This window comes from Salvia miltiorrhiza, unplaced genomic scaffold (assembly GCF_028751815.1).
Source record: "Salvia miltiorrhiza cultivar Shanhuang (shh) unplaced genomic scaffold, IMPLAD_Smil_shh original_scaffold_180_2, whole genome shotgun sequence".
NCBI classification, from domain to species: Eukaryota; Viridiplantae; Streptophyta; class Magnoliopsida; order Lamiales; family Lamiaceae; genus Salvia; species Salvia miltiorrhiza.
The window spans coordinates 358451-429507 of record NW_026651494.1 but is presented as its reverse complement, the minus strand read 5'-3'; the positions used below and the strand labels follow the sequence as shown (position 1 = coordinate 429507).

The window sequence follows — 71057 nt, the reverse complement described above, 5'->3', positions numbered from 1 at the left end:
CAAAATATAGGTAATACTTTGTTAAAATGGTAATAAAGATTCTGTCTGAGAATCGACATCGATTGTCATTACCTCTCCTGTATGTACAGTCACAACATGCGGCGTAAAATCCCCTCCTGCAGTGTTTGCAAACAATTCACCTGCAATATTTAACACAATATTTTTGAAAAGGCTGTAGAATTTAAAGAACCCTAGTTCTAAAATTGCAAATTCCCCAGTTTTGTGGGAGAGAAAAACCAGTCTAGAATAATAAGGAAGATAAGAAAATCCTCAAGAATTGACTACTGGGTTCAGATTTAGAGAAATTTAATCTGAAACCAAAGCATATGCTAATGATATCGCTAGATTATTAATAGAAAAGATTAGCAATTAGTTTTCCCCTCTTCAAATCACAACAAAAATGAGAGAGAGAAAGAGGGGTGAAATAGTAATGGAAAAACAAGAAAGAAAGGAAATCAAAGTCAAGATTGACTCAAAAATCCAGCTGAAAAGTTCAAATCATTGAGAAAATCGTCAAAATATACAAGTGAAAAATCAAGAAATAAGAAATGAATTGCAACAGTGCATGAAGCTGTAGATTCTTAAACAAAAACTCACCCAAAGACGCAAGAATTTGCCAATTTCCGGTGGCCGAATGTTTACCGCGGCCTCTTTTGGAGCCGGAGGAGTTCTCATACGACCGCGGCGTTGACAGAGTGAAGCCGGCGGCGGCCTGCATCGCCGTCGGCGATCTAATATACGCGGGATTTAAGTTGCCGTCGGCGTCATACTTCCTCGGCCTCCCTCTCTTCTTCTTCGCCATCGTCAAATCACCATTACCACCACCACGCACTCCTAGTCCTCCTCCGCCACCCAACACGGCGGCGCCACCACCATCAATCACCAGTCCGCCACCTCCAACGCCTCCGCCACCCACCCCCACCGCCGCCGCGCTCTTCTCCAAACCCATACCTATACCCATGCTCGCCACCTCCGGCACCATTCCACCGCCACCGCCGGCTCCGCCACCAACGCCGCCGTGAGAAACATAATCGCCACCACTGAGCGGCGGCGAATCGGAGTCCGGATTGCCGCTCAGCGAGCCGGAATCCGTGCTCTCCCTGTCTTCAACCTCCATAAATCTCCTTTTAATGAGCTATGTTCTAGAAATTTAGCAAACAAACAAAAGAGACGAAAAAGATTTGATTTTTTTGAAAGATTGGTAGGTGAAAACAAATGGCGCCAGAAAGTTTTCAACCTAAAATTTATTTGTTGTTGCTTTCAATTTTTACAGCTTTATTTTGCATTGAGAGAAATTTTGTAAAGTTGAGTTCCCTCCATTAATGGGGTTGAAAGCTCTGAAGAAAGAGAAAAATAAAAATAAAACCATATTTGTCTTTTGTCTTCAAGTTTGGTCTGTAAAAGTGAAAGCTATTATTCTTTTTTCTTTTTTACATAATTATATCTATTTATGAATTCTTAAATAATTGCTGTGATTTGTTTGCTAATGTGGAGATTACGATACACTAAAATATATTTAGAAATAATTCGGAATTTATATTCTTTTTAATTTTGTTTTACCTAACTCACGGTTGGTATTATATCGTTTTAGAATAAGGATAAGGAATTAAATTAATTCGGAGATCCATTTTTTTGGAACATATTCTTGCGATTATTTCAAGCATTTTGGAGTTTATTTTTAATTAATTTTGATATCTAAATCCCTTGAGATATGCTGGCACATTATTTTAGTAATAATTGTTTAATTGTAATAGATTCATTGTTTATTGAAAAGGTATTTTATATGCAAATTCATTAATGTTTTATGTGTATATATAGTTTTGGATCTTCTTATTTTATTTCATTCGATGTATGATTGACGTAGTAATATGCCTAATTAATATGATAAGCGCTAAGGTGGAATTGTGTAAATGCTAGTACTATTTTTTTTTTTTGGGGGGGGGGGGGGGTAAATATATCTTTTTATATATTTTTGTTTGAATCTTTCTAAAAAAATATTTTTGATTAAAATTAATAATGCCAAGCATTCTGGAGTTTGTCGCCAGTCCTTTTGTGGAGTAATATTTTTGTTTAAATGTTCCCTCAAAAAAAAGAAAAAAAAATGTTTAAATGTTGTGGATTCATACTTTTTTACTGAAAAATTCTTCTGCAATTTCACTATATTTAACATGTGTATGCCAACGAAATAAAATACTCTTTCCGTCTCATTACAAATGTCACATTATTTTTAGACATGAAAACTAAAAAATGTATAATTAATAGATAAAATAGATTAGTGAAAATTATTTAAATATTAAATATAGAGAGAGAATATTTTATCAAAAAAAGAATGAGATACTTATAATGAGATATCTCATTATAAAAAGTGGGATATTTGTAATTAAACGGAGGGAATATAAAACCAATATACGATATTAACAAAGGTGAAATGATTTATATACGCTTCATTTCAAAGTCGAATAAATTACATGAGTATTTTTTTTTTTTTTGACTGGGGAGAGTTGGGGAGGGGGAGCAGTGGGGTTTGAACCCGGGACCTCACTGTTCACACACAGAAGGTCGCACCGCTTGGTGTTCCCTCGGGGACATTACGTGAGTATTTATATGTACTCATTTGAGTCATTTGACGAATTTTTACATGTTAACTCTAATGTTTAAATAAATATTACAACCACTTTTAGGACGAAAAAACGGCGAAATACATATATCTTCTCTATTTTTTCACTATTTTTACATGTTTTCTTAATTAGAAAAATTTTTCCTGTTAGGAAGGAAAATTTCCCCATACAATTCTTTTTCACACCTTTTCATTCCAATTCATGATGATATTATCACAAGTTATAAATGTGATAATGTTTCTCGTATTGTCACTTGTGAGTAGAGTAAGGTTCTCACATTATCGTGAGTGAAAAATTTATGAAATATAAATTGAATATATCTTATTAGAACGGACGAAAATGGTAAATTGGATATATTTTATAAGGATTGAGATTTCTTCATTTTCTCTCTCTCTACAAAATATTTTCATTCTATATTTTTCCATTAAAACGAATATGAAAAAAAGAAGTAAAAATCATTCAAATATGATAAAATTCTGTTATCTTCTTTTTTTTAAGGGCAAATGTACACATTAGCCCCTGGACTTGACACTCCTATAGCTTTTACCCTCCCAGGATCGGTCAAGGCTCGTTTACCTCCCTGAACTCCCGAAACAACGGTGCAGATTGCCCCCCCGCGTTAAACGATTGTTTAATGCCGTTTAACTTTTTATTATTATTATTTTTTTTGCGGTGGGCCCCACCCCAACTCCCCCCTCTCAATTTTCACTAGAAAACTCTACACGCCGTGGAAACAACCTAATCAAACCTACAACGAGGCGACGGCGATTCTCTTCACCACCTACCCCAAGCTATTCGCGGCCAAAAACCTCCCAAAACCACCCTTCAAGCTCACGAAATCGCACGATAACAGAGGCCTCTTTTTGTCTGAGCCGCCGGATTTGCTCATCCCGTTCTACCACCGCGACAAGGGATGCCTATCGCTGCCTACGGCGGAGAAGCCGTGTCGGAGCCCCGGTGAGGGTCACGTCTTCTCGAGGGGATTTGCTCCAAATTTACGACGAATTTGAGGAAGATTTCGACGCGGAGTCGATTATCTCGACGAGGAGGTCGAGGAAGGAATCGATAGCATCATGGGGAATTCGAGGGCAGAGGGCGCCGCAGCCGAATTCCACGATTTCGGAGTCGTCGCGGTGGATTTTGCTACGGTTTTCCTATTAGGATGAGATTTGATTTTGGGTGCGGAATGATGATGGGGGGCGATGAGGTTGCAATTTGGTTGGGGTGTGGCGGCGGTGGGGGCGCCTTGCGGCGGCCGGTGTACCTGTGATGACCGCCGGAACGCTGCCGCCAGCGGCCGTTCTGGTGGGAAGATAGATAGAGAAAGAGTCGTTTTAAAAAATATATATATATTAAGTTAAATGGAGTTAAAGGACCGTTTAACGGAGTGGGTTTTAAATGCACCATTGTTTCGAGAGTTCAGAGAGGTCAACGGGCACCTTTACTGATCCTGTGGAGTAAAAGCTATAGGGGTGTCAAGTTGAGGGACTAATATGCATCTTTGCCATTTTTTTAATACTAATAATATCACAATCATAGAAAACACACTTTTCTAAAAATAAATAAACCCACCACGTTGGTCATTTATATTAATATATCAATCATTTTTTTAATTAACACTGACATTAAATCGAGCGTATCTAACTTTAAAAAAAAAAAAACTTAAATAAAAGCCCATTATTAAATGGATAAATTTAAATTTATTAATTCTTTATCTTTTAGGATTTTTTCTTTGTGCGCTTGTTAAAGGAGTAATAAACTTGCAGAAAAACATAGAAATGTTTCCCACATCTATTCCAAATGTATTTTTAACAGTCAACAGATGTGTTCTTCTTTTTTTTTTTTTGAAACGGTCAACAGATGTGTTAAAGAATTACTTCTGAACTTTCAGTGTTTATTATGAAATATTTTGAATTTTTTTTTTGAAAAACCTAGAACTTTAAGTATTCTCCATTAAATATCTTTTTTTTCTCTCGTAAATACTCTGAACTTTTGTCGTTTTTTCTCGTAAAATATCCCGTAAAATATCCCGTTGTACAAAATTTGATAATATAAAGATGACTCATTTCACAAGAGAAGTTTTAAATTATCAACTTAGTGGTATAAAATTTACAATTTGACTGCAGTTAATTTGAGAATAGCCATTTTTTCGGTCACCGAATTTTGTATTGCGGAAGATTTGATAGAAAACGCTGAAAGTTAGTAATTTTTTAGAAGAAAACAAAAGTTACACTAAAAGTTCGAGTCATTCTATGAAAAACGCTGAAAGTTTGATTTTTGTTAAGAAGAAATAAAAATTTGAAACATTTTATGAAAAACGTTGAAAATTCGGAATATAAAACACTATTAACCTTTTTAAAAATGTTTGAAGAAATAATTAATTGAGTCGTGGAATAGAAGTGATATACTCCCTCCGTCCCAAAGGAAATGTCCTCCTTCTTTTGGGAACGGTTATTAAGGATGCATAATCTACCTAATCTAGTAGAATATTAAGGAAATTTCAATTTCTACTAGATTAGGCAGCATATAAGATTCAATGACATATTATGCATCATTTCAGTTTCTACTAGATTAGGCAGATTATGCATCCTTAATAACCGTGCCCAAAAGAAGGAGGACATTTCCTTTGGGACGGAGGGAGTACTAAGTACTATATGAGTATTTGGGCTCAGCCATTGCTCAACTTAGGGCATCTCCAACAAGGGAATATATTATATTATAAAGAATAAATGTAAAATTTAAATTAAATGTGAATAAATATTAAGTGGGTTAAAAGAATAAATCTTAACAACAATGTTAAATTCCTTTTTCCTTCCTACGTTTGTTTTAGGTGAAAATTCGTAGTTGCTAATCTGATATATTAACTTTCCATTAAGTATATGTATATACAGGGAAACGCTCTAATGAGACCCTTTATTTTTAGTGAGATCTAAGGCATAATCTCGTGCGTTTATTTTATCAATTCTATGATTGATATTGTATCTAGAGGGCGAAATTTTCTCTTAGGGTTCAAATCATTGAGGGAGCGAAATATTTTAAATTTTTCTTATTCATCAGTATATACTGCATTGTTCATCAGTATATATATCTTATTCATTACCAATTTTTTAAAGGATTAAGTATCAAATAAGCCCCTAACATGGAAGCCCTTATTACATCCTGCACCTTATGGTAAGGGGTGTGTCAATTAAGCCCCTAAACTACGTAATTTCGAACAATTAAGCCCTCCGACTTAACGGAGAGTTAACACCGTTAACTTTGGGTTAAGTATCAAATAAGCCCCTAACGTGGAAGCTCTTATTACATCCAGCACCCTATGGCAAGGGGTGTGTAAACTAAACCCCTGAAGTACCTAATTTTCTCCAATTAAACCCTCTGCCCTAACGGATAGTTAACTCCGTCAGTTTTTTTTTTTTTTCAAATTCTCTCCCCTCTTTTGTTTTGTGTCTCCGCCGAGTCCTCTCTGTTCTCTCCTCTCACTCACCTCTCTCAGATCACCGGCACCTAAATAGTGGCCACCACCGCATCTCTCCAATTTCCGGCAACCATAGTGGGCACCATGGCTGCCGCTCGTGGTTCAAGCCTCGCCGCCGCCTATAAGCCCTAACCCCAAAACCAGGCGCCGCCATCTGTCTCTCTTCCTCTCTCCTTGGGTCCAACCGACAGCAGCGAGGATCACCGTCGACCGACCCATCTCTCCCCCTGGCTCTGACTGGCAGCAGCACTTAGCCCACCGACGGTCGCTCTTGCTCTACCCCAGTGAGCAACAACAGACGGCCACCACCGCCATCCGCCGACTCCAAAATATGCACTATCTCTATCTGGTTTGATAAAATCCGGGTTGTTCAACATAAGGAGGTGCACCAAACGTTCACCAATCATCTTTGGTCCATTTGGTTTGCTCGAAATATTCTCTTATTCCACGGGAAGGTGGGACGTGACTCTGGTCTGGGTGTTTTGTACTCGAAATGAGCCCCATGTTTGATAGTACTAGATAAAGCAAGATAAATAAATAATCATGTTTTATCTAAGCGTTTGATAGCAATATTGATTAACAAGAAGGTCCGCATTAAGCAAGAGGCCCGCTCTTATATCACTATTTCACTGAAAATTTTAATATCTCCTATCCCCTATCATTATTTATCTAAGTTTTGTTTATCACCTTTTATCTCAATTTATATATCAAACACAAAGAAATATTAATTTCAAATTCTGCACACACGGTATAAATGTAAGTAATGCCAAAAATATATTAACGAATAACGGCTTATTAATTAATAGGATCATAAACTAATCGAATCAAAGTGAATAGTACCGTATTTGATTTGTATTTATGAAATTATTCAAATATTCGATTTCATATTCAAATACTCCCTCCGTCCATGATTCAGTGCCCTGTTTGGCCTTTAAAAAGTGTCCACAATTGAATGCTCTGTTTTGCTTTTTGTACCCTTTTACCCTCCCTCTTTATTTAAAATTGCTACCCTTTGCCATTCATTACCCCACCCCTTATTGTGAAGTTAGTTAATTAAATCATCATTAACACCTAATTACTCTCTCCCTATTTGCACGATGCAATCTTATTTTTTGGCCTCTTCATTCATTCGAACCCTAGCACCGCTTCATCTCTCTCACTCTCCATTCTGAAAACCCTAGCGTCGCTTCCTCTCTCTCTCCCGATTTTGTGGCCTCTCCATTCATGAATCCACCTCCATCCAAATCTCCTCCATCTTCATCGATGGAGGGCATTTTTGTGGATTCTTTGGATGGATTTGTGTTGCGGGAGACGTTTGTGCCAGAAACTGAATTTCCTCTTCTCGATCTCTCTGAATCGGTTGAATTCGTGCCTGAAACCGAAGTGGCGCCGTGGTTGCTGCCGGAATCCGTAGCGGCGCGCCTCCCTCTCTCTGAATCGGTTGAATTCGTGCCTGAAACTGAAACTGGGTCGAAGTCGGAGTCGTCGTTGCTCCCTGTCACCGGATCGGAGTCGTCGCCACCGGAATCCGAAGCGGCGCCATGGATGCTGCCGGGAACCGAGGCAGCCTCCCTCCCTCGCTCTGAATCGGAGCAGATTTTGCCTCCTTACGAAGCGGCGCCATGGTTGCTACCGGAAATTGAAATAAGGAAACAAACTGAAAAATGAAATTTAATAAACTGAAAATTTTAAACTGAAAAAATTAAATTTAATAATCTGAAAAATGAAATTTAAGAAACTGAAAATTTTAAACTGAAAAAAATTAAATTTAATAATCTGAAAAATGAAATTTAATAAACTGAAAAATTTAAATTAAAAAAATAAATCCAAATGGTGCTAAAATAAATTCATAAATTAAAAACACTCTTTTAACACAAAATTAGTAAAAGTCATCTAATCTCTTAATCACTACCCTTATACTTTATCCACATCACCTTTTTCAGCTTTTCTTAAGCTCTGTGCCCACACCCAAATGGGGCACTGAATTGTGGACGGAGGGATTAGTAAATTTGATATGTATTCGATTCGAATTGATATTCTAATTACACATGTTCGATTCAAATATCCAATTTTTTATATTATATTCTAATTAATAATATTCAAGTGTTTGATTCGAAATTAATTTGCGATCGGACTGTTCGATTCGATTCAAAATTTAAGGATAATATCTGTAAAATAAATCACTATTCTAAATAATAAATAGGAGACTCTATCCAATACACTGTATTACCTAATAATACTATATATATATATATATATATATATATATATATATATATATATATATATATATAAATGGCCACGTGATTTAAAATACAGTATTTAGTGTATTAAGTGTGATAGATGAAAATGTGAATAAAGAAAAAAAAAATTACCATATAAGAAAACGTATCAAAATAGTTAGGACAATTCAAAAAAGAATTTGTCTCAAGTTAGGTGGGATGGAGTGAGTATATATTATTTAAATATATAATTGAATATTTACAAATAAAATTGAATCTATAATTTTATATTTGTATTTGAATACTAATCGAATCATATATATATATATATATATATATATATATATATATATATATATATATGTGTGTGTGTGTGGGGGGGGGGACGCTCCAGAGAGAGAGAGAGAGAGAGAGAGGTTCAAATGAGAATTGAGATTTAAAACGAGACGGAGAACCATCTTCAATTCTTGGATCGTGAATATCAAGGGTGGATGCATCATTTTGATGGATGTATGCATAATCTAGGTTCAAATCTTGGAGGGAGCGATTTTTTTTTTGTTTTTTCATATTTCCCTAATGCAATTAATTGTACAACAAATACAATAATTTTACACGACAATGCAGTATTCTCAGTTCTCATTTTAAATTGTAATTTTCACTGTAACCGACCCCTATATATTATTATCTTACAAATTTGACTAGTAACATCAACTTTTGAATACAAGTGAAGTACCGAATCAAGCAAATTTATTTGATTCATATTTATATTCAAATTTTTATATTCCTATTCGAATTTTAATGATTCAAATTCAAATACAAACATTATTTTTATTCGATTAGTATTGAAACATAAATGTTTAATTATGATATTCGACTAGAAACGAATCTCATACTCCCTCCGTCCCATTATAAATGTCTCATTATTTTTGGGCATGAAGATTATGAATTATGTAATTAGTAGATAAAGTGAATTTGTGAAAATTGTTTAAATATTAGGTATAGAGAGAAAATATATTGCAGAAAAAGGAAAGAGATATTTGTAATTAGATATCCCATTATAGAAAATGGACATTTGTAATGGAATGGAGGGAGTTCGACTTAGAATATTATATTTATATTTATATTATATGTTGTAATAAATATGTTATTTTTTTAAAAAAATGTTTGTCATCCTGATGAATTAATGTTCTTTAACTCATTTCCAACCCAACAACAAGACTTAAGACCGTGTTTGGACATCTACCACCTAAAGAGTAAATTTTCTCACCAAAATAAAATGGCCCCATCACATATGATGTTTTATAGTGATAAAAACCAAAATATGCATTGTACTTTTATATGTAATGTAATTTTATAAAATTGAAACAATGCTAGTGATTTATTGGTTTGGTGGAAGAACAATAATAAGATATAAGGACTATTTTATCAAAAAAGATCCAAGGACTATATTGCTTTGGTTTGAATTTAAGCGTGACTGCGTGAGTAATTTTCCTTTTCTTTTAAAATAAGTAATTTTCCTATTAATCCATGATATAATTATTTCTGGACATCCCTTTAAAAATGTTGATTTTTATCCAAAAAACTATTCCAAGATTGAGATTGAACGCACTAATCACCACTTCATTTCCGCTTATCAATTATAACCTCAGTAGTGTCAATCACCTCGCATACTACTAATTAACCCCATGCACTATGTTGTTAGTTTATTGTTTTGGACTCTAGAATTTATATCACAGACACAATGAATAAGTCAATAAAATTTATGAATCAATTTTGTGTAATGCATAAATAATTATTTAAATATAGATTCAAATTATAGAGGGGGCAAATTTTTCAACATGTTAATTGAATTACAGCTATTCGTACATTGCGTACAAACAACTTTTCATATATTTATATTAGCTTATTCGTTTTTTTTTTTTTTTCATTTATCACAAAAGATAGTATTCTCACTATATATATAAGGGTAATTGCCTGTAAATCCATAACGTTTACACGGAATTGGTTTTTGCTCTTATTTTAAAAAAAACTGCCTCTAAATACATAATCTTTCATTTTTCTCTATTTTTTTATCCGGTGACCGATTTTTTCTTAAGTCGGCGCTGAAAATTACACGATGGCAGCCAGAATTGATGCGGTGTCAGCCGGAAATTGAGACATAGGCATTTTATTGACATGTGGAAAAAATAATAAAAATAAAATAAAATAAATCCACATCACCATCTTCCCCAATCTCCCATATTCAGGCAATTACCCCATACACACACACACACATATATGGTTGGGATCAAGTGAGAATCACATCTTTTCGTGAGAACGGAGAACCATGAAAAAAAACATAAATACATGAATAATAGATAGTCAAGTCGTGAATAATTATAATATATAAAATACAAGAACAAGAGATGGTCGGATCTTGTCTGCATGTTAGATTTGACTGTTCACGATCTTACTTTCTCATGTTCATGTATTTTATATATTTGTTCATGGTTCTCCATTCTCACAAAAAAAACGCGGATCTCACCTGATTCTTTACCAAGAATTTGAAGGCAGTAATTTTTAAAACTTCATACTCTCGGCTTTGTATTGAGCTAAAAACTTTTTGTTATAATTAATTTATCTTAAAAATCTTTGACCTCAATCAGTTAATTCGTATACGTCCTTACCTTAAAATATATACTCGTATTTTTTTTTTATTCATTCTCAAAATACATATCAATTTATCTTCCGAGATAAGTATATTTCATACAACTCATTCACAGTAAAAATAAGGTATTTATTTCACTCAGGCATACTCAACCAATTTCCTAAAACTTTGTGTAATTCTCTAATAAGTATGCCTTTTAGGGACAATTCCTATTTATATGAAATGATTGCATATAATAATTATTTTTTCAACCAAACTTATTTGATTGGTCAAATAATAATTAATTTTGACCACGATTAACGATTTCAATTGACTAGACTCTATATAATATTCAATTATTTTATAACTTTTAATTATAAATTACAATTGTTAAAGTTTACTCTCTTCATATTTTATTAAGTATCTCCAACCGTCAAAATACATATACTAATAAAATAAAATATTTTATATTTGTAACTTTAGTAATTGTCATAATAAATGCATATATACAAATAATTATTACATTCATACAAGTATTAAATAAAAAAAAAGGAAAAATGTTATAAATATACTCTCAAATTTTGAAATGGGACACTTATTGAGAGACAAAAAAATAAGCTAAATGAGATACTTGTAAAAAACGAAGAGAGTATTAGTTATAAGCTAATTATATAATTATATTACACATGAATCTAAATGTCTAAATGGAGTTTTTTTTTTTTTTTTTTTTTCTCGGACCACTCACTCGTGTACTAACGCGAGTGCCTAAACTTAATTGTTGATTTTATATTTGGTTGTTCGATTGCAACACACTATATTATTTAAATATTTTTATTAGCGTATTTACATGGATTCATGTCTGAAGTATAATTGATAGATCTGACAACAGAAAGGAGGGATTGAATAAGTCCAAATGCATGTCTAACTTATAACGTCCAATTTGTACTTGGACGTTAATTATTTAGGTTAAGGCTGTGTTTACTTTGATAGATTAATTTATTTATAAAAAAAAGAATAATAAAAATTTACGCTTTAAAATATCTTTTTTCTTTTTCAACATTTGACACACAAAAGAAATGTTCATTATTTTTCTTTCCTCATTTTCATTTCAAGGATGAATAATATTACGCATTCATCTATTTTGTGTCAAATGTTGAAAAAGAAATGAAATATTTTAAGATATAAATTTTTGTTATCCATCATTTTCCATGAATAAATTTATCCATCGAAGTAAAAACAGCATAAGAGAAATAATAAATCTTAAGTGATGAATTCGGGTAACCAAATCATCCAAATTATATGATTCATTTCGTGCATTTTGAGTAAAACATCCAAACTTAAATAATAAAAAAATCAATAATGGGAACATCATAAAAAAAATAAAAGAAAAAGCAAAATTTGAATACCGAATAAAATCTAAATCGGCTTCATTTGTTCCTTTTCGACTATCTATGTAGCCGTATGATGAGAACAAGGGATGAAAAATATGAAATATATAAATCTTCAGGTGCTTACAATTTTTTTTAACCAATTTAGAAAAGTGAAAGGCAAAAACTACACCTAAACAATCGTTTTATCCCTATAGCTTCGTGATTTTTTTTAATTACCTATTTAAGTATGTTATAATGGATGATGAGAGCTGCATCGTTGGGAATGTAATTAATAGCAATAAATGGGTTGAGTTATTCATTCATTATATAATGACCTAATGCAACATCAATCAATCTTATAGTAATAATTTTGTCTTTTTTTCATTATTATTTAAGCTTTAGAATTTTAGAGAGAAAAATCTTTACAGATATGATTCATAAATACCTCTTAAAAGACCACGTTATAGACATCTGTTTATTGCAATATGCTATTAAGCTATTAATAATTCAAATGTCTCCCAATGACCGAAAACATATACTCCCTCCGTTTTTTTTAAGTGTCCCATTTAGCTCAATTTTTTGTTTCTCAATAAATATCTCATTTCAAAATTTGAGAGTATATTTATGATATTTTTTCTATTTTATCATTATTTAATACTTGTATCAATATAATAATTAGTTATATATATGCATTTATTATGATAATCATTAAGGTTACAAATGTAAAATATCTTATTTTATTGGTATGCGTATTTTGACGGATGGGGACATTTAATAAAAAACGGAGGAAGTAGCAATATCAGAGATTGGGATTTTATTTTCATAGTTAAATTTCAATTAGTCTTGGAATTTGATATTTTAAATTAAAGTTAATAATTATTTGTGACTTGTTCGTTTTCGTAAAAAAAATATCGTTTAACTTGTTTTCAAACATGCTGTTAACACTTTAAATTTTTTTTTTTTTGAAAACAAAGAAATTCTCAATTATCAATATCAACAATGTCCCTCAACCAACTAGGTAAATCACAAATCCAAACCACCGAATCATCACTACAACTAGCATGAGCCCGCCTTATTAGCCTCTACATGTCGAACGCTAATCAAAAAATTATTCCTCACCATCTCCAGAATATTTTTAAACTCACCCGACAAGCAACGATCTTCTTCCTCATCCACAATCGCTCTTGTCGCGAGAAATTACATATTACAATTCAAACTATGTTTATGATAATTTGATTGAATTATAAGCCCAACTACAAAGAAATCAAACATATTTATACAATCATAAATTTTTATTATTTTTTATTTTAAAGCAATTCATACAACAACATACTGTAAGTTCTGCACTGAAAGTGCCTCCCATTTTAATTGCTTGTTCTAAATGTCACACTAAAACAATATTCTTCCAATTATTTTATTGTTTGCTATAGTTTTGATTTTTGGATATTACATGATTCACCTTTCTTAACCATTAAGTAAACCAAATTCATTGAATCCACATGTATAAATTAACAACGAATTGCAATTAAATTGATAAGACGTTTCTCTTTCAATATTAATATTGAAAATCACACACATTAATATTTCGACACATTATTATAAATATATTATCAATTTAACTATTTTTATATCACGTATAAAAAATTAAATATCCGAATATGTCTATTTTTGCCTTGAAATTGAGACGTGGGAAAATTAATTAGACTAACGTTAATAAGAAAATCATTGATACTTTCGGTCCATGAGCATAGCACTTGCGGTAATATTTTTACGGGACCTTTTTATGACACAATAAACACTTTTGATTATTTATTTCCAATTAAGATATTTGAATTTATTACCTTTGATATAGAGATGAAAAAATGAGTTTTGAAAATGAAATACAACTAAATTTGAAATTTCCACATTGTTACGCAAAGGAAGAAAAGAGCGTGAGCGCACATTAAATACACATTAAAAAAGTATTGTTTTCGCCCCCTTTTTGAGTGAAGACGCTTTGGGTGCACGTGATATCATTATCTGCAAGAAAATGAAAATTTACCCAAAGGAATCAAGTCAAACTTATTCGCTTTATAGACAAGATTTTATATATTTTTATAGACAATAAATATGTGCACATAAATCCAACTTTTCTCTCTCTCTCTCTCTCTCTCTCTCTCTCTCTTATTTTTGTATTCTTTTTAAAGAAAAAATAAGAGAAGAATAGCAGTATTTTATATTCTAAATGTCTTTTAGTCAAGCTGGACGACCTTCTACTTTTCTAATTTGAACTTTTATATTTCTAACAATATATAGTATTTTTTTTTATCACTTTATATCTACAACAATAAAATCCATCACATACCGTAATAGGGAAAGCGAGTGAACAATGTACTACATAAAAATGATTTCAATCCTTTCATTTTTTAATTTTTTTTTATAAGCAAATAACTCTATTGTTCTTTTTGAAGCAATGTTTTTAAAGTGGGTATCAAACGGTTAATTAATTAGATTACTTGATTAGATAAGTAGAAATATTTTGAAAATGACGAGTAACTCGTAAATATAATGTAATATTTATATATGTATATATACATTATAATAAAATATCGAGTCAAATTAATGACATGTTAAAAGTATAATCAAATTTAAAAATGCATACATCATCGTATAAATATAAACTAAATACTAATTCATTTTAAAAAAAAGAAGTAAAAAATACTCCCTTCATCCCATGAAACATGACTCAGTTCTTTTCGGCACGGAAATTATGAAATTAATATTTTATGTGTTAAATGTGGTAGGTAAAAAAGTGAAAAGGTGAATAAATGGTAATTTTTTGTCATTTTAAGAAACAGGTCAAGCTTCATGGAACAATCCAAAAAGAAAACTGGGTCATGCTTCGTGGGACGGAGGGAGTATTTATTGAATTCCTAAAAAAATTATTGATATTTGTTTCGTACTATACATTACACAACCATTTAAACACAATATAAACTTTACTAGAACAAAAAGTCAATTACGAACTTTAATAAAATTCAATTAAATAAATATGTTGCGCTCTCTAATGAAATTTAGCTATATTCAAATCAATATGAGATTTAGCTATATAAATATACATTTAATTTAAATTTGAAGTGACAATAATGTGGATCGAACAATGATTGCATAACATAGAGATACACATCGCTTAATAAGAAAAACATAGGAGATCAAATGTGTGAGAAATCAAGAAAGCAAATATTGAGATAGAAGGCCTGAAAAATAATGAGATAGAATGTGTGCAAAAGTAGTTGGTCAAATGTCTGTTTGTGTTCAAAATCAGATGTTCTCATATTTTGTTAGACATTCTGCGACAAGACAACTAAGTGTTTGTATGTGAGTCAGGGTTCTGGTCATGTACAATCGTTGAAGCAGCAGGTGCGTCTCTGATCTGACACGTGACATTTAAAGCGCGTGTATATATATAGAGAGATGTAATGAAATTTATGCAACCTTACTTATACTCCGTTCCGCCTTTTGGTATCCAGTTGAGAACGATACGGGTTTTAATAAAGTGATTGATGAGTTTTGAGTGGAATAAGGGTCCCATATTTGATGTGAGAGTTAAAATAATTAAAGTGGAGTAAGAGTCCCACTTACTTTTACCAAAAATAGAAATGGATACTAAAATGTGGGACGGCCAAAAAAAAAAAAGTTGGATACTAAAAGCTGGGACGAAGGGAGTATGAGTTTTTTTTTTGGTAAGAAAAACATTTTATTCAAAGGAGGTACCAAACTTACAAGATTCGGGAGAGCAAATCATTGGAGCTCCATAAGGAGAACTCCATCTCATTGTTTAAAATACCAAAGCATCTATTCCAGCTCCACAATCTAGCTTTAAGCTCCAGCACCAGATTCTTCGGCTCCCAGTCCTTGTCTTCGAACCTTTTGCCATTCCGTCTTTGCCATAACAGCCAACAACATCCGACCCAAATTGCTTTCAACAGCTTCTCGATCTTCTTGCCCTTGCGAAGGTAACAGAAACTCCGCCAGTGGTCAATCGGCGAGGCAGGCTGAACTGTTTGGATTCCGGTCCACCGCTGAATTTCATTCCACACTTCTTGTGTTGTTGAGCATAATGTGAAGACGTGGCAGATCGATTCAGTGTGTGATCCGCACTGCTTACATCGATCTTCTCCTTCACCAAGGTTGACATTTCGCTTTCTCAGCTCGTCGCAGGTCGGAAGTCGTTTCCTCAAAATTCTCCAAGCGTTGACGATAGCTTTTTGAGGCGCAGGCGTCTGCCACACCGACGCAGCAGTCATCATTTCTGAACTTGGAGCAGCAGCCTGAAATCTCCTTTCTCTGATGACGTTCGTACGCCGAAGATGTAGAAAAAGAACCATCAGCAGATGCACTCCACATCCATCTGTCTTCCGCATCTGCAACCAACACAAACGAGGAAATAAAAGAGATTAAAATATTCACGGTCTCCATCTCCGTCTCCCTCAGCGTCCGGCGCCATTTGAGCTCCCAAATCCATCTCCCCTCCTCCCATCTCCCACACTCCTCAACCTTAACATCCCTCCTGAAGCACAATCTAAAAAGTCGCGGGAACTTGTGTTTTAGCGGTTCCAAACCCGCCCAAGGATGATCCCAAAACAAGGTTCCTCTCCCATTACCCAGTTTTCGGCGAATATTCTCCCTGAACCACCCATCACTTCCCCTCCCTCCCTCCTGAATAATTTTCGTCCACCACCCTGATTTCGTCCCCCTTCTACCCTCAAGTGAAAATCGTCCTCCCTCCCACTGAATCACCCCATACAAAGATCTGACAACCCTTGCCCAAAGGAGGTCATTTCTATCCCAATATCTCCAAATCCATTTAACCACCAAGGCCGAGTTAACCCACTCTAAGTTTCTAAAACCCAGCCCCCCCTCCTTTTTTCCCAAACATAGCTCGCTCCATTTCACCCAAGGTATGTGACCCCCATTCCGGGCCCCTCCCCACAGAAATTTACGGCACAAAGAATGAATGAAATTCAGTGTAGATTTAGGAATATGAGAGAACGACAGCTGAAAAACAGGGATTGCTTGAAGAACGGATTTTACCAGGGTGATTCTACCTGCCATTGACAGCTTCAAATGCTTCCAGCTGTCAATTCTCTTTTTGATTTTCTCCACCAAGTATTGCCAATCAACGATACTTCTTGCCTTTCCTCCAATCTTAACGCCAAGGAATTTAAAAGGCATGGAATCCACTCTGCATTGGAGCAAATGGGCCATACGTTCCAACCTTCCTTCCTCCACGCCAACACCCATCACACTGCTCTTCCCAAAGTTCACCTTAAGCCCAGACATCAGTTCAAAGAGTCGTAAAATTTTCTTCACAACCTCAACGTTTTCAACCTTATCTTCAAAGATGAAAATTATGTCGTCGGCATATTGGACGTGTGAGACCTTCACCTTATCCGTTCCGATTTCCGCCGGGATCAGACGTCCCACTTGCACCGCTCTCGACACCAGCGCATGTAGGCCTTCTGCAACAATCAGGAATAGGAACGGGGACAGAGGGTCTCCCTGCCGGAGGCCCCTTTCCAGGAAAAATTCCCCTGACGGGGATCCGTTAACAAGCACATTGGCGGAGGCCGAAGTCACACATCCACTGATCCATCTCCTCCACGTAGGGCAAAAGTTCATTCTCTCCATCAAAATATCAAGGAAATCTCATTCCACCGAGTCATATGCTTTTGCAAAGTCAATTTTAAAAAGCACTCTACCTTTGCCAGACTTCTTTGCTTCATGGATAGCTTCATTAAGGATAATAACTCCGTCGAGAATGAATCTCCCTTGAAGGAACGCACTTTGATTTTCCGAAATGACGGAGTTCATCACTCTTTTCATCCTCTCCGCCAACACCTTTGCGATAATCTTATAAATACTGCCAATAAGGGAAATCAGTCGAAAGTCTTCCAGTGACCCCGCCTCCTCTTTTTTTGGAATAAGAACAATGAAGGAGGAGTTACATCCTCTCGCAATCTTGCCGTTCCGCTGAAACTCCTCCAAAAGACGTATGACATCCCTTTTAACAGTCTCTCATTCTGATTTCCAAAAGAAGAAGTTAAACCCATCAGGTCCCGGGCTTTTAGATGCTTCACAACTCCAAACTGCATTCTTGATTTCTTCTTCGGAAAACGGTCGCGTGAGCCACTCCTTATCGCCTTGAGTCAGTCTTCGCGGCATAAAGTCATCTGTAAGAATAGGCATCAGCCTCCTATTCTTTTTAAAGAATCTCGTAAAATGGTCCGCCACCCTGCTCTTCAGCTCATCTGGTTTGTCAACCCATTGCCCTTCAAACCAAAGCCCTGCTATTTCATTTCTCTTTCTCTGACCAACGATGATTTTATGGTAGAAGCTTGAGTTGACATCGCCCTCCCTCAGCCACCTCGTTTTATATTTTTGAGCGAGGAAAGCGTTCTTGTTTCTGGTGTGGAGCGCAATCCTAGCCATCGCTTCGTTTCTTTTAAGAACACCTTGTTCATCAAGGCCTGCAGTTTCGTCGACCTCGTCCCACTGTTGGAGCTCGGCCTTCCCCTTCTTGATCTCATCATCAAAGTGATCGAAAGAGGTTCTATTCCACTCCTTCAAAGCGGTTCTCAACGCCTTCAATTTTTCTTTGAGCACGAAGCAACCCCAGCCCTCCACTGTCGTTTTCTCCCACACTCTTCTCACCAATCCCTTAAACTCCGGGTGAGTTGTCCATGCATTCACGAAGCGAAAAGGTTTTGGCCCCCATTCCACCTTCTTGGTAGAAAGGAGTATCGGACAATGATCCGACACCGATCTCTTCAGACATCTCCCCACTATTTCCGGCCAAGCTTCAAGCCAAGTATCATTCACAAAAAATCTATCAAGTTTGGTCTTGCAACCGCCGCTGGCCTGGTACCAGGTGAACCTCCTTCCCTGCGTTCGGACTTCGGTTAGGCCACAATCTCTGAGAAATGAGTCGAATCTCCTCATATCAGCTCTCCCAAACTGTTCACCTCGTCCCACCCTTTCACTTTCGTCCCTAATTGCGTTGAAATCACCCTAAAAGCACACACATCTCTCAGAATTATGTTCTGCCACAAGCTTCAGCTTGTCCCACAATTCCGACTTTCCAGAGGAATCGCAAGGAGCATAGACATTAACAAGACAAAAAGCCAACCCATCATCTTGCCGGAACCCATTAACGACCACCGCCCCTGGAATATCCCATTTACTCGAAGCCGTGAAAGAAGCTGTATTCCAAGCGCTCAAAATACCGCCCGCTCTGCCCTCGGCATTCCGAACCGCAACATCAAAATTGTGTCTTCCCCACCAACCGAAGCAAACGTGCTCCTCAAAAACCTCCAATTTAGTTTCTTGGAGAAAGCAGAAATCAACCCGCTGCAATCTAATATTATCCAGCACATCCCGTTTCTTCGCCGCACTCCCCAAGCCTCGAATATTGTAAGACAGAAAAATCATAAGGAACTCACCTCCACGCCCAGAACTTCCTTCGACTGTCGTTGAAGCTGAAATTGTACAGCCATGGTGGAGTCATTGCACTGACTTGTCAGCCCAAGTTCTTTGCCCAACTCCCAAATTTTGTTGCCCTCCTCTGTCACAAAAACACCTTCGGAAGTCAAACGAGCTCCGTCAACTTCACCATCCTCGCATCTCTCACGTCCCATTGGCGCAATAAATTCCTTCCATTCCTTCCTTTGGCAAGCCTTTGAGAATACTTTCTTCTTCTTCCCCTTTCGATTCTTTGAAGGAATCTGCCCGCCCTTCGATTTTCCTTTGCAGAGAGATTCCCGCAATTCGTCACCCTACCTCCCACCGTCCTCACAGGTACCTGCTATTTTTTGAGAGAGCAGATCCAAACCCGCTTCATCCTCGGTTTCCCGACAATCCTCCGGTATCGGTCCCTGACGTTCCTCCAGAAATCCCTCGGTCCTCCCAATTTCCTCCGCCAAAAGGGTTTCCTGGATTTCAGACTAAAAATGAATATGACATATTTTATGTGGACAGACGAAAAAGAAAACATAAATTTTGTGGACGGAAGGAATATACGGTTGGGTTCATGCAATGATATGCTCATATATACTAGTCTAGTACTATCTTACCTTCATCCGTAAAAAATATGTTACTTTGACTAGATACGAATTTTAATAAATAATAGGAGTAGGTGATTTATATGTGGTGAAAAGAATTTCATCATTGTATGAAATGAATGGTTGAAATTGAATAATGGGTGATTTTTTTTAAATAAATAAGGAGCATTTGTAATGATAAAAATCAAGAAAAAAATGTGAGATAATGTCCTAAAATGAAAAGTTTCATACTTTTCACGGACGCCAAAAATAACAAAAGTGACATATTTTTGACAGATGGAAGGAGCAGTATTAGTAGCACACATGGATCACATATTGTGTATATATATGGTTTTTATTTCCCTTCTGAATTATTTCAAATAAAAGCAAACTAGTAATTTAGAAATTCTCTTAATCAATTATTCTAAAATTTTTTACCCATTTGCGTTTCTAGTTTCTCTTTCCACTATTAATTCATTTTCTTTGTATGATTCTATTTCTCTTTCTCATGCCACTGGCTAGTATATGATGGGAGGTGAGTCTCTCTCCCTCTCTTTCATGTTGATGTTGGTGGTTGACGCAACAATGGAATTGTGAGAGTCGAACGGCGACATAACAAAATATGATGTGGCGCTGGAGCTGCAGGCAATAAGAGGCGAGTGATACGAGAAGGTGGTGTGAGGTGGAGCGATCGTGCAAGATGCGGCCATGAGAAATGATATGTGGGGATATTTGATATGTATTGACTTTTTATTATAGAAAGTGATCTGTTGAAATGAGACGTCCAAATAAGGAAATACTCCTACTAACTTATTGAATTGGGACGGATGAAATACATGCTATCTAAGACTACATAAATGATAAATATTAGTACATTATCTCATTTACTCTTTCCGTCTCATGAAGCATGACCAAGTTCTTTTTGGTACGGATTTTAATAAAATTGGTATTTTGTGTGTTAAGTATGATAGATGTAAAAGTGAAAAAGTGAATAAAAGATAATTTTTTTTTTGCCATATAAAAAAATTGGTCAAGTTTCGTGGGACAAAGTGACAAACTAAAAAGGAGATTGATCATGCTTCGTGGGATGGAGGGAGTATTTTATATAGACATTGATTTCTATTTATTTTATTTGGGAAAATATTAATTAAGATAACATTATCTGAAATGTAATAATGTACTCCCTTCGTCCATAAAAAATATGCCACTTTTATAATTTTTGGTGTCCATCGAAATTACGGCACTTTTCTTTTTTACACATGATATTTTCTTTATCTTTTATCCTTGCAAATACCCTTTATTTACAAAAAAATTACCAATAATTTCATTTCAACAACTCATTTAATACAATGGTTGAACCATTTTTGCACTATATAAAAATCACCACTTATTTTATTAATATAAGTGTCCACCAAAAATGTCATACTTTTGATAGATGGGAGAGAGTAATTCTTTACTATTATGGGTCTCAAGAAATAATTTTTTTTTTTGAGAAAATTGTTTACTTAGTGAAGTTTGCTATGGTTTTAGAATCGACAACTTATATTACTCCATCATTCCCATTATTGTTGCCCCGTATCTTTTGGGCACAAGAATTAAGGAGAAGATGTAAATTAGTTCGAAGTGGTAGGAACTACACCTTTTGAAGAGTTAATTACCTATTATAAAAATGAGACAGTAATAATAGGAATAAATTGCTCATTTAAAAAAAATAACTGGTCGAAATGTTATTTATTATGTCTATTAAAGCTGAATGAAACATGGATTGAGATTCAGTGTATGATATTTGATGTTTCACTTTGTATTTCATTTTCAATTTAAAAAAAAAAAAATCTCTAATTTTAACTGTTTAATTTGTGATTATTAATTAAGGTTTATTCCATCTAATTAGGACATATAATTATGTTTTATCATTTAATTTTATTTTTATTAGTTAATAATAGGTTGATAAATTAAAAGTTATAGTATATGATTTTTTAAAGTATTAATTTTTGGAAATAAAAATTAAGTATAATTAATAGTATTATAATAAATTATATTTTTTTAAAGTAAATATAAAAATAAAACATAATGACATATAAAATAACGGAACACTGAATCTCATTTAACTACTCTTTTAAATACTCTTTTTATTAGTAGTATTTAGTAGTAATAGACAAAAGACAAAATGAAAATCGAAAGTAAAAATTAACAAACAAAGCATCATCCCAGCTGAAATGTCTTGTTTCTTTTCGGCACGGTGATTAAGAAATGTGTATAAAGTAGATAGAGAGAGAGTGTATTGCCAAAGGAAACATGATATTTCAGCTGGGACGGAAGGAGTACTTTTTATTCATCCTATCCTGTCTATCTCATTATATCGGATTATTTGCTTTAAGGGGTATAACAACTTTATTTTTCTATTTTATTTTGTTTATGCAGTATGTGTATATATCTTTCGTATTTATTAGTTAATACCAACAGACAGAGAAATTAGAAAGAAAGATTGACACTTCAAGTAGTATAAAGCAACACTGTCGGCTTCTTGTTATGATTGTTGTTAGGGAAAAACGCCAAATAGACCCTCTATGTTGTTTTATTTTTATTTTATTTTCAACCTTTTAAAAGATTAATAATCACTTTTATTTCTTATGTGATAACTCAACCCCAACATCTTACCAATTGAGATATGCTTCATTGTCAAATAGATATCTATGTTAGGCCCAACGCTTAAAATCTCTTCAAACATTTTAAGGTACAAATGCATTCCTAATGTTAGGCATTAATGATATTTATGCCCCTCTAACTATAGACAAATAAACCATTATAATTCTCGTTAAATTAGACATGGTGGAACTAATGTTTAGTATTTTTGTATAAATTACCTATATGAACTACGAAACATTTTTTATAAATTATTGATAATTTAAGACTTTATTTGATACTTTCGATAGTTTTCTAGACATTTTTTTATATATAAATTTCGATAATTTATAATCTTTATTAATTTTTAATAGTTCAAGACATTTTAGATAAATTAAAAAAAATTAAGATTATATTCCAAACATTATGTATCATTGTTATAGGTGCGTGCGGATAATTTTTTCACATTTATGTGGTGTAGAGATCCCGCTTGTGTGCGGATTGCTTATTTGATTATATAATAGATAGTACTTATTATATTTCTAAAAAAATGTCTTTTTTCATATGAAAAATTACTTTTTAAAACCGTTTTATTGTGTTATTGGTTTTTCCCCTTTTCCAAATGAGATAGTGAGATCTGTTTTGAGCGATAAAATTGGCACTAATACATAAATATTCAGTTGAGATTTGGGACTTTGTTTGATGTCATAGAAAATTAGAAATCATTATGGCATAACTAATAGGATAAGAACATTATTTATAATTAATTACATATCATGATATACTACTCCTTAATACTCCTACTATACTTATAACATATTTTGAACTTTCTTAAGGACTACGAAAAAAATGGAGCAATAATTTCAAACGGAAACTTTGGGAATTGATTATCTACCTAACATCATCCACTAACAGCTTATTAATTGCAGTATTCGATTTATATTTATTTATGAGATTACTTTTACTCCATATTTATCGTACCCTTCTGTTCAAAATTAAGTTGAAATTCATCACTCCACTATGTATGCACATAAATTGCATACATTTTTATCAATAGACACCGACGGTATAGTAAATTCTTTCAAAAAAAAAAAAATCAAAATGTAAATTTTAAAAATCCAGCCAGAAGTAGCTCAAACCGATTAACTCATAATTAAATCTAAGCAATTTTCAGATTAAAATTCATTAGATTATTTCATTCAATATCATATATAGTGTAAGTCGTAATTTTTTTATTAGCGCAGTATTTATTAAATGTATAAGATATAGAAGATTTAAAATTTATTTACAGCGCATTAATTTTGAATATGATTGCAATTTATAATCATGTATGTATATACTTAAAAATAATCAATTCAAAAATGAATATATACAAAATATAAAACATAAAGACTCTTATTCATCATATATTTTTAAGATTATCTTTTTTATTTGACAGATTTTTTTTCTAGATTTTTTTTCGTATTGCCTCATATGATGAGGGCAATTTTGTCCTTTCGGTGTGAATTGCTTAGAATTTATTTTTTACCAATGAATTGCTTAGAATGGAAAACATACTTTTTTTCCTTTACATCTCCAAGATTTTTGTTTTTGTTTGTTATTGTTGTTGTTATTTTTTTTTTTTTTGAATTAGTCAAGGAATAAATAATATTTTTGGGATACTCTCCAAAGTGATTAGCATGTGGGTTTTATTAATATCTAGAAATATCTGTATTTTATTTCTGAAATATTATATACTTGTTTGACAGTTTCAACGCTAAATTCAGCTTAAATAGTTACAGCTAATTGAGACTTCCAACGCATGCGTTGATAAAGTTGAAGCATATAAATTAATAATCCATTCAACAGTTCCAACAAATAAATTAAAAAATAAACATTCAAATAAAAGAAACCCTCCCCTCAAAAAAATAAAACTAAATAAAAGAAACTCCAACCCCAATTTTATTTCACTGTAATTTTCAAGTACTTATTTTATAATGAGGAATGAACCCACAATTAAGATAAACGGATAATTGCGTTAAAACATACTTTTTTTTTATGAAATTTTAATTTTACATATGAACTAAAAAATATATTTTTAAATAAATAAATTTTAAATTATTTTATTTTTTCACACTATTGTCAAGTACTTCTAAATAATAAAATTAAAGTGGATGTCTAAAATATCTACAAGACTCGAACGATCGATGTACTAATCAATGTAGTTGAATGTGTACGTTACTTTAACTAATTAAAATGAAATTTATTTGCTATTTGAACTAGTCACAATGATATCAATTCGTTAGAAATTGACAACTGTGTGAAAAATTATAGTTCATGTGCAAATTTATAATTAGATGAAATTTTATGTATTTAGGTGCAATTATCAATAAATTGTAAGTCGTATACATAGCTAGGTTAAGTAAATTGTTATGGGCAAAATTATGAGAGAAATTCAACCTGAAAGATATTGATGGAAACAAAACTTATGATGATCTGGAGATAATCCACCAACTTGACTACCTCAAAAGCATAGTTTTCTAATTCTAATATGAAATAATGCCTACTGCCATAATGGTAATAATTCATTCTAACGATACATATGTATAATGGGGTAAAATATATAGCCCTCATTTCTCTTAGGGATGGCAATCTACCCGCGGGTAGTGGATATCCGCGAAAACCCGAACCTATTAGGGTGGGTTTGGATACTATTTGATATCCACGGATAGTTTCGTGGGTACAATTCACTATCCATTTAGTTCGTGAGTATGGGTTTGGATACTTACTATCCATACCCGCGAAACCCGTTTACCCGCGAAAAATACCCGCCAATTACCCGTCAATTACTCGTCAAATATCCACAAAAAATTCTATAAAATATGGGCTTTAAATACATATTTTGAGATTATGAACTAGTATTTTATATTTTAAAATAGGCCCAAACAATAAGGCCCAAAGTCTAATATTGAGCACCGCAGTCGTCTCAGACCAAAACTATTAGAAGCATTAATGTGTACTCAAAATTGGCTACGAAATCAACTTGAAGGTATGTAAATTTATAATTATAATTAATCTTTTATTTCATATATCTAATGTAAATAATTGCTTATTTCATAGGTCAAGGAAAGAATGGAAGCTTTTGGACTTGCCTTGAAGATGAAGAAGAAGAGTTCAATGAAGAGGGTTCTATTTCTACTGTCGAGCAATTATAGACATTGTTCTTTGTTGGATTTTATATTTTAGTTGATGAATTTAAACATTGTTCTTTGTAAATTTGAATTTAAACATTGTTCTTTGTGGATTTGAACTATGCTATTTGTGTTGATTTTTTTTTCTATTAAGTTTGTTGTAAATTTATATTTAAATTCTATTTCGTGGGTATCCAGCGGATAGTGGATATCCGGCGGATAGCGGGTATCCGTCGGATAGTGGGTGACAGATACCCGTCGGATAGCGGGTTTCGCGGATACCCGACGGGTAGCGGGTATCCGCGGATAGCGGGTTTGGATACCATTTGATATCCATGGATAGTTTCGTGGATAGCAACCACTATCCATTTAGTTCGTGGGTATGGATATTGATAATCACTATCCGTACCCGTCGACAAATCATCGTCAAAAAATAAATTAAATAATGGGATAAAATATGGAGCACTCATTTCTCTGGACGAATCATCATCAAAAAATGAAATTAATTCAAACAGATGTTTATTAGGATTTGATCCGAATTAAAACACAAACATAATATAACAGATCCGAACATAATAGAAAAGACCCGAAAAAAACCATAAGTAGAGTTCGAGGGTTTTTTTAGGATAGTAAGTTAGGTTGATTTGGAAATTAGGACAAAAATTTTATGACTCGTAAAGATAAGACACTAATTTTTTTAGAGTAAAATAGGACATTAATTAATAAGTGTTGCACCCCCAAGATATTTCTCGGCCAATTATCAGCCGAGAAATGTCCTATTTTTACGACGCTTATTAATTAGTGTCCTATTTTACTCTAAAAAAAATTAGTGTCCTATTTTTATAAGTCCGAAAGTTTTTGTCCTAATTTTCAAATCAACCTAAGTTACTGTCCTAAAAAGTCCTCTGACTCCCATAAGTATCTTACACTACTAATAAACTCAGTAATTAATCTCACTCAACTTTTTTAATCTCACTCAAAGGACCAAACATAATTAAAAGTGAGGCCAACGACACATGACACGAGAAAAACACATGAACACAATGACTGTAAAAACATATCTTCTTCTTCATTTTTCCGATGATACTATTTTTCTCTAAATTTGTTGTATGGGTCCATTACAACATGTATTATCGCTAAAGGATGGTATCACGTGATCAAACTATGTAATTTATCTTGATAATTTTATTACGAAATAAAATAGTATTTTATTTATAAAATATCTCAACTTACATAAGCAGCGACCGCCAAATAAGATGTACATGAATTTTCGTTTGCATCGATTTTTAAATTACAATTAGTTGAATGAGCTCCAATTAAAGCTGCATTGTGATAATTAAAGTGATATAATTAAGAATGATAAATCACTTTTCCCCTAACCGTATCCCATCCCATGTGATTTGATTCTTTAATTAACACGCGGAAGACTTCACTTTTTTTTTTTTTTTTTTACATATAGCTATTAAACTTATTAAAGGCCGCCGCGCTTACCTAAGAAATGGATCACAGCCCATTAAGCCCAATTTTCTGCAAATATTGAAGCCCAAATAAAGTGATTGACATGGACTGTATATCTCAAAAAATAAAGAAAACAACAACAACAATGTTGTATCATTTTTGGTTCACATATTAATAATGTTGATTGTTTTATAGATTTTTTTTGGATTAACACCTATATATATATACGTTTTAAAATATAAAATATGAATCAACGAAAATATCTGAAATCTATGTAGAACACGTATGAATTTGTTGTATAAAAATTTGAATTTCAAAAATTAAAATTTTCACTCCCTATGGGATTCAAACCAAGAACCTCGAATTCATCCAACAAAGTGATGAATCAATCATAAATATTGATAATCTAAAGACTGTAACAATTTTTAGTTTATATTTTTAAATGATTTTTTTATTTTAGTCTTTCTATATATTGACCATTGCGAGACTTTGGGCCTTAATGTCCGGAGACAGTCCATGCCCATGCAAGACTTTGGGCTTTAATGTCATAATCTAAAAGGGCCCAACTAAAATTATATTATGAAGCCAATTTTATGTGTTCTACTCCTCCCAAACTAACATACGCGACAATATCACTAAGACAAAACACGAATAAATAAATAAAATTGAATTTGGATGAGATACATTGAGAATCATATATTTGGTAGAATATAATGCACAAAGTTACAAACACATCAAATTCATGAACACGAGATGATCATAGTGAACAATTAAATACTACACATGCCCATTATTGAAAATCAACTAATTTATAATATCACATATTATATCTATTTGTTAATTTTTTATTCATAAATTTTACTATAAATTTATATAGTATCCACGCAGTTCTCACATAAAAAACACCATTTTCACCTAATGCCTTTTCAAATTAAATTAACCTTTTTCTTTTGTCAATTTACAAAGATTCATTTTTGGTCCTTATAAAAATTCAAAACCTACCATGATTGTATGGACTATGGAGTGAGGGACCACGACAACGACTCTTGTGGAGAAAACATAAAATCAGAAAACAACATGCAACTAACTACATCCTTATCCTTATCTTTTTTCATGCTATTTATACACTTTTTCAATAAAAATAAAAATGACACAGTCTATATTTCCTTTGTCTCAATTTTTGCTTTCATATTTCTTTTTATTAACATATACTACTATTATTCATAATATAAACATTAAAATATGAATCCACGATTACACGTCATTGCTCCAATGTAGTACCACATGAAAGATCACATGTGATGCTTGCAATAATACCTATCGATAAAACATAATTTAGAATTGTATTATTTGCTACACTGAAATAATTATAAAAATGTATATAACCGTTTATAATTAACGATTTATTTTCTTGGAGTTTAGTGAGTATAATGAAAAATTGAGACTTATTTTGAGTATTGAAATTGAACTATATAGTTATATACTATAATGTTAAGGATTAATCAAATACTAATTAAGGTTGATTGAGACATATAACTAATTTCAAAAGTACGATTGTGACGAAAGTATATAATCTGTTTCCTAAATGGAATAGTAAATATGTTGATAGTATTCAACGTTATTGACTCGTCATGCTTTGGTTAGAAATTAGAATGTTATTTAGATTTTGTATGGAAAAACCAATGCACGACAGCCACATTTGAACCAAGCACCTAGGAAGTTTAAATTGCTCCATAATTTATCTTTTTCTTTAGTTGTTCTCTTTTTCATGGTAGAGAAGAGAGAGAGAGAGAGAAAAAATATATAGAAAGAAAAAAAATTGTATTGAAAAAATTAATAATAGGGATAAATTTGATTTTTTGCACAAAAATTGACTAAGTTTTAAGGTTTTTATATTAGTGAATATTTTTTATTTTTATTATAGCAAAGTAGATATTTTCATACATTGACTTTAAAATTTATCGAAGGTTTGCCGTCAGTTTTATGTCTTCCGACATGTTCAAAATGTGCGGACTACATAATTTTGTTATTCTTAGTTAATTCTACACGTTTGATGCATCAATAGTTAAGTATTTGATTAGTTGGTTAAATGAACTCAAATTTTATAATGATGCTTTTTTTTAGAGAAGAAGATTTTATAATGATGCTATATTCTAGTATAAGACAAATAACAGTAGATGGTTTAACAATTAATATTCACATATTTGTGACTTGTAATACAATCTTGTCCTTTGTTGAGAACTGAGAAGTGGTAAAATCACCATCCAATTATTGAAAAACAAAAGTTGAATCCTTGATTCAAAAGCATTATAAATTATCGAACTTTCTCAAACTTTAATTTACTTGAAATGCCCGCAATTAAAAGTGGTATGTTTGCATAAATGATTGTATACAAATCATAAAACTAAATCAAAGCAAACCGTTTAAAAAAGAAAAATGAATAATAGATGGAAAGGAAGAAGATCTAGAAGAGGTGCAATATAAATAGTGGATGAGAGCATTTATTAGTAGAAAAGTGGAACGACAGCGAAGTTGACAAACTCGTACGACGTCGTAAAGAGGTGGGGTATTATTCGACAAGCAAAAAACCATTCTACCTGGTTTCGAACCAAGTTGTATATGCGCACTTTAATTTTGTCGTAGTGCTATACTGCTATTGTAAACAAGTCCTCCCTATCTGACGCGGGCGGTGCGCCAGTTAACAAAACTGTGCACCCCCTACCTTTCCCAAAAATAATTTCCTCTTCTTCTTCTCGACCTTATTTTTCATGTTGCTTGAACAATTAATTACCAAATTCTGCCATTCCTCCTCTCTCTGTGCGCGATCAGTTGGATCCTCGACGTCAAATGTTGCTTGGGAGGTCAAATGATGTCAGCTGTAGTTCAAATGAACGGTGCGTTTTGAGTTTTTGCTACGACATTTGCCATTTTTAGCTGCATTTTGTTTGTTGACAGTAATTGCTTGATTTTTTGAGATTATTTTCTTGTCTATTTTGGTTCCTGGTGATTTTTTGGTGCAAAACAATTGTGAAATCTAGCGCGCTAGTATAGTAATTGGAGAAGATTTTGTTCGTTTATCCTGATTTAATGTGATTTTCTAGAGTCAAGCCCAATGGTTTGTGCAGGTGGATGTGTGTAACTGTTTGTAAAATGACGATAGATACTGCACCAACTGAAATACACCATTCCATGTTATGAGCAAATATGGAGTAATATCTCCTTTTACTTCTTTCGGCTATTTTCACGTAGATTATCTGATATTTACTACGTGGTCTGGTTATTGATTCAAGGATTTTGCAGCTGATTGAGGTCGTTGCTTGAATTTGTTGGTATACATACATTTGAAGATGGTCAGAGAAACGGCTGCAGATACGTGGTTTGGTAATATATGGAAGAATTCGCGTAAAAGCATCTCATGGGAGCCTGAGAGACCAGTGGTTGGGATTTTGGCTTTTGAAATATCAAGGTTGATGTCGAAGGTGGTTAGTATATGGCAGAGTCTCGCTGATGGACGAGTAGCGAGGTTACGAGAAGAAATTGCAAACTCAGTTGGCATACAGAAGCTTGTTTCTGAAGATGTAGACTATCTTATGGATCTTGTTCTTGCCGAGATAGTTGAGAATTTGAGAAGTGTGGCCAAGTCGGTGATTATGTTTGGAAAGAAGTGCACAGACTCGGCATACCACAACCTGGAAAGAATTTTTGATGATGTAGTTGAGATTAATCCAAAATGGTATGGTTGGCAATTTAAGCTCAAGAAGATGGAGAAGAAAGTGAAGAAAATGGAAAGGTTTGTCGCGGCAACAGAGCAGCTATTTCAAGAGCTTGAAGTGTTAGTGGAGCTTGAGCAGAATCTGAGGCGTATGCGAGCTGGTGCAGATTCAGGTGGGGTAAAATTGCTCGAGTACCAGCAGAAGGTAGTGTGGCAACGCCAGGAAGTGAAGAATCTTAGGGAGATGTCTCCTTGGGTTAGAACATATGATTACATTGTACGGCTTCTTTTGAGATCTATTCTCACCATTGTTGAGAGGATCAAAACTGTTTACGGGACTAAACAGAGTGGAAATGTTGAAGGTTGCATTGATTACGAGCATATAAACAGTGATTGCCTTGTTCGTAGTAATTCCATTGCCATTGTGCGGCAAGTGCCAGTTTATGCTTCACAATCCAATTCCTCTAGATTTGCAGTTCCTTTAGGGAGGTCGTTTTCAAATTTGGGCCTTGGAGGCGACAAGAGTAAGTCAAAAAACATAAGAACCCATCGTCGGTCTGAATCGTCTCTTTTCTCTGGGAAACAACATCCAGTGAAAGCTCGAATATTTGCTCCTGCTGGATTAACAGGATGCATGACTCGGGGAAGTGAATCTCCTGTTGTAGATAGCTGCACACCTTCATGTGGTAGCTCAGGCAGGCCATATGATGTTTCTCTAAAACAAGCAATTGAAGTGAAAAATATCAGAGAAGTTCCAGTCACGTATGGTGGCATAACCTCTACAAAATTTTCTATCTTTAATTCGAAACGGCATCTGTTGGATGCTTCTGCATCTACTCTTGGTTATGCTGCATTAGCCCTGCACTATGCCAATGTCATCATATTGATTGAAAAGTTAGCTTCCGCGCTTCACTTAATTAGCCTTGATGCAAGAGATGATCTTTACTATATGTTGCCTGCATCTATCAAAAGCTGTCTCAGGGCAAAGCTGAAGACATTTTCAAGAACTTCAGCTTCATGTTTCTACGATGCTGCTTTTGCAGCTCAGTGGAGCTTAGCAATTACAACAATATTGGACTGGCTGTCTCCACTTGCTCATAACATGGTAAGATGGCAATCTGAGCGGAACTTTGAGAGGCAGAGATTGGTGTGTGGGTTGAATATTCATCTTGTCCAGACCCTTTACTTTGCAAATCAAGGGGAGACTGAGGCAGCAATTGTAGAACTCCTGATGGGCTTAAATTACCTCTCTAGATTTGGAAGAGTTAGTCTGAAACCATTCCAAGAGTCTTCGTGCAGTCAGGCATATGATGGTTATGTACTTCCCAGTGATAACATGTACTACAAGATTATTGACGATTCATCATGACAGATATGTGATGTTCCTACACAGAAGGCACAACAGGCGAAAAACCTTCAAGTGGCTTTGGTTTGACATTGTGTTCTTGCATGCATGGCCAAAGACAACGTTTTGTTCAAAAGTTCCTTCTAGAATCAAAAGGTATTCTTGTGCTGGTTTACATAATATCTGAAGCTGCTTGTTTGTGAAAGAGCAGAATTTAAATGCTGCTATATTTGTTCTCCCTCAAATAGGCGTGATCTTCCATGTTGTGATTAGCTTTCTTCTATTCAAGATAATGTGTAATTGTTACTGTTAAATTTAGATAATCAACCCGATCATGTTATTCTATTTTATTGCATATTTGCGTTACTTCTAAACACACCATAATGCTACATGCATACTATTCATTCTGAGTATAAACTTACACCAAGTTATTTCATAAGATACGAAATGCAATACGAAAGCATTTCAAATTGTCTTGGGTTGATGTACAACATAGATCCTATCGACCTGCTAGGATGCATAGGAAATATAAAATGGGATGGTGGAAGTTTAGTTCATATATAATTTCATAGTGGCATTAGGCTCCTCTTTCTCTTGGAACTGCTTTCAGAGGTGTGATCATGCGAAGAGAAAGCCCTGTCATCTCCCTCATATCGAGAGTTTCTGGGGAGATATTTGCAGGGAGCTCCCAATCAAAAGACTGTATCAGCCTGGCTAAAGTGAGGCTAACCATTCTCTCTCCCATCAACATGCCAACACAGGATCTTCTGCCGGAACCAAATGGAATCATCTCATAGTGTTGCCCTTTGTGATCGATGCTCGAGTTCAGGAACCTCTCTGGCTTAAAAGATAATGGATCATCCCATGAATCAGGGTCCCTATGGATAGCCCATGCATTCACAATCAACGTTGTGTCCTTGGGTATATTGTAGCCCATGAACTTGGTATCTTCTCTTGCTTTTCTTGGTAGCAGCATAGGAAGAGGAGGGTGTAACCGCATGGTTTCTTCAGCCACTGCTTGTAAGTATGTCAGTTCATTTAGGTCATCCTCTTCAACAGCTCTTGAGGGACCAACGACCCGATCAATCTCTGCTTTGAGCTTCCTCATGGAATCAGGACTACGTAATAGCTCTGCCATTGCCCAGACAGTGGTATTGCTTGTAGTCTCTGTTCCACCGAAGAACATTTCCTGCAGCATAACAAGGTACATGTGAAGCTATAAATTAGTATAATATTATTGACTTGGTGAAATAATTTGTTATCAAATACGTTTTTACCAGGATTATGATGTTTATATTCTTCTCTGACAGCTTCTCAACTGATCCTTTGCCATCACCTTCATAATCAAGTAATGCATCAAGGAAATCCCTTGTTCCGTTTCCTTTCTGCAAGTTCCTCTCCTGAATTCTTTCCTTCACAACAACTGAAACCATCTTCAACAGCTGTTCCAGGTGCGTCTTTGTGCGTCTCCTGATTCCCTGAGGATCGAGCCATTTCAAGAATTCAAATGCGTCTACCACATTAGGCTTCCCCTGCCAGGAAATGAAGTTGTGCATGGCCTCCAAAAACTCGTTTCCCATCTCGGACTTGAAGTCCATTATGTCTCTTGTGAGCATGAAATTGCTAACTAGGTTAAAGCTCATGATCAGCAGGTACCTATCGAGTTGGATCTCACCGAATTCGGATGCATCCTCCCTTATCCACTGGATCATTTTGTCAATGCATTTCTTCCTTTGTTGTGCAGAAGAGTTTATTCTTTTCTGAACCATGAGCTCAGATGAAGAGAGGCGACGTAAGATACGCCAGTACTCATTATAGGGAGCTTGGGCCAACGATCCGTTGATGTAATCACAAGCCGTCATTGAATCAGGAGTTTTCCTGTCAGCGAAAGCGAGGTCGTTTCTCTTGAAAAGCTCAGCAGCTGCAGCAGCAGACTGTACAACTACAGTGTTGAGATTGCCAAGTTTCAGCCAAAGAACAGGTCCATACCTCGATTGAAGTATGTGGAAATCGCGGTGTGGCTGTGTTCCAAGATCGAAAATGTTGCCGATGATGGGCCATCCGGGCGGTCCCGGTGGCAGTCGTAGTTTGGAGGAACGGTTCTTGAGTTTGAACCAGAACAAAAGAGCTACCAAGAAAGAGATAGTGAACCAGGTTAGTGAAGCAAGCCACGCCATTTTTGAGCATTCACAGTGGAGTGAGTTCTCTTCTTACAAGAGAGAGATGATAGACTTTGAAATGAGATTGCACATTTCTTAGATTTTGTGGTTCACGTTTTAGGAGAAGCAATCAGTTATGGCCATATAAGTTACACTAGTGGTTGAGTAATAAATGCCAATCAGGTACTGGCTGCCCACAAACCAGTTAATTAGGAAAAAAAAATTTCGGAGTAACACATTTCTTACACAATTATCGAAAAAGAGGGAACCAAGTCAATACACATATGATTAAATTGTGGGTTAAATTAAAATATATAATTAATTAATTTAAAAAATTGACCATGTATATGTAAAATTAAAATGTTGATTAATTTAAATATATCAACATTTTATGATCCACTAATTTTACACCCAAGAATTCAACTAGCCTTTATTACGCTAGTTGGCCATCGTTATCAACTAGCTGCTAGGTTGGCTAGAAAGATTTTGGCTTTCAAATATTATTACTTCTTTTGTCCATCAAATATTCTCAAATATTCCCTCCGTTCCATTCTAATAGGCTCATATTTCTTTTGGGCACGGAAATTAAGAAAACTTCATTTTTAATAGAAAAATGGTAGTAAAGTGGTGTGGTCCACACCAATTAAGTATACAATTTTTTTACCCAAAAAAGAAAATGAGCCTATTGGAGTGGGACATCTCAAGAAGGAAAATGAGCCTATTAGAGTGGGACGGAGGGAGTACTTCTTTTGAATTTTAATAAGTTGAAATTGAGTCCCACAAAAAGTTGTGATTGTAAATGTAATAATTAGTGAAAGTGTTTCTAAAAAATAAATTAAAAAGGATCAAAATAAAAAGAATGGAAGATATTTGAGTGATGGAGGAAGTAATTCATACTTCATAGTATTAAATAATTTATCCCTCAGTTTTTATACGGTTGGGACGAGCTAAGAAAGAAAGCGACAGATCAAAAGAAAAACACGTGAATATTGATCACGACTTGGCAATAAAATTTCGTCGATCGATTTGTAGTTGTATCGATGATTCAATATGTTATCCTATTCCTAGAATAAAAAATAAATAAAAAAAAGAAGAAGACGATTTTAATATGTTAATATATAATTAGATAATCTGCCTAATCAGTCACAGTTGTCCAAAGATCACAGTAAGAGCTCTAGGTGGGCAAGAAGCAAAATCGGTTGTCTTAAGCCAACATAATTTGGCACTCCTTTCGTTTTTTGATAAGTGTCATATTTTGATATTTTTCTTGTTTTTTAATAAGTGTTCTATTTTAAAATTTAAGAATATAATTATGATATTTTTCCTATTTTATCCTTATTTAATATTTGTTTGAATATAATAATTAGTTGTACATATACGTTTATTATGATAATAATTAATATGGTTATAAATGTAAATATCTTATTTTATTGGTGTGCGTATTTTTACTACTGTGGACGCTTAATAAAAAATGGAGGAAGTAATTAGCTAGAGTTCACTCTTCAAACCAAGATAGTTGCCAGCCCATTTGACTGTAAGAGTGCATTTGTTAGTCATGCTTACAAATAGTGTGATTAATAAAATTAAGATAAATAATATAAAAAATATAAGATTAGTTATTTAATTAGCCTAGATAAATAATACTCCATTCGTCTCAATAATTTTGGCCTGTTTTTCTTTTTAGATTGTCGCAATAATATTGACACGTTTCTATTTTGGGACATAATTAGTCTTTATTAAATCCCGCTAAACATGTGGATTGTGGGGCTCACCACCTTTACTAAAAAGCCAAACAACTTTACTAAATCAAATAACTTTAATAAATGATCATTAACTTATAATTTTTTTTTCTTAAACATATAGGTCACCACCTTTACTCAACTAATTTAACTTTCTTAATACTTATGTCCAAAATAATATGCCAAGATTAATAGGACAGAGGGAGTATGAGGGTGGAAGAGGTATTACTTATCAAGGTGAAATAGTAAAATAAAATTGACACTTTAACTACCACAGACCGTATGAGGGTGGAAGAGGTATTACTTATCAAGGTGAAATAGTAAAATAAAATTGACACTTTAACTACCACAGACCAGCTACCAAACAACACTCATATAAGTTAAGATTATTTAACAATTTTGGCATAGTAAAATAAAATTGACACTTTAACTACCACAGACCAGCCACCAAACAACACTCATATAAGTTAAGATTATTTAACAATTTTGGCCTATACAGTGTACTAAACACACCCTATATAGAGTGGAATTCAATGCCTAAGAAAAAAATTCTTTTAAAAAAAATGAAGAAAAAAATTGGAGTGAACCTCATTTTTCGAGCTAATCATGCATTTTTTTTTTGATAAATTAACAGTATCATGCTATGTTTTCACTTGATGAAAAAAAGTATGTAGGAAATGTGATTATTCGAATTCTCAACCCGACTCTTTCTATTCTTTAAATTTTGAACTGTGTGGTGTGTGTATTTTCTAATGTAGGGTTCTTTTTTATTTCGTTTAAGGATAAATTTATTCACATCTTACCTAATATATATAATGTTTTACAAAATTTGATCATATATATAATAATTTAACAATTATGTAATATATATGTATATCCATTATTACTATTATAAAATTGTTTATCCTTACTTTAATTTCTAAGAATAGTTTAATAATTTAATATAAATTTACCGTGATAATAGATTAAGTAACTCATCTCCCCTAAGGATAGGATTGTTTTTTTATTTTAGGCATGTACACCGTGAGGTGAACATAGCCGCTCATTGTTTGGCAAATTTCGCTGCTTGATCTGATGGTGTAATGATCTGGAAGCAAGGTTTCCCCACCTAGCTTATTGATATTGTGCATCGAGATTTGATATAATATAATTCCATGGTTTCCTCTTCCAAAAAAAAAAAGAACTCATCTCCCCTCCTCCATACCAACTAAAAATCAATATACACAGCTTATTAATTATCTACATACCAAAGATAGCGATCGCGATTTCTCATGACATGCATAAAAAAATACAGGCTAATTAACAAGAACAAATTTGATAAAATTACATCCGGCTTCTTTAATTAGGTAGGAAACATTGATATCTCTCAATTAGTCGCTCACACTTACAATTTTCGAAATTAACATCTCTTTTATTTAAGAAAAGTAAACATTCGTAGCAATAATTTTGATACAAGGAAGTAGATGTTTGACAAAGGATTTCACTCCAGCAATCCTAACAAATTAACAACCACCAATTATTCGTTCCTAAAAATGAAGGCATCATCTAAATCAACATTGAAATACATATGATGATGATGATTTGAGGTTTTAGAAATGAGCTTGATGATATGGAATGGGTATAGCCCTCAAGGGCACAGCTTTCCTGAGCGTAATTCCCATCCTCTCTCTCATATCCATCTCCGCCGCCTTCATTCCGCCGCCCAAAACCCAATCAAACGAGTGCAGAACCGATCCCAATGCCAGCGGCAGCACCCGCGCCGCCAGCGGCACCGCCGGGCACATCCGCCGCCCCGACCCGAACGGTATGAACTCGAAGTGGTGGCCCTTGTAGTCCGCCGCCGTGTCGCCGTCCATGAACCTCTCCGGCTTAAATTCCTGCGGATCCTTCCACCTCTTGGGGTCTCTCCCGATGGCCCACACGTTCACAAGGATCTGTGTTTCTTTGGGAATGTGAAACCCTAGCATTTCGCAGGACTCCATGGCTTTGTGGGGGACTAGGAATGGCAGCGGCGGATGCAATCTTAGGGTTTCTTTGATCACGGATTTCAGGTATGGCAGCTCCTCTAGCTTCTCCTCTTCCACCTTTTCCCCTGCCCCGATCACGCCTCGGAGCTCCGCCTGGACTTTCCGGAGGGCGTCGGGGTTGCGGAGGAGCTCCGCCATTGCCCACTCTAGTGTGCTGGTGGTGGTGTCGGTCCCCGCCGTGAACATCTCCTGCAATTTATATTTTTTGAAGTTAATTTTTGTATGTTGAATTCAAGAAATATAAAGAGGAATTGAATTTGAAGTGGTTGATTACAAAGACGATGACGTTGATGATGGTTGAAGAGAAGACGGCGGGCCCTTCGACGCCGTCACCTTTGTATTCCAAAAGCACATCCAAGTAATCTTTCTTCTTCTCCACATCTTCATCTCTCTCTCTCATCCTCTCTCTCAAGAATTCTCCGGCGACGTTGAACGCCTGTTTCACATGAAACTGCGTCCGCCTCCTTATCCTCTGTGGGTCGGCCCACCTCAGCGCCGGAAAGTAATCCGCCATATTCGGCTTCCCGGCGAACTCCATCGTCTTCCCGGCGTGGTAGAAGAATTCCGCCCCTCTCTCCGACGCCGGATCCAACAGATCCTTCGAGAACATCAGGTTTCCGATGAGGTTGAACGCCATCAAGAAGAAAAACCGACCGACGTCGGTGCCGGCGCCGTCGTCCGCGGCGGCGGCCTCCCTCACGTAGTGCAGCATCTGGGCCACGCACCTGGCCCGGACACCGCGCATGGCGTCGAGGGGGCCGGCGGCGAAGAACTCGGCCGTGCAGAGGCGGCGGAGCGTCCGCCAGTGGGGGCCGTACTGGGCGGTGATGAGCGAGCCCTCGTTGCCGACGTCGCCCTTCATGGACTCGTAGATCTTCCGCCCCGCCAAGGCCGCGTCGTGGTGCTTGAACATGGCGCGCGCCGCCTCGGCGGAGGAGACGACCACCGTCGTCATGGAGCCCAGCCAGAGGGTCATCACGGCGCCGTGCTTTCCGGCCAATTCGGCGAATGATTGGTGGGGGGCCGACGCGCTCCTCGCCAGCTGAAGCATGTTTCCCACCACCGGCCACGGCCTCGGCCCTGGCGGCAGCCGGCGGTGGCGCCGCTCGGTCGACACCGCCCATGCTGCCCACAGCAGCAGGGCTACTACAATTCCCGCAATCTCGTACTCCATTTTCACTCTATATATTTTAATCAGTTAATTCATTGCAAAAGTGGCAAATTAAATTTGCAATAATTTTGTGTAAATTTTCATTTTCTAACTGCATCGTAATTCATCATATCATCATCAACATTAAATCTGATTAATCAAAAAAACATACCAAAAAAAGTACATTGTTTTAAAATTTGATATGAGTCCATATCATCTATCTTAATTTTACTTCGTGTGGAAGTGCAGAAAAAGAGTAAGGTTTTTCTCACACGAGAAGAAATTCATGGATTAATTTAGTTAAGTTTATCAATCATGTAAGTTCAAGATTTAAGTAGGTAGATTACTCACTTGATAAAACTTTGTTATGTAAAAAGTAAGGTCTAGAATGCAAATCCCATGCACCAATCTTCAATAAAAATAAAAAAGCAAAAGGAAAACGAAGAAGATTTCAGTAGATTATACTAAAGGAGATTGTAACAATATATGAGGCTGAGCTACACTTCTTATGCAATTTTTCCCCTTCCACACTTCAACTTCATGTCTCATTTCATCAATGTAAAATCACATATATATATATATATATATATATATATATATATAGGGTAGGGATCCATAGAGAATTATATTTTTCGAGAGAATGAAAAATAACGAATAAGTTTATAAATTTTACGAACATATCAGCATAAATAATGAACAGATGTATTCAGTAAATATGGTAAAAATAGTGAAAATTTCGCCCCTATCAGGATTCGAACCATGGCCAAAAATCTTATTCATACGATATATTGATTTATTCATCGAAATTAGAGACTTATTCGAACGCATTCTCTATTCTCAAAATATTTAGCATTCTCCATGGATCTTCTCCCTATATATATATATATATATATATATATATATATATATATATATATATTTATTTATTTATACTTTCCTTTTTGAGCTAAAAATGGGGGAAATGATGAAAGTAAAACTCGATCGTATATATTCACCTTTTAAAAGGTGATGAATGCACATGCATAGGTATATAGGTATAGCATGGCTTTTATACTATGATCTATCGAAATGAAATGTAATACACGTAATAAAGATACTGACTTAATTATGAAATGAAACGAGAAAATTAGACAAACAATCATTACCTGTTAAATTCAAATATTTGAATGTTTTCTTCCTTTGACAAAGCTTGAGCGCGCAGAAGTAGTAGTTGAATCTATAATTAATTTTGAACCTCTATATTTCTTCATTTATATAATTTCTCACCTTCATTATCTCTATCTGTGCACAAAGTTGCGTGTGTTGTGTGTGAGAGAGATACGGAATAATATGGGTGTAGCTTATATAACTCGAGTATTCCTTTACAACTCCAAATGTTCACAACAAGACTCTCATTTTCATCATACAAAAAAACCCCCCTCAATTATTGCTGTACCACATTGTGTTCTCTCTGATTAATGTTCCCGGCCCATCAAAATAATATAATTCGTGAATTATATTGGTAATTGATTACGTTAATATATATATCTTGGTGCTGTATGTTGCAAAAATCCAACAAGAAATCTCTATCGGATCATTAAAATTGGTTTTTATGTACTACTATTGTTTTAAATAATTCGCACAAAATTTTATACGTAACGATCGCAGAGAGCCCACAAGAATTTTTATTAAGAAATAGCTAGCTAGTGGCCAGTAATATGTTCCTTTCGAAGAAGTAGAATATCGGTTGATAATTTTTTTAGTATATAATTTGAAGGGTTAGTATAGTTTATGCACCCAATTTTAGAGGCTTTTACAAAAATCACCCTGACGTTTAAAAGTTAATCGATTCACTGTATTCTTGAGTAGAGTATACAATGAGTGCAGTTACCTCATTTATTGTATTCATATTAGTAGAGCTGGCAAAATGGACGGGTCACCCCAACCCACTGAAATTTTGTAATTTTAATGGGTCGAGCTGACTGACCCAAAAATTAATCGAACTTTTTTTTTTTGATAACTTAACAGTATTAAATAAAGAAATTTAAAGGTCACGCTACAATGAATTCGAACTTAAGACCTTTAACCTTAGACATTAATTCTTTATCGTTTGGCGTCTTATCGTTTGGTCAAGACACGCACACAAAAAGTAAGGCAAATTAAAACATTAAAAGGCATCGCCACTCTTGTACCTACTACTAGTATATAACGTATAGGTCCTTGACTCCTTGGAGATATCATATATCTTCAATAATTGATTTATCTACGGAGTATTTATTTGTAGTGCTATTTAACGTTTTCAGTACACATTTTATTTCATTGAAGACGACGATAATTTTATAGGATTATATTGTTTGAACTTTTGTCTCTATGTCGTATCTATAATTTAGTATTATCCGACGCATTAATTTCAAATGACAAAGCCACCTAATTACTTAATAATATTAATTATGGATGTTCACCACCTTAACATTAATTTGGTATATGTTTTATATGATGGATGTTTATATAATGGTCCAACATGTGAAAAGGAGATTGATTGAAAGTTTGAAACGTTACAACCACCTTGTTTTGCTTCGTATTTGCCATTTTAATGAGATCCTTCGTATATGATGAGATCTTAAATTGATTTGTAGGTGTTGATTTAATATATTCTATAACTGATATAACTTGGGTTAAAATCCTGGAAAGAAACAAAAATTTTTACTAATTTTTTTAATATTATTATTCAACACGGTATACTTACTTATTCATTATTCTCACTTCTCACAAAAAATAATAATCTCATAAAAATATAATCACACACACACATATATATAGGGCTACCATGAGAACACCTCTTAAAATAAGAAATAAGAATTAGGATAAATGTATGAATTTTATGTAGAACACGTATAAATTCGCTGTATAAAAGTATGAATTGCGAAAAATAAATTTTTGCTACCTTTGGGATTCGAACTCAAGATCATGAATTCATCCAATAGGATGATGAATCAACCGTAGATCTTGATGATCTAAGGACTGAAAATGATTCTTATTTTATATCTTAAAAAGTGTACTTATTTTAGCCCTCCCCATATATAAGAAATATGAGATAAAATGTCAATTAAATATCGGATAGTTAGGGGTCGCAAAAGTAGCAAGGAGGGTTGGGCCCTGCTGGGTTGAGGTTAAAACAAGGTTCGGCCGAGCCCAAATTGTCTCACCTCTTCAAATTCAGCCCAACCCAACCTATTTACTTATATTCAATATCAAATAAATTTAAAAAAAATTCTCTCAATTTTTTTTTTGAAATTTATATTTGAAAGGACGTTTATTTTTCAAAATTACCTAGATAGATAAAAATAATATAACTTAGTTATTATTTACTATAAAAATTTATTAAAGTTTTATTATATTCCAATTTCCTAAGTAATTTCTATCATTTGAGTTAATTGTTTTTGACCCGAAAAACTTCAAACTCTTTTTTACCCAAATGTCCGTCGGCCCAATGAATTTTTTGTTGGAATATGGAGCTTGAAAGTAATTAATATTGTAGCCCGGTCCTAGTAATACAATCCGTTTTTTTGGGCCCAGTCAGATTTCTTATGGGCTTATGTTTCGTGGCTCAATTAATTGCTTATAAATAATTGTATATTTGCATGGTTGTAAAATAGATGATTGAGTATATTTATTCTCAAGAGTATGATTACTCTAATCTCACTTTTTTGATGGGATAAGAATCAAGCAAAACTAGCTTAAATGATAAAAATAATTAAGGGTCTTGGGATATCCAAAAGTTTCAATCCAACAAAATAAATAAGATATTAGTCTTAATATTTTTATCTATCAGGACTAATCCTCCAAAGTAAACGTCACCTCATTATATTTAGGGGGCGTTCACTTTGCATGATTTATAAAATGAAGGATTGAGTATTTTTATACTCAAGAGTAAGATTATTCCAATCCCACCATTTTGATATGATAAGAATCAAGCAAAACTAGCTTAAATGATAAAAATAATCAAGGGCCTTGAAATATCCCAAGATTTCAATCCAACTAAGTAAACAAGAGATTAGCCTTCCTATTTTTATTTATCAAGACTAATCCTCCAAAATAAACGTTCCTTTAATATCCAAAAATTATAATAAAAATTCTTGATTTGGCATTGCCCCAATGAACTAGATAATCGACCATTCAACCAACCCAATTCACGTGTTATTTTTTTGCCCAATTTTTTTTTTATCTGCTGTTTTTATAGGCCATCAATAAACATATGTATAAAGGGTGTTGCCGACTGCCGGCAGGTCATATCTTGCAAAAGTAAGACCAATTTTGTCGAATTTGTAATCTTTGTAAAAGCTTAATTATAATTATTGATGGTCAGAATTTAGACTTTTTTGAACGTCAATCCCGCCTTCAATTCTCGTTATTATGTCACGAAAATGCCATCATTTTTTTCACTTTGCTTACTACTCATCATAAGCTGTAATCCATTTCTTCACTTTTTCCTCCCACCAAAATTAATGTACGTCTCATTATTGCCCAACTCAACAGCTTTTAAAACATTTCTTACTAAACATTTTGCCACATTCACTTTCCTCAAATTCATATAAACACCTTTTTATTGACAACCATTGTAGAGGAGACAACTATAATTTGTAGTACATGGAAACACTCGTGAAAACAAATGCCAATTATATGTTTCACTGTGACGGTAATTTTATTTTACATTTTGTTTTATATAATCCATGTACAATTTTTTCAGACATGTAAATATAGAATTGTGAATAAACATATGTTGTACGTGGGGCAAGGGTCCCAATTCTACAATGAAATGGTACTTATTTGAGAAAAAATTGGTATCGTGTATCCTTGGTGTTATATTTTGCCGGTCATGCTCATGTTGTTGAATTATTTAGGGGTCATTGCTAAAATGTTGTTTTTGAAGTTAGTTTGCTTTTTGATACATTTTATAAAGGGGTTTTTAAAAATAAAATCACGAACAATTTTAAATTTGCAATTTTAACGTGACTTTTGAATTGTGGCGAATTAAATCATAACCTTTTCAATTTTTGCAATTTCGTCTCCTCAATTTTTTCCGGCCATCGGAGTGATGAGTTGGAGCTTATGTGGATTATTTTTTTCCACGTAATTAATTTCTAACTAAGATTAAATTGCTGACTAAGATTAAAACAAAATCAAAACCTAATTCTTTTATTTTACTTCTTTTTTGTCTTTTATAAAAATATATTTGATGTGTATCTTAAGTTAAAGATCATGACAAGATCTTCAATTTGATTTAAAATTCATTAAATATGAATTTGAAATAAATAATTTATTATAATTAAAAATTTTAAAGTGATTATTTTTCTCTCTCCTATCTCTTTTATAATATTCTTTATTTTTTTCTCTTTCTCCTTATTTTCTTATTATATTATTTCTATTTGTATCTCCTTCTCCTACAAAATTTATATATCTTCTCTTATCTTTTGATTAAAAAAATATAATATTTATTTGTTGAATTATTTTATCAAAGCATACATAAAAATATTTAAATTAAAAATATTAATTAAAAAATATAATGCACAATTATCAACAAATATCGAGACAATATTATAAAGTATTTATTAATTTTAATTTTAATAGAAAATAATAATCAATAACAAAAAACTTTCGGTAAAATTAATTATTATTATACAATACTCATTGAACTTAATATTATACTCCTACTCATTAAGTTGATAAAATTATTACTATACACTATTTTAAATCAAATACTAATATTTAAATTAATATATTTTTTATTATTAATTAATTTGATTCATAAATAATAAAATTTTTACATAATTTCAAATTTTAAAAATAAATAAATATTATCGTGGCCGTGCATCGCACGGGAGGGCGTACTAGTTTAAGGAAAATGGGGGATACTGAAATAAGTTCGACGAAAAAGAAGAAAAATAAAAGAATTAGGTTTTGATTTTATTTTAATCTTAGTCAGAAATTAATTACGTGGAAAAAAATAATCCACATAAGCTCCAACTCATCACTCCGGTGGCCGGAAAAAATTGAGGGGACGAAATTGGAAAGGTTATGATTTAATTCGCCATACTTCAAAAGTCGCGTTAAAATTGCAAATTCAAAATTGTTCGTGATTTTATTTGCAAAAACTCCTTTTATAAATTATATTATAATAATGACATTACTTTTCAATTTGTAACAAGATAAATATGTTTAACATATTTCGATGATATTATTTCAATTTTAGTACTCATATGACGTCGTTTCTTGAGTAATATGTGATGAGTACACACCGTCAATGTGCAAAAAAAATCACGCCACGTCATTTTTTTTATCATTAAAAGAAATTGAACTTTGTCTATTTGTTGTAAACTGAAAAATGATGTTATTATTAGGGTGCGTTCTCTTTGGTTGTAAAATTATCATGAGAAAATGATGCAAATGAAAAGGTGAAAATTTTTTATCATTTCCACTCTTGTTATCTCATGTTCTCTTTGATGGAATTTTTTTTTTATCCTATACTTCAGTTATCATATACACATGTTCTCTTTGTGGGAAAATGATGGATAAATTGTTAAATGACAATATTACCCTTATTATAGACTTACTTATTTTATGCCATTCTTTCAATTTTATTTTATGACATACTTCATTTTTTTTTTATAATTTTTCTCGCCACCTCCACCCCCACCCCCACCCCCACCCCACCCCACTCCACTACCCCACGCCCCCACCCACCCCCCTCCCCCCAATTTTTTTTTTAATTTTTCTCGCCACCTCCACCCCACCCCACCACTCCCCCACCCCCACATTTTTTTTTTAAATTTTTCTCGCCACCTCCACCCACCCTCCCCTACCCCACGCCCCCACCCACCCCCCCAACCCCCCAAAAATTTTTTTTTTTTAAATTTTTCTCCCCATCTCCACCCACCCTCCCCTACCCCACGCCCCTCCCCACCCCCCACCAACCATTTTTTTTTAATTTTTCTCGCCACCCTCCACCCACGACCCCACGTCCCCACGCCCCCACCCCCCCAATTTTTTTTTTTAATTTTTCTCGCCACCTCCGCCTATCCCCCCTACCCCATGCCCCCACCCACCCCCTCCCCACCACCCCCACCACCCCAAATTTTTTTTTTTATTTTTCTCGCCACCTCCACCCTCCCCCCTACCCGACACCCCCTCCCACCCCCTCCCCCCAAAAAAAATTCTTTAATTTTTCTCGCCACCTCCACCCCACCCCTTACCCCACGCTCCCACCCACCCCTCGCCATTTTTTTTTTCTCGCCACCCCCTACCCCGACGCCCCCACCCCCCGCCCACCCTCCCAACCTCATTTTTTTTTTATTTTTCTTGCCACTCCCACCCCATCCAACTTTTTTTGGGGGGGTGATAGGAGGGTGAGTGGGGGCAAGGTGGAGGTGGCGAGAAAATTTAAAAAAAAAATGGGAAAAAGGGGAAGAGGGTGAGGGGCATGGGGTAGGGGATGGGTGGAGGTGGTGTGAAAAATTTAAATTTTTTGGAGGGGGTGGGGGGGTGGGGGTGGGGGTGTGGGGTAGGGAGGGGTGGGTGGAGGCGGCGAGAAAAATTAATTTTTTTTTTCGGAAGTGGGGGGAATGGTGGGGAGGGGATGGGTGGGGGCGTGGGGTACGGGAGGGTGGGTGGAGGTGGCGAGAAAAATTAAAAAAAAAAATTGGGGGTTGGGTGGGGGTGTGGGGAGGGGGTGGGTGGGGGCGTGGGGTAGGGGACGGTGGGTGGAGGGGGCGAGATAAAGTTTTAAAAAAAAATTGGATGGTGGGGGGGGCATGGGGTAGGGGAGGGTGGGTGGAGGTGGCGAGAAAAATTTAAAAAAAAAAACTTTTGGGGGTGGGGAAAGGGGGGTGGGGAGGGGGTGGATGGGAGCGTGGGGTAGGGGAGGGTGGGTGGAGGTGGCGAGAAAAATTTAATTTTTTTTTCGGGGTTGGGGTGGGGGGTGGGGGGTGGTATGGAGTGGGGAGTAAAATTAAAGAAAAAAAATTAATTGTCTCGATCTGAATAAGACTCACTCACTGACATTTTTAGTGTTAAGGGCAAAATTAAAAGATCAAAAAAATATACATCATGGGAAAATTTTATCACACCTGCAGGTCATGATAATATTATCATGATTTGGGATGAAAATGTGGGAAAAGGGCTGTTCGGAAAAATTTTCCCTCCTGTCCAGAGAAAATTTGCTAACAAAGAGAACACATGAAAAAGATGGAAAATGAGGGAAATTATTTGTTTTCCATCCTTTTTCCACTAAGAGAACGCAGCCTTATAGTAATAATTTATAGGGATTATAGCAAAAAAATACACGAACTTTGATAAAAGTTGCAATTTTCACCTGAACTTTCAAATTGGTCAAAATATACCTGAACTTATATTTTTTATTGTAAATTTCACCTCGACGGAGTTCAATCATTGCAAGTTCAGGTGAAATTTACAACAAAAAAAATAAGTTCAGGTATATTTTGGTTAATTTGAAAGTTCAGGTGAAAATTGCAACTTTTATCAAAGTTCGTGTATTTTTTTGCTATAATCCCTAATTTATAACTTATAATATATGTTGAAAACTAGTCGACAATGGTAAAGCTTTTTAGCAATTAATCCAATCTTTTATAGCTATTTATTTAAAAATGGATACGGAGTCACTCAGATTCAAATCATTTGTAGGACTTCCACATTTAATTGGATTGATGCTGGATAATATATGTATAGAAATTATGATATTATACTATTAGTTAATGAAGATTACGTATTCACATAAGTAGAATCTTGTATATGGACAGTCACATTATGAGATGATGATCCATACCCATATTCCAGTACTGACATGTTTGAAATCCAGATCTTGATTCTCTCACGGTGAAATGTTAATGATAATTGATAGTTAGTGAAGTATTATTTTAAAAATAAGATTTTAATTTTCAAAATACTAGCATCAGATATGAATAAGAAAAAACATTTATTTATATTTTTGTCGCTATTTTATTATTTTATATATAGAGATAGCCGATAGGTGTAATAGATTTTTGAAATAAAAAATGATAAGGAGAAAATAGGTAAAAAAGAAATCTCGTTGTTCTAAATTATTGTGCCCCCCCTTGTGGAAGTTTCACCATTTAGAAAAAAAAGCAGAAAAAGGTATCTTCTGATTCCATCTTCCTTTTCTCTTTGTAATAACTTTTTTCACTCTGATTGAATTCCGATATGGAAAGCACCAATCATTCACTCAACTCACTGCACTGCTCTTTCTCACTCTTCCCTCCTTTAATCATTCTCGCACAGTCGCACCTCCCCAATCATAATTCAATTCTATATCAAACTTCATGGAATCTGATATAGTTTTGCTGTTTGTTTTGCAAATATAAATTCAGATATAACTTCAATTCTTCCTTCAACAAATATTACCAACTTGATATTATATCCTCCCTCAAAAAAACAAAAAACGATATTATATCCGTCACAAAATCTCCAGCTCGTTTTTCTAATCTCGTTTATCTTATATGCATCGTTTGTAATAATATATATTCGATTATAATCATCGTAAAAATAAGAAATAAAAGCTCTCGAAAAGTATATCAAATAGAATTAGGCAGATGCCTCATTGACTTTTATCTCTCAACCAATTTATCCACCTTCTTTTGTTTGTTACTCAACCTCTTTTTCTACACAAATTAATTTATTTTGTCACAACACTTTTCAAAACTCAAAACTAACTTATCCCAACCTTTCATGCAATTCCCGCTCTATGCTCTCACAAATGGACCTCCTCTTTTCCTTCCTCCTCCTCTTCCTCTCCACTTCACTCCTCCACCCCTCCTCCGCCGCCAATGACACGGCGGCGCTCGCCTCCTTCCGCTCCCTAGCCGACATCCACGGAGCACTCCTCTCAAATTGGACCGCCACAACCACCGCATGCACGGCCAATTGGCTCGGCATAAATTGCACCAACGGCCGCGTCACCGCCGTCTCCCTCCCCTTCCTCAACCTCCGCGGCCCCATCACCGCCCTCTCCTCGCTCGACCAGCTCCGCCTCCTCGACCTCCGCGGCAACCGCCTCAACGGCACGGTCGCCCCCCTCGCGCAATGCCTCAACCTCAAGCTCGTCTACCTCTCCGGAAACGATTTCTCCGGCGAGATACCGCCGGAAATGTCCTCCCTCCACCGCCTTCTCCGCCTCGACCTCTCCAACAACAACCTCCGCGGCCCCATTCCCTCTCAACTCTCCAACCTATCACGCTTGCTCACTCTCAATCTCCAAAACAACCAACTCTCCGGTCAAATTCCAAACTTCCTCGATTCCCTTCCACACCTCACACAACTAAACCTATCAAACAACGAGCTCTCCGGCATGCTGCCGGAGAGCCTACCATCGCGATACGGCAACAGTAGCTTCTCCGGTAATCAAGGCCTTTGCGGGAAGACCCCTCTTCCCAACTGCTCACGCACTGCCGATACTCAGCCATCGTCGCTTCCCAAAATAACCGTGCCGTCGAATCCGAGCTCTCTCCCTCCGCCGTCGAAGAAGCATCATAAACGGCTGAGCAAAGGGGAGATCATAGCTCTGGTGGCCGCGAATACACTGCTGCTGTTGATGATCGCGACGCTGTGCTGCTGCTGCTGCAAGGCCTCGACCGCCGCGAGCTCGACGGCGGCGGGCAGCGACGGCAGGAAGCGGAGCAGCAGCTACTCGAGCGAGAAGAAAGCGCACGGCAGCGGCGGAGACAGCGACAGCACCGACAAGAGCAAGCTAGTGTTTTTCGACCGGAAGAAGCAGTTCGAGCTGGACGACCTTCTCCGAGCATCCGCGGAGTTGCTCGGAAAAGGGAGCCTAGGCACGGTGTACCGAGCCGTCCTCGACGACGGCAGCGCCGTCGCTGTGAAACGGCTCAAGGATTCGAACCCTTGCACCAGAAAAGAATTCGAGCAATACATGGATGTGATCGGGAAGCTTCGGCATCCAAATGTAGTGAAATTAAGAGCTTATTACTATGCAAGAGAGGAGAAGTTGTTGGTTTATGATTATCTGCCTAATGCCAGCCTACATTCACTTCTTCATGGTATGAAATCAAACTTGTCTGATTCAGGCTTTGATTATCTCTGTTTCTAACCATTTTTTTTTATCGGAGCAGGGATCAGAGGGCCGGGAAGAATCCCACTGGATTGGACGACGAGGATCAGCTTGATCCTCGGCGCGGCACGAGGGCTTTCAAGAATCCATGAGGAGTATGCTGGTTCAAGAATTCCTCATGGCAATGTCAGATCATCCAACGTTTTGTTGGACAAGAATGGCAATGCCTGCATTTCCGATTTCGGGCTGTCGTTGCTGCTGAACCCGGTTCACGCCGTAGCTAGATTGGGAGGGTACATAGCGCCGGAGCAAGGTGAGATGAAGCGCCTCTCGCAGAAGGCTGATGTGTATAGCTTCGGAGTTTTGCTGCTTGAAGTGCTCACCGGGAAGGCCCCGTCGCAGCACCCTTCTCCGACCGGGGAGGAGGAGGCGGTGGTGGACTTGCCGAAGTGGGTGAGGTCGGTGGTGAGGGATGAGTGGACGGCTGAGGTGTTTGATCAAGAACTGTTGAGGTACAAGAACATTGAGGAGGAGCTGGTGTCGATGTTGCATGTGGCAATGGCGTGCGTGATGGCGCAGCCGGAGAAGAGGCCGGCGATGGGGGAGGTTGTGAGGATGATAGAGGAGATAAGGGTGGAGCAGTCGCCATTGGGTGAGGACTACGATGAGTCGCGTAACTCGCTCTCGCCATCGCTCGCCACCACCGAAGATGGATTCGTCTGAGGTTGGGCTCGATCGCCGTTGCTGCTGAGTTTGCAGCCTCTCTCGTTGCAGATTTTTTGGGGTGGTGGTTGGTTTAGCTTTATTACTATTTGTGTTGAAATAGGGAAGGTGATGACCGGATGTTGTGTTGATCTCTTGTCGCTTCAGAATTCAGCTGTTGTGATTCAGTTTTATCATTTTCAATTGTTATTGTGAAAAGGGTTTCAATTGTTATTGTGAAAAGGGTTCTGATCCAATCAATAATCCATGTTCTATTATTGTGAAAATTAATAATCCATGTTGTACTGCAAAATAATACTACTAGCTTATTTTACAATTAAGTTGAAGAGGTTGGATTATATATATACCAGTCCCAGTAATTACCCGATTTAGATAGTAGTATATCATACAACAAGATCATGTTTTATTTTCTTTCTTGCTAGTCTTGAAGACATGAAATTAAATATAAAATTAATTTCATTTGTCAATCTAACTACATCAGAATCTTTGCTCAACTTTGCTCAAGGATTTTGATGCTGGTTACATCAGAATCTTTTTCATAATTCTACACTATTGCACAACCAACTACATCTTTTAGGCTAAGTAGTATAAATAACCCTCACCAGATACAACAACTTGTTAAAAATTTGATGTGCATATATTGAATTGAAGCCACATTCAACATACCACGTAATGTTAAGCAACTGGACCTGTTTGATCTATCAGCGTACCGACCCTTTCTCCACACAACGCCCTCGATATATTTCCAGGCTCATGAAGATTGAAGATGCCAACTGCAGAAAAAAATAGATAGTAATCGAGGTGAGAGACATATAACCAACCCATCGGTGAAAAAATGGAGAATATGTAAACTTTAGAACCTGGGATCCCATTTTCCTCGCAGAATGTCACAGCCATCATGTCCATTGGAGACGCCCCCCTCGAAGCCAATTCCCTGAATGAAATATGCTCTGCCGCTATGCTGTTATTTCTAGCATCACATACATATACACCTTCCATGTTTGTACCCTTCAGGACCGCATCAGCATGTACTGCACAAAATAAAGGCGTTGTGTGATTTATGGAACACTGGAGACCATGAAATAAAGGAGCTAGTAAAGCGAGGACACACTCTCTGATGCTCGAAGGGCTGCAGCTGTATCGGTGGAGAACAGAGGATTCCCAGTGCCAGCTCCAATACCACCAAAAATTACAACTCTTCCTTTTTCAAGATGCCGAATTGCTCGTTGCCTACTGTAAGGCTCAGCAACCTCTGGCATAGAAAATGCGCTCTGTACGCGTGTCTGCACGCCCAGTTTCTCCAAAGCAGACTGCAGTAGTACGGAATTCATCACAGTTGCCATCATTCTGATTGTAGATACCATTGCTGAATCAGTGAAAGAATTGAAATAATAACCATACACAGCTGCTAATACACATGGATATACACAAGCATGCATCTCAGTCTATGTTCATCCTTTTAAGATTGTGGTTTGGCTAAAGCTTGTCTTAAAGAGTTTGCATCCACCAACACTTATGAGATGTTTTTAGAGTTTATAATATGTTAGATCATATTTAACAATTACTTGTTAGAGTATTTGGATGATTGGACTTATAAGAGTTAACAATAACTGATTAAACAAAAGAGATGTTTTCAAAATTCTATCTCTGCAAACAAAAAAAGGTTAAAGTCCCTTCTTTTTATAGAAAAGAGCTTACAAGCTCCTAACCTCCTTTGGGAGCTAATAAAATATCTTTGTAAATGATTCTCAACTTATTATTTGTTGGAGCTTATAAGCTCCAAAACATCTTATAAGTTGTTTAATATAAGCTCACCCAAACATATTTGAGTCCTAAGAATGGAGGCAAATATTAATAGTGTAGTTAATATAATTTCAAGGAGCTTATATTAGATCTTATCTTACAAATATATAGTTGGAGTGCCTCGATAATTGAACTTAAAAGATGTCAGCCTATCAAAGTCCAAGATATGAATCCAAAAGAAATCTCAGTTGGGTAGAGGTTGTTTGCATTTCCAGAAACAGAAAATGACAGTCACTTACTTCTAACCTCTTCTCATATCTGCAAATCTAACAAGGAAAGACCTAAATCGCTTTAACAAGTCAAGATTTGCTTCACTCCAAAAGAAGAAAGAAAGAACCTATCATTTAGGGAGAAAACATAAAACATAATTAAGACAAAGAAAAAAGAACAGAAAAAAGCAATAGAGGACACCGAAAGATGAAAAAAATATTTCGGGGTTTCTGTTTGGTGGGAGAAAGTGGAGGTAAAGAGAAACCTTTGAAAGCTAAGTTCCCCAACATCTTATTTTTGGAGCAAATTTCCTGACACTTTTGAGGAGCTTATAAGTTGTTTAACTTATAAGTCATTTTAAACAACTTATAGGCTCAGACAAACACCCTCTGGATAATTAGTAGTTTAAACAATTTCTTTTTTAACAAATAGCACTAATACACTAAGTGCATATATTTCCCATTGTTTTACATAGAACCATTACAAAATGATGTAGGATTATCAAAGATGAAGATAAATTCATGTCCGGAGATCAATGGAGCTGAAAATAAAGCCTCGATAGGCATATAAAAGTTGAAATCGAAGTTTGAATAAGAAATAAAGTGGCACGGAAGTAAAGCATGCAAAAGTGAATGCAGAACATGCCACTAACTGAGTCTGCAACATTTGTTGCATTCAAGATCTGTGGAATACAGCGAATGATTAAAAACTTAACCCATTCAAAAGTAAAAGGCAAGATTACCCAATCTGATATGCAGTACACCTATCCAAACCAGTTTGCTCAACCCATGCATCTCCACAAAAGAAGTTGCGACCACCAACAACTATAGCTACCTAAGAATAACAGAAAAAGAAAAGTAAAGAAGTTGAAAGTAAAAGAAAACAGAAAAATAATGAAGACTGCATGCATGGCAGGAAATTCAAAGACAACCTCCAAGTTGCAAATAGAAGCCTTTAAACTAGTACCTCGACACCAACATGGCAGGCTATTGAAACTTCTCTTGCAATCAGCATGGCCACCTACAATATGTCAAAGAGAATCAAGTATTGTGATTGTGTGATTTGATCAAAATTCTTATTTTACAGATTCGAAATGAACAGAGAAAGCAGGAAATCAAGACTTTCAACAACAACAAAGGACAGGGTTATTTGGCAAGCCATGTCAAAATTATTTATATGTTCAAATTCTTTATAATCACAATCCAGAACATGAATTCAAAATCTATTTAGCCCAGATTATTTTTTGTGAGTCTACACTTAAAAGTGATATTCATGGTCAACCCAATATTGGAGACCAAGGGGAGACAATATAAAACATGTGATCATCAGGCAAAATAAGTCATTAGCCAAAAGAGAAAATAATACAGAGAACAAATACAGGTGTGAATCAAGTTATTGGGCAATTCTTTTGAAGGCATCAACGCGTAGCAATTAGTCCGAAGGAGAAAAGATTATAGATTTCCTGTGAGTAGATATAGCATTTGCAGCAAGCTGGGAAGGTATTCTTTCATTATCTCAATCAGGTAGGGCACATCCTTAGATATCAGTTTCATGGCATATGATGGAATCTCCAGAGGCAAATAGAGTCAAACAAAATTAAGCTATAAATAAACCTTTGGCTCAATATTGTTAGGAGCACTTCCAGCGAGAGCAGCTCCACTAATTTTCAACACAACTCTTCGCCATCTGAGGTTATTTGATGGTTTCAACTTCACGCTGTTAATCTGACTACCAGGACTATTGACCATTGTTCCTAGTCTGCCCAAAAACAATTCAACATGACATGAAAACCTTATAGAGGATCTTGTGCTTTAAGCAACCAACAAAGAGATAATTCAACAGCAGTTGCAGCCTAAGTTCTAGACTCAGTGAGTAAAGCTTATTGAACAAAATAACAGCTCTCTGGAAGAGCAGCATATACTTCAGTAACTGATATGCCACTTAACACAATAACTTATACACCACTTAACACAAAGCTATCTATAACGAGCAATAGATTTGTTTTTTCCCAAATCCCACATGAAGCATAGTTTTTACATAGTACTATTATATTTTTCAACCTTCAATGAATATAGCTTCAAGTATAATGATCAATGCATTATCAAACGACAATAGATTTCCATTTCTCTTTTCTACGTTATATCACTAAACAAAACCAGTAAATCCTTGATAATATAAAATGCTCAAAATGTATACCTCTTGGTCTGCCTAGTCGAGTACGACGCCCCGCCGACGCCAGACGACTTCTCCTCCTCGGCGGCAGCTTTGGCGGCAATAGAATTGCCAACGATCTGCTCCATCTGCTTAAACCACGGCCAGTGGCTCGTCGATACGCCGCCGTTGTTCAGCCGGTGCCTCTCCAGCTTATACCGCTTCTTCAAGTTATCGACCTTGTTCTTACACTGCTCCACGCTCTTCGACTGGTTCTCGCACCTCTCGCTCACCATCGCCGCCACCTCCTCCCAATCCCGACCCCTCAGATTCCCCCGGTTTAGCTGCACGAATTTCTCGCTGTACGCCTCCAGCAGACACGCGATCGCCGTGTCGCTCCACTCCTCCCTGTCCTTCCGGTAGTCACCGGCACTGGCGGAGGAGGGCAATCTCGTCCTTTTCGACGTGCCGCTGTGGATGTCATCCCGATCGGCGACGCGCTTCGCCGACAACGAGTTTGGATCGGAGTCGAACGGATCGGAATCGTGTTCGTACGGATTGATCTGGTACGGGGGCGTCTGGGAGGCGGTGGCGGTGGAGGGCGGGGCAGAATTAGGGTTTTGGGGGTCGTCGAGGAGGGAAAAGTCGTCGTCACAAGCGGCCATGGACGGCGTCAAGCTGACGGAAACGGAGACGGACGTGAAAACGAGACGGTTAGGGTTGGCGCCGTTAAAGGATAATGGAATTTCGGAAATTTTGCAGGTGTTAGGGGTAGGGGCGGAGGCGTTACATTCGTGACGAGTCCGTTAGGTGGGCACGTGAGTGGGGCCCACTTTTGCGTTACAGATTTAGGGGCCAAATTGCAAAATATCCTCATTTTTCTTTAGCCCCTCATGTTTTCTTCACTCTGTTTTTTCGCCCGCTACAATTTTATATGAGGAATATGTTGCCCTAATTCATAAACTACAAATTATATGGCCATTTTGGGATATATTTTTTAGAATGAATAAATTATGATTATTCATGATTTATATGCGTGATGGTGTACTCCACCATCGAGTAGTGGGCGGTCTTATTGCACTCAATTGAGCTCTCGATTCAGTCCTCTATTGAGTGGATACCATCGTGCTATTCGACTATGGACTCTGTCGATCGTCTTCTTTGCTATGATCGAGTGGCTATGAACTACACAATGGTGTGTGTTTTTTACTTACTACGTTGAGTTGATTTCCTTTCCTAAGCTCGACATTGAAAGCCTACCTTTTACGTTTTATATAGCTTATAAATGTGCCTTTTCTCCTCAACAGTCGGGAAGCTCTCAGAGGCTCCAGTTCTGAGCTAAACAATTTAATATGGTATAGAAGGCCAGAATTCTGCCTTTAAAATAGGGGGTTGGGTTTGATACCTCGTCAAGTCGGGTTAGTTCCGCTTCTCCACTGCTGAACTCTCGTACTTGTATAATATGAACCCAACATTAATAAAATAAGTTCAATAACACAAAGAATACTATACTAACACGCATATAAATTATGAATAGTAGTCATTTATTCATTTAAAAATGAATAGTATACATTATAGTAACACAAAAAAAAATTAATAACTTGATCCTAGGGCTCATACCAACATGAGTGGTTATGAATTAAAAATGCACAAAATGAACATTTTGAGATAAGTATGAATAGATGATGTAGGTGATGATACGTTAGATTCTGAATTAAAGAGAGAGTTTGAATCACCAATCGTTTTATATATATATGACTTATATATAAATTATGTTGAATGAATGCACAAATTATGCTTAATGCAATACCTTATTTATAAAATTATTAGAAATGTAAGTACTATGAAATTAAGAAGACATAAATTATGAATTTATAAAAAATAAAGAAAGAAATATAAGATGAAATTAATAAGACATCAATTAAGAATATAGAAAGATGAGAAGAATAGTTAAGTGCAAAAACACCCTAACATTTACATTGAAAAATAAATAGATCTCTAACGTTCACAAATTAAGACAAATAAGTCATTATGTCTAACAAGTTAAAAACAACCATTAAACAAAAGGACTTATTTAGGCAATTTGTGAATATTAGAGATATATTTGCATCAATTTTTAAATATTAAAGATCTAATTACATAAAACATATCTTTAAAGACATGTTTGTTTTTCGTTGGAAACATTAGGATGCATTTGTTATTTAACCTAACTTTATTTGGAAATACCTGTATTAGTGCACAACACTTAGAGCATCTCCAATGCATGGTGTCTTAGGGGGTGTCTTAGATGGCGGTCCCCACCTAAGACACACTCATCTCCAATGCATTGGTGCTTAGAGGGTGTCTTAGATTTTCATTTCCACAAAATTCATATTTCTATGCTTTTATTTTTAAATTTCCAATTTCATTAAAAATAAAATTAAACATTACAATAATTAAAAACATAATTAAAATACAATAATAAAATAAAAAATAACAATAATTTCTTAATTTAAATAAGCCCTCGACGCTTGAGCACTTCTTGGACTAGGTGGTTGTGCAAGGCCAATTGTGCCTCCGTCATACCCGTCGTGTCCTTGTTCAAGCGCTTCATATCCATCTCCTCTCGTTTCATCTCGGCTTGCATTTTTTTGACCTCGGCGATTTCCCCTGTTTTGAGAGCATGCTCCTTCATGCTTTCGGCCACCTTCTCGAGGGCGTCGGAGAACGTCGAACCTCCTCCCGAAGACCCTTCTCCTTTCTTCGCCTTGCCCTTGTCTCGCTTTGCCGCTTTTTGGCCTTGGGGCCTTGTCGTGACACTCTACTCCGAAGAAGTGGTGGTTGCTCCACCATCGGAGCCCTTCGACTTCTTTGCGGAGTGGACATCCCCGGCTTGCGACATGAATCTTTCACACACGCGAAGCACTTTCCAAGCTTTGACGTAGGAGAATTGCTTCTTGAAATTCGTCTCGAACATCGTCTGGGCTTGTTGGGTGATTTGATCGTCGCTCATACCGCTCCCCCAATTCTCCTTGCAAGTGTTGTAGAAGCCCTCGAAGAATTTTGTCTCATTTAAGACACGGGCGAAGTGGGACTTGAGATGTTCCGGCTTTCACTTCATTGCTCCTGACTCATTAAGTTGGTTGAACTTCTCCGCGATTGCTCCCCAATATTGGAGCAACCTTTGGGAGGTCCTCAAAATGTGATTGTGGGTTGCCTCCGCCTACAAGATTGCCACGAACTCGGACTCCTCGCTAGAATATGAAGCGCGGGTGCCCTTGGCCTTCAGCCTCACCGCCCCCGGCTCCTCTTGGACGTTGGCGTTCGCCGCCAGCGTGGGAAGATTTCCCGTAGCCAAGACATTGGAGGCTTGCGAAAATGGAGCAAATCCCATCATTGGAAGCCTAGAACCGCCTTGTTGTTCGAGGTATTCATCGAATTCGCGATCCATTACAAACAAAATGTAGAAGAGAGAATTGTTGTTAGGATGAGAAATTTTTTAAAGAGAGAATTGTAGTTGAGAAAGTGGTGAATTTGATATTGTGGAAGAGTGGTATTTATAGAAGTGAAAGAAGGAAAAAAAAAAACTAAAAATAGCCATTTAGCAGCAACGGTCGAATTTAAAAAAAAAAAATTGCAACGGCTTTATTTTAATTTAAAAAATAAATTTCGATTTTTTTTAAATGGGGCGCGTCCGGAGATGCTCCCAACGACACCAAGTCTTTGCCAAGACACCGCCTCGCACCTGGTCGTGTCTCCACCGCAGCCGCCCTCCCAACGATCCGCGTCAATTCCCCTAAGCAACGAGCATTGTAGATGCTCTTATTATTGTTTAGTATGCATTGATTAATAAAATTAAGATGCCGTCAAATAAATTTCCGTCCGCTCTAATCCTGCGAAAAATTCGAATGAAGCCAAAAATCATGCCCAGTCTAAAATAATGGAACCAATCAACCAAATGGTAGTTTTGACTTTTGAGGTTATGCAACAAATGCATGCATGGCGCCATTAGTTATAGTGGCACCAATTTTTTTTGGCATTTGTATACATATATTTAGGGATGTCAATGCAGCCCGAAATCCGTGGACCGACCCGAATAACCCGACAAAATTAGAGGGTTGGGGTTGAAAAATCGCAATCCGAAAAAACCTCCAGCTTGATTAACCCGCACCCGACTAACCCGGAACCCGATAGGGCTAGCCCGAAAACCCGGTGGGCTGACAGAATTGTGACTGATGCATCCAGTTACAACTTCTGCTATGTTTAGATCTATGGTATTTGCTTGAATATATATATATATATATATATATATATATATATGTAGCCTCATTAAAAAAAGTGAAATTAATTAGTTAGAATATATATGTGTGTGTGCAATCTCAATAAAAAAAAGTGAAATTAATTACGGATTTTTTGTAGAAATTGATAATTAGTATCTCATTAGTTAGAAATTAATTATTACTATCTCATTTTAAAGTGATACCAATTTTTTTCTTTCTGTCAATGAGACGTGCATGGTAAATCCACTAATTATTCAGTAATAATCCAGATTGATTCTAGTGCATTGATACATGTTAAATTTTACTATCTCATTTTAATATAATTTTGTTTATGTATTCTTGAATATCTTATATTTTTGCATTTCATGCTTTGCTATATAATTTATATCTTTAATATCTATGTATATTTTATACATTATACATTAGATCATTAGGAATAATAAAATACAAATGATAATTTTATTTTTACGCCTTTAATCTGATTAGCCCGATGGGCTAGCCCGAAACCCGAAAGTTTAGGGTTAGGGTTGAAGATTTACAACCCGAAAAAATCTCCAACCCGATTAGCCCGCACCCGACTAAACCGGAACCCGATAGGGCTAGCCCGAAAACTCGGTGGGCTAGCCCGATTGACATCCCTACATATATTTATTACTTCTGTTATTTAAATCCACCAATTTGATTGTAGCTCATTCCTTTTCTAGAAAACATCGAATGATTTTGAATTCTTGAAAGCAAAAAAAAAATCTGGTTTCTGGGTTAAATTTTGTCTTATTGCCAAATAAGTCGCTATTAAGAATGAATAAATAGCTCCCCTCAAAAAAAAAAAAACAATGAATAAATAGCTTACAATAATGAATAAGCTAAAATTAAAGACAGTTGAATATAAAGTAATATAGATGGGAGCTATCGAGCTAGCATCCTTTTTTATTATTATATCGAGCTAGCATCCTATTCTATATATTTATATATAGATATAATTTTGAAATGAAATATATACAGGTCATTCGAGTATAAGATCTTGGAAGTTGAGTGATCAAATACTTCCAAGATCTTATACTTGGAACAATGTATATAGAGTTGAGATGTGTTATCGATTGGCATAGATTTTTTTATTTTTTTTCAATCCTTTGGGGAGGTGGAACAATTTGATCTCGAGATCTCGTTATATACAAACATGAGCTCACACTGCTTGTATACGTCCTATTGAGAATTCAACTAGCGTAACTAATTGTAGTATATCATATTTAAAGATTTACATGATATATATGCAAAGATTTATGAATTAAAAAAATTTATTTTATTTCAATTAAAAAAAGATTATTTAAATCGATCAAAATTAATCTCAAATGTTTCACATATTAAAATACCATTGTAAAAGGGTTGGGCCCCACTGACCCTTTGCATCTCAAATGGCCATATGCTACCATATTGAAAGTGATATTATTGATTAAAAGATTGGGAGGGAAATAAAATGTCGTACAGTTATATGTCACTTTCTACTTCTTATTTTCTTTTTTTATTGTTTGTTGTTAGGTGACTAAACAACAGAACAGAAAGAATGACGAGTTGGCCTCTATTTTCGTCGGCCAAAAAAAGTTGGGGTGCAAATATCTGTGTATATTTTGATAAATAACATTCTCTTTTATCGCACATTTATTATGAGAATAAAGGAATTAAAAAAAGTGAAATATTTTATCACATTATTTTTTTAATCGTATGTTATTTATGAAGAAAAGTATAAAAAAATATTATCACACCACTAACCCGTTATAATATTATTATGAATTGGAGTGAAAATGAGGATAAATGAGTTGTTTGAATTTTTTTTTCCTATTTTACTATAAAAAAAATTATCTACTATACAGAATATGTGAAATGAATCGAAAAATTGTATGTTTTCCATTATTTCCATAAAAGAAACTACACGCTTAGATTTAATTGTTAAAACAAGACCATGAGCTTTGGGTGTTATTTGTAATTTCAATATACAGGGAGTGGTTCAAATGTAAAAAATCATTGTGAGAATTCTTGTGTTGAATAAAACTTAACTGCATTGAACTATAAGTAATTTGCAATATTTGTTAAGTGTAGAGTTCAATGCAGTTACTCTATAAATTCAATTCAAGAGTTCTAACAAAGTGTGTGTTTTAGTAAAAATTACATTTTTCGTAAGAACATGAGAACCGTTATAATTAATACATTTGCTATAAAAATTGATGTATTTGTCGTTAAATTTATGTTTCCAAGTACATTAAATTTAATGTACTTGGAAACATAAATTTTTCGCCCCATTCAGATTCGAACTCAAGTGCTACATTCATTCATTAAAATGATGCATTCACCATAAATCTTGATAATTGAAAAACTGAAAATGACTATTTGTACCTATTTTATTTAGTGATTTTTTTTGTTAACTGCATAGGTATTTTTGAAGAAAACAACGATGCATTGCAGATTGTAGACTTTTGTGTATTCGTAATGCCAAAGAATTACTCAATTTGCGGTGACCTTGAGATTATGACTCAAAACTTGCAAACACTCAGCCACATTAAAATACTATAGTAACATAACTATTTATTCCAAAATATGCACGTTATAGCGAAATATTAATATCCAGTAAGTTATACTATTACTATAGTATTTTAAAATTTAGGACAAGGCCACTTTTTGGGTACGAAAAATCGTATTGTCAATTAGAAATCTGTATGAAAATTATAGTCAAATAAAATACAATCGACTCTCCGCAAAATTTCAGCTGTCAACTCGATTTTGCAATAAAAAAGAAGAAGCTTGAAGCATTTCAATTTCCAAGCGAGGAGCTTGCAAGTATTTGGGATGCACCGGCCCCACATAAGGCGAACGTGACAGTATGGAGGTGCCTCAGAAATAGGCTGGCAACGTGCGACAACCTCATCAAGAAAAACGTTGAAATAACAGCAGAAAATTTGTGGTGTACCTCGTGTATTTCGAGGGAGGAGACTACTGCACATCTATTCCTCAATTGTGCGAAAGCGGAGATGGTATGGGATGCTATTCAAAGATGAATCGGTACTAGCACAGCCAGGCCAAAGGAAGTCGTCCAACGCTTCACGTCTGTTTGGGTCCTTTGGGAAAAAAAGGAATGAAAGTAGATTTGAAGGGAAAACGTGGGAGGTGCAGAACCTGGTTTTGGAAGTGAAAGGAAGACTGCAGAGTTGGAGCAAAGCTTTCAAGCTTTTTGAGGAAGATGTTAGTTTTGATGTCTGGTGTTCTCGAGATTTTCTCCTCTCTTCTTGTTTTAAACTTTAGGTACCCCTGGTACCAGCTTTATTTTATTTATATTATTTTCTGAAAAAAAAAAGTATTTAAAAAGAAGTTAATTCATAATGTACAAAATGTGTCCATTATCAGATGTGAGACACTACTGAAAATAGCACATAATTTAGACTATAAATTGATATGCATATAGTCATCGAATATATATATATATATATATACTTTTGTTATTTACAAAGGTTAAAAAATAATGAAAATTGAAAATATAGAAATGGAAAATGCAGCTGTCCTGAAAAAAAAAGAAAAAGAAAAAAGTAGTGAATGAGAAAAGCGGCTGGAGAATTTTTGTAGTTGAGACTCATGAGAGAAGAAGGGCGTGCGCTTTAAACGACGCGTGTAACGTGCTTGTTGTTTGAATTTGAAACACGAGTCAATTTACAAGTGCGCGGCGCGGCCCACAGAAACGCAAACATGTGATGGGATCAAACCACGTGCTCCGTTCTCTGCGTCCATTTTCAACCGTTCTCTCTCTCTCTCTCTCTCATTTTTTTTATACTTAAAAAAATAATAAAAATTAAAAATAAAATTTAAAAATTACAAAAAAAAACTATGAAGAAAACAATAAAATTAACTATTTTTTTTAAAAAAATTCTGAATCAAACAATTTAAATAAATAATTTTTTTTAATATTTAACCATTTTTTGTCAAAGGTTCTCTAAATTAGTATTACTAGGTTACAATATTATTATACGCGGCGGCTATTTACTATTTTCGACCGTACATATAGTTGACATTTCGTGTGCAGATATGTGATACAACATCAATGAACAAAAGAAAAAAATTAGTGAGAAGGGCACGATTCATTACTTGTAGGAAAATTAGTTATCTATGAATAAGAACTCGTGAAACAAAGCTGGCGGCCATGATTATGATATGCTTTGCTTGAAAGGGGGTGGGTCCCAAAAACAGAAGTCTAATGATATTTGTAAAAGAATGGCAGCTTATTTTATGGAGTATTATTCTTTTTTTAGACATGATTAGAAGAAATTAAGTTCCAACAAATCTGATTAGCGGTCCTTCTAGGCAAGGGATGAGGTCTATTTCTTATTTTGCCAATTTAGAATTTTGGGTATAGGTGGCCTCTCATGTTAACATGTTGTAGTGGTTGTGTGGAACAAACTCCTGCAGCCAAATGCTGTCAATTTGCATGTGAGAATTATTGGGAAGTATATGTGTTAAAAGTATTTTACTGTGTGCAACAATTATTTGATCCACTTCACCGGAAGATATATAGTACTACTGCTTAAAAAAATGAATGATATATATATGCATCGATTTATTGAGAAAAGTGAAAGCGAAAACTTAATTTTTAAGATGGAAAAACAGCAACTTGTTTCGTAAAATTTATTTTAATATAAGTTTTTTTTTTTTTAAATAACAACATTTTGGAATTTAATATTAAATTATCCAACTTAACGTTCCTCATTTATGTCTTTTTTTAATGGTTTTCGTAAAATAATAGTTTTATGAAGGATAAATTAACATTAATCTGCGTATAGTTTTATTGTATGTGTGCAAAAGTTTAGAAAAGTCATACTTATGGATTTGGGAGAAACATATATCAAAATGTGGAGTTTTTTCATAAATATATGAGTGGGAAACTATTAGTTATATAGTTGTGTAGAATGCATTTGTATCAAAATATATTTGGATGTTGTAAATGCAAACGACTAAACAATGAATTGGAGAAAATAAAATTAATTTGTGAAACTCTCTCAAGATTTCCAACAAACAAGTACAACCGGCTTTAATACTCATTTCTATATACTGTTATCTTTTAATCATTTTAATCATTTTTCTTAAATAATCATGCCGAATAATAATGAGTCATTATCAATAAAATAGAGTGAGTATTTTATTAATAAACTTATGTGCATAAATTTACTCGTAATTGCATACTATAAATCTATAATTGTAAACAGAATATGTGTAGAATGCAAATTGAACAGATCATTTGCTTTTATTTATTCAAAAAATTAATTAAAATTTCACATTTTTCTCATTAAAAACTATATATTTTTACATTTTAAAATTTCTGCGAATAAACTAACATTCCACTCAAACTTAGTTTTGAGTAGGGGGAAGGTTCCATTTCGAACATGTGGAGGATGCAATAAATATCGAACTCATTTTGTTAATTATAAATCAATTTAATTCTTAGATCTTTGTCGAGAAATACTCTTTTCGTCTCTAAAAAAGTATATATATTTTTAAGTTTTTAATACACAAACAAAAAATAATCAATTCATTTATAAACATTATCCGACATACTTAATTACTTATTCTATAAGATCACTTTCCTCACTCACATACGACTAATTAATCATTATTAACAATAATTTTAAAGTGAGATACTTTCTCCACTCAATCAATTTTGTAATAAAAGTTGTAGAGTGTCCTTAAAAGAAGATTAATTTTTGGGACCGAGAGATTATTAGTACTTTTCAAGATAAGATTATGTTTTTTTTTCCCCTCATAAAATACATTTTATTAGTAGAAAAACTTATAATTATGTCACTGATGAAGATTTATTTTTTATAATTGAAATATTTAGTTTTTTACATACACAAATCATGTTTTATGACATGAGTAAGTAGCAGTACTATTTGACTTAGTTGCGTAAATTCACACTTTCTTACACTAACAAACGAATCACCATTAATATAGTAATAGTGGTACGTAGTGGAATCTAGGTTGTACCAATGCAAAAAACCGGGGATGCGCCGAACCGGAGAGAAGAAACATCAGAGAAATCAGGTTTCTTTGGGAAAAAGTAATCTAACAAGCAAACGAAACCCACCACTGCGCTGCACTATTTACTCTCTCTCTCTCTGCCTTTTTTGCCATTCAAAGTTGTGCGAACTACAAGCAGAATATAGAATAAACACCAAATAAATTCTATTATTTTCCTGCTCGAATTCCTGCTCTTCGCACGAAATCGAAGACAAGCAAGATGCATTCAAATCATTTGCTGCTCGAGGAGCCAATCCGGATGGCCACCATCCTCGAGCCATCCAAAGCGGTATGACTTTTTTTTTTTTTTTTTATCTATTTTGATTTGTGAGCGGACGTTCTAGTCTTTGCTACGGATCTAATTTCAGTCGATTTGCATATGCGATTTGGTTTGTTTGGATTTTTGTGACTCATCTGGTGTTTGTGTTTGTGCGTGTGTGTCTGCAGAGTTTCTTCCCTGCTATGACGAAGATCGTCGGGACTCTCGGCCCGCGCTCTCGATCCGTCGAAGTTATTTCCTCTTGCCTTAAGACTGGAATGTCTGGTAATTGATTCAATTTTTTATTTTTTTATTGTTTTTGGGAGTAGTTTGTTTTTGTTTTTGTTTTTGTCTTTTTCCGGGTTTTGATCTTATTTGGTTTGTTATTGTTTTTGTTTTCTTGTTTATTTTCCGAACGTGGCAGTTGCAAGATTTGATTTTTCATGGGGCGACGCGGACTCTCACCAGGCGACTTTGGAGAATTTGAAGACTGCTATTAAGAGCACTAAGAAGCTGTGTGCTGTAAGTGTATTGAACTATTGGGTTTGATTCTATATGATTTCTAGTTATTTTATCATTTTAACGGTTGGAGAGAGTGAAATAGAGCATGCAATTTAGTAGATTTTGTATCAATGCTGATGATGTTGGTTTTTAACATTTTTCAGGTTATGTTAGATACCGTGGGTGCTGAAATGCAAGTTGTTAATAAACGTGAGACATCTATAACCCTTAAAGCCGAAGACAAGGTTATTTTGACTCCTGATCAAGGTCAAGAAGCCACATCTGAAGTTTTGCCGATCAACTTTCCTGGGTTGGCCAAGGTTCTCTAACTAATTTCCTAGTAAAATTTGTCGTTTTTGAATGTTTGCTGTTTTTCCCATCCATTGAAAATTTCTATATGCATAATCAGCATTATCTACAACTGCTGTTGTTGTCTCACTGCTAGATATGGATCTAGTAATTACTACCAGTGTCTGTAGTAGTACTGCATTATTTTGACTTCGTTAATTTGCTTAGGCCTTTTTCTTGTTGTACTTCCTAATCAAGGTCAATGTTTGCAGGCTATGAAGAAAGGAGACACCATTTTTGTTGGTCAGTACCTATTCACCGGAAGTGAGACTACTTCTGTTTGGCTTGAGGTAGAAGGTGTTGTTATTTAGTGTTTTTTTATTTGTTAAGTTGTCCTAGTTGTGTTGTCACCTTCTATAGTCCCTCATTTGATTAGTTCTCTTTGCAATGTGAGTGGGCTTGTATGAATAATTTTCTGTTATTGATTTGCTTCTCCTTTCTTTTTTCCTATATTACCTATGTATACTTGGTTCTTGAGTTTGTTCATCTTCCTCTGGATCTTTTGTATCTGTTGCCATTTTTAATATTTTCTTATGATAGAAGTAAACATGAGCATGTATACAATTTCTTTTGCATTTTTCACCTTATGCTTGATATGTATTATTTCGGTGAGACTGATTGCTTGACATTTGTAATTTGGTTGGCAGGTTGATGAAGTAAAGGGTGATGATGTGGTTTGTGTTATCAAGAACTCTGCGACCTTGGCAGGATCACTATTTACATTGCATGCTTCACAAATTCGAATTGATCTGCCTACGCTATCTGAAAAGGACAAGGAGGTGAGTGGTGCAATAACTGTTTGTCTGTTCCTTTCTCATGATACCGGGGAAGGAAATTTCTGAACAACTTATTGATGAACTTAGCTGTAAATAGTTAGCACTTTTACATCTGGTTTATCGAAGGGTTTAAAATTTGATATTGCAATAATACTTGTTAATGTCCAGACGAAAACTGAAAACTAGTAAAATATAAATGGCTCTGTGTTTGTAAGATCCTTTTCTTCTAGAAACCTAAACTTCATGCAGTTTCCGTTACCTTCCTGTATTTCTCATGGTGAAAATGAACCCTACAAATGTAGCGTCCAATTTGGCATCCGAAGCAAGTCTGTTTATTCGAGTTTCTGATGAAGACTGAACGCTTAACTAGAAGTTATATTTGTGATTCCTTTTATATTTCTGGCTTATACTATTTGTTCTATTAGGGTTTTAATTTTCAAGACATGTCACTTTTGTTTCAGGTTATCAGTACTTGGGGTGTTAAGAATAAAATAGATTTTCTTTCGTTATCATACACACGCCACGCAGAGGATGTCCGTGAGGTAATGTGGCTGAGGAAAAACTGTTTTGATTTCCTTTTAATATGAATTCCATGTATAATTTTCAACTATCTGGATCCCTTTAAACTGATAAATTTGCTTTGTAGGCCCGCGATTTTCTGTCAAAGCTTGGTGATCTGAGTCAAACTCAAATATTTGCTAAAATTGAAAATGTAGAGGTAAGCTGAGGCTGCAGTAATTCTATAATGAAGGGTTCGGATTGCGTTTTTACAAGAGATGCAGTGTGGTGTAGGTGAGCGGCTCGCAAACTTTAACTTCATACTTTGGTTTACTGGTTCCTGCAGGGTTTAACCCATTTTGACGAGATCCTACAGGAGGCAGATGGCATCATCCTCTCTCGTGGAAATCTTGGCATAGATCTCCCACCTGAGAAGGTTAGCAGTTCGTTATATTAGTTTATGCAAAAACCCGTTTTGTATTCCCCATCTGTTTGTTTCTATTTTGTTATGGCCACTGAGGCATATCGACTTTGAGTTGCATTACCCACTTGTGTATGTACACGCAGAAGTATCATGTTTTTCTAGTTGGTGTCTCTAATTTTAAGGCTATGCTCCATTGTTGTAATCTTTTTCATTTGGAATTTGAAGTGTAACCTTTAGTCTTATGAGATGGTTGGGGGTTATATATCAGGCCAACCTCACTTTTTAACCCTTGCAAAAGTGATATGTACTTTATGGCCTGTTTCTGGATAGGATGCTTATAATTCTTGCATATTACTTGCATGCAATGTATGTACTTGTGTAATAGTTAGTACACCTGTGTACTGAAAAATATAAGTGCGGAGATTTCATATTTGAAAAGTAATGACATGTTTGGGCAATTCAATCCATATTCAGTCAGACCTGGCCTAAGCAACCCCGCCATCCAAACGGCAAAGAGACATGCTCGATATTTGATCCCAGAAAATCCACTACTCCTCAATTTTGTCCTTGTTTTTTCATGACCCACCATCGCCAGTTGAAATTACTGCCACTTTCTCCACCCACGAAGGTATGTTGTCAGCCAATAGATGAGCTCATCACATTTGTTGCGGACAATACCAGCACAAATCAGTCACTGCCATGTGAATCACTAATCTGATTGCTTTACTCTCGATTCTTTAAACTTTAGTCATTGTTCTATGGTGACTAGTTTCATTTTGCCAAATTTAAGGGATGGCACATATTTGATCAACCATTACATGCCATGTGCAGTTCTGTCTAATATTAATCAGTAATCACTATTGTCATTGTTTTAAATTGATATTATGCTTGCTTGTTTAGAACAATTTCAAGCTAGCTTTCCTCTGTATCTGCAGGTGTTCTTGTTTCAAAAGTCTGCTGTTTACAAATGTAACATGGCTGGAAAGCCAGCAGTTGTAACTCGTGTTGTTGATAGCATGACTGACAATTTGAGGCCCACTCGTGCTGAGGCAACTGATGTTGCTAATGCTGTTTTGGATGGTAAGCGACAGGCCTAAAATCTTTGTTGGAAAAATATAAAATGCTTGGCTATGTTTTCTTAAAGCCGTTTCTGTCAATTGACATTTCTTCTCTGTTAATAGTTTGAGGGCTTTCTTTGTATTTTGTTGATATATCTGAATTTATCATTCAGTCTTCTTTAATTGTTGGTCAAATGTCAGCTGGCTGAATGATGGTGATAATGTATATTTTTTCAGGATGTGATGCAATTCTTCTTGGTGCTGAGACCTTACGTGGATTGTACCCTGTGGAAACTATTTCCACCGTTGGGAAAATCTGTGCTGAGGTAATTTGTGTTTTAGGTCTGCATTTGCTTGGCTTCATATTAGCTGTTGATATCTTTCTGGTGCTTTGTTTCCTATGCATTCCAATTGTAGGTTTGTTGATTTGAACAGCTTCAGTTTCGTTTTTATGGAATGTGTTATTCGCAATGAATTCTCATTTCTTATATCTGATCCATGTCCCTATTTTGGTAAATACACCAGGTGGTACATGTTTATCATAAAATGCTTTGAAGTTGTATTTGGCCCAAGTAGATTATCAACTTGTTCGTGTTTATTCTTTGTACAATCAAACTCTCTAAGCTGCTATATTTCACTTCTTCTATGCAAAGCACTAAGGTTTTGATGCATTAATTGTCATTAATATTAAAATTTATTATTGCCTAGTTTTATTTCCCATCAATAGCAGCAAACTTTGGACTGACTTATATCTTCCAGGCATTAACACCCTTTATGAAGAATTATTGGCTAGCCTCAATTTCCTTACGAACAATCACACTGGCAATTGCTTAAATCTAACTGCAGTTTCCCCCTTTTCTTCACAGGCAGAGAAGGTCTTCAATCAAGATCAATACTTCAAGAGGACTGTAAAGTTTGTTGGTGAACCCATGACACACTTGGAATCTATTGCTTCCTCTGCGGTATGTTGGTGGACAAATTGAAGAATAAAAAAAGGAGAAGTCTAAAATAGCAAATGAATTTTGATGAGAACTCTGTTAGTGCTTTTAGTTATTGCTTAGATTGTGATGTGAAGTAACTTTTCTGCACTTTATCTTAGGTCCGTGCGGCCCTTAAAGTGAAGGCGTCTGTCATCATATGCTTTACAT

The 71057-nt window shown here is 35.3% G+C and overlaps 7 protein-coding genes across 10 annotated transcripts in view; 3 read left to right on the top strand and 4 right to left on the bottom strand.

Moving 5' to 3' along the window:
- LOC131003220 (AT-hook motif nuclear-localized protein 7-like) overlaps window positions 1-1427 on the bottom strand; it is a 2979-nt gene extending 1552 nt beyond the window's left edge. Inside the window, exons 1-2 of the mRNA XM_057929696.1 lie at window positions 598-1427; window positions 73-140 (exon numbers count right to left, since the gene is read on the bottom strand). Coding sequence (XP_057785679.1) covers window positions 73-140; window positions 598-1117 — 588 coding nt within the window. The 5' untranslated portion in view covers window positions 1118-1427. The remainder of the gene's footprint in view (window positions 1-72; window positions 141-597) is intronic.
- A 28726-nt stretch (window positions 1428-30153) lies between these two features.
- Window positions 30154-33046, top strand: LOC131003254 (protein PSK SIMULATOR 3-like). Of its 3 annotated transcripts, XM_057929750.1 has the most exons (3): window positions 30154-30533; window positions 30765-30848; window positions 30940-33046. In XM_057929750.1, the coding sequence occupies exon 3, from the start codon at window positions 30987-30989 to the stop codon at window positions 32718-32720; it is 1734 nt and encodes a 577-aa protein (XP_057785733.1). In that variant the 5' UTR covers window positions 30154-30533; window positions 30765-30848; window positions 30940-30986; the 3' UTR covers window positions 32721-33046. The 3 variants fall into 3 exon arrangements, with proteins under 3 accessions (XP_057785733.1, XP_057785731.1, XP_057785732.1); XM_057929748.1 differs by lacking the exon at window positions 30765-30848 and having other exon boundaries at window positions 30155-30533; XM_057929749.1 differs by lacking the exon at window positions 30765-30848 and having other exon boundaries at window positions 30248-30533; window positions 30930-33046.
- A 57-nt stretch (window positions 33047-33103) lies between these two features.
- LOC131003256 (iridoid oxidase-like) lies at window positions 33104-34873 on the bottom strand. Its single transcript, XM_057929753.1, has 2 exons — window positions 33974-34873; window positions 33104-33885 (listed from the first exon to the last, which is right to left on the bottom strand). The coding sequence occupies exons 1-2, from the start codon at window positions 34871-34873 to the stop codon at window positions 33274-33276; spliced, it is 1512 nt and encodes a 503-aa protein (XP_057785736.1). The 3' UTR covers window positions 33104-33273.
- Window positions 34874-37984: 3111 nt separating this feature from the next.
- Window positions 37985-41254, bottom strand: LOC131003255 (iridoid oxidase-like). Its single transcript, XM_057929752.1, has 3 exons — window positions 40917-41254; window positions 38896-39802; window positions 37985-38810 (listed from the first exon to the last, which is right to left on the bottom strand). The coding sequence occupies exons 2-3, from the start codon at window positions 39793-39795 to the stop codon at window positions 38184-38186; spliced, it is 1527 nt and encodes a 508-aa protein (XP_057785735.1). The 5' UTR covers window positions 39796-39802; window positions 40917-41254; the 3' UTR covers window positions 37985-38183.
- A 7753-nt stretch (window positions 41255-49007) lies between these two features.
- Window positions 49008-51837, top strand: LOC131003252 (leucine-rich repeat receptor-like protein kinase PXC1). The gene is made up of 2 exons (XM_057929745.1): window positions 49008-50837; window positions 50910-51837. Exons 1-2 carry the CDS (start codon window positions 49526-49528, stop codon window positions 51569-51571), a joined length of 1974 nt encoding a protein of 657 aa, XP_057785728.1. The 5' UTR covers window positions 49008-49525; the 3' UTR covers window positions 51572-51837.
- A 172-nt stretch (window positions 51838-52009) lies between these two features.
- LOC131003253 (uncharacterized) lies at window positions 52010-56733 on the bottom strand. Of its 2 annotated transcripts, XM_057929747.1 has the most exons (7): window positions 55781-56733; window positions 55198-55342; window positions 54551-54604; window positions 54327-54418; window positions 52683-52918; window positions 52432-52602; window positions 52010-52344 (listed from the first exon to the last, which is right to left on the bottom strand). In XM_057929747.1, the coding sequence occupies exons 1-7, from the start codon at window positions 56398-56400 to the stop codon at window positions 52247-52249; spliced, it is 1416 nt and encodes a 471-aa protein (XP_057785730.1). In that variant the 5' UTR covers window positions 56401-56733; the 3' UTR covers window positions 52010-52246. The 2 variants fall into 2 exon arrangements, with proteins under 2 accessions (XP_057785730.1, XP_057785729.1); XM_057929746.1 differs by having other exon boundaries at window positions 52010-52602.
- A 9187-nt stretch (window positions 56734-65920) lies between these two features.
- LOC131003251 (pyruvate kinase 1, cytosolic) overlaps window positions 65921-71057 on the top strand; it is a 6751-nt gene continuing 1614 nt past the window's right edge. Inside the window, exons 1-13 of the mRNA XM_057929744.1 lie at window positions 65921-66334; window positions 66493-66589; window positions 66729-66826; window positions 66970-67125; window positions 67366-67443; window positions 67801-67932; window positions 68391-68471; window positions 68576-68647; window positions 68774-68863; window positions 69787-69931; window positions 70147-70235; window positions 70776-70871; window positions 71009-71057. The exon at window positions 71009-71057 is cut by the window's right edge and continues 19 nt beyond it. Of these exons, the coding sequence (XP_057785727.1) occupies window positions 66266-66334; window positions 66493-66589; window positions 66729-66826; window positions 66970-67125; window positions 67366-67443; window positions 67801-67932; window positions 68391-68471; window positions 68576-68647; window positions 68774-68863; window positions 69787-69931; window positions 70147-70235; window positions 70776-70871; window positions 71009-71057 (1252 nt within the window). The 5' untranslated portion in view covers window positions 65921-66265. The remainder of the gene's footprint in view (window positions 66335-66492; window positions 66590-66728; window positions 66827-66969; window positions 67126-67365; window positions 67444-67800; window positions 67933-68390; window positions 68472-68575; window positions 68648-68773; window positions 68864-69786; window positions 69932-70146; window positions 70236-70775; window positions 70872-71008) is intronic.

What these genes read in the sequence shown, in the direction of transcription:
- LOC131003253 (XM_057929746.1), bottom strand. Translation starts at nt 56,400, where the DNA reads ATGGCCGCTTGTGACGACGACTTTTCCCTCCTCGACGACCCCCAAAAC. An exon ending in TCGACTAGGCAGACCAAGAG is followed by an intron (nt 55,343 to 55,780) that starts GTATACATTTTG and finishes GTTTTTGGGCAG; the next exon opens with ACTAGGAACAATGGTCAATA. An exon ending in TGTACTGCATATCAGATTGG is followed by an intron (nt 52,919 to 54,326) that starts GTAATCTTGCCT and finishes ATCTACAATCAG; the next exon opens with AATGATGGCAACTGTGATGA.
- LOC131003252 (XM_057929745.1), top strand. Translation starts at nt 49,526, where the DNA reads ATGCTCTCACAAATGGACCTCCTCTTTTCCTTCCTCCTCCTCTTCCTC. An exon ending in CCTACATTCACTTCTTCATG is followed by an intron (nt 50,838 to 50,909) that starts GTATGAAATCAA and finishes TTATCGGAGCAG; the next exon opens with GGATCAGAGGGCCGGGAAGA.
- LOC131003256 (XM_057929753.1), bottom strand. Translation starts at nt 34,873, where the DNA reads ATGGCGTGGCTTGCTTCACTAACCTGGTTCACTATCTCTTTCTTGGTA. An exon ending in ATATAAACATCATAATCCTG is followed by an intron (nt 33,886 to 33,973) that starts GTAAAAACGTAT and finishes GTTATGCTGCAG; the next exon opens with GAAATGTTCTTCGGTGGAAC.
- LOC131003255 (XM_057929752.1), bottom strand. Translation starts at nt 39,795, where the DNA reads ATGGAGTACGAGATTGCGGGAATTGTAGTAGCCCTGCTGCTGTGGGCA. An exon ending in TCATCAACGTCATCGTCTTT is followed by an intron (nt 38,811 to 38,895) that starts GTAATCAACCAC and finishes TATAAATTGCAG; the next exon opens with GAGATGTTCACGGCGGGGAC.
- LOC131003254 (XM_057929750.1), top strand. Translation starts at nt 30,987, where the DNA reads ATGGTCAGAGAAACGGCTGCAGATACGTGGTTTGGTAATATATGGAAG.